Source organism: Bombina bombina, chromosome 4 (assembly GCF_027579735.1).
Source record: "Bombina bombina isolate aBomBom1 chromosome 4, aBomBom1.pri, whole genome shotgun sequence".
NCBI classification, from domain to species: Eukaryota; Metazoa; Chordata; class Amphibia; order Anura; family Bombinatoridae; genus Bombina; species Bombina bombina.
This window is the reverse complement of record NC_069502.1, coordinates 58118751-58190839: the sequence shown is the minus strand read 5'-3', so window position 1 is coordinate 58190839 and position 72089 is coordinate 58118751. Positions and strand designations below refer to the sequence as shown.

Below are 72089 nucleotides of genomic sequence, written 5' to 3'. Positions count from 1 at the left end.
CCTACGTTATCCTTATGTACCCCTAATCTGCTGCCCCTAACACCGCCGACCCCTATATTATATATATTAACCCCTAATCTGCCCCCCTCAACGTCGCCGACACCTGCCTACACTTATTAACCCCTAATCTGCCGAGCGGACCGCACCGCTACTATAATAAAGTTATTAACCCCTAATCCGCCTCACTAACCCTATCATAAATAGTATTAACCCCTAATCTGCCCTCCCTAACATCGCCGACACCTAACTTCAATTATTAACCCCTAATCTGACGACCGGAGCTCACCGCTATTCTAATAAATGGATTAACCCCTAAAGCTAAGTCTAACACTAACACTAACACCCCCCTAACTTAAATATAATTTACATCTAACGAAATTAATTAACTCTTATTAAATACATTATTCCTATTTAAAGCTAAATACTTACCTGTAAAATAAATCCTAATATAGCTACAATATAAATTATAATTACATTGTAGCTATTTTAGGATTAATATTTATTTTACAGGTAACTTTGTAATTATTTTAACCAGGTACAATAGCTATTAAATAGTTAAGAACTATTTAATAGTTACCTAGTTAAAATAATAACAAAATTACCTGTAAAATAAGTCCTAACCTAAGTTATAATTAAACCTAACACTACCCTATCAATAAATTAATTAAATAAAATACCTACAATTACCTACAATAAAACCTAACACTACACTATCAATAAATAAATTAAATACAATAGCTACAAATAACTACAATTACATAAACTAACTAAAGTACAAAAAATAAAAAAGAACTAAGTTACAAAAAATAAAAAAATATTTACAAACATAAGAAAAATATTACAACAATTTTAAACTAATTACACCTACTCTAAGCCCCCTAATAAAATAACAAACACCCCCAAAATAAAAAAATGCCCTACCCTATTCTAAATTAATAGAGTTAAAAGCTCTTTTACCTTACCAGCCCTGAACAGGGCCCTTTGCGGGGCATGCCCCAATAAAATCAGCTCTTTTGCCTGTAAAAAAAAACATACAATACCCCCCCCCCAACATTACAACCCACCACCCACATACCCCTAATCTAACCCAAACCCCCCTTAAATAAACCTAACACTAGCCCCTGAAGATCTTCCTACCTTGTCTTCACCTCACCAGGTATCACCGATCCGTCCTGGCATCCGGTGCTGAAGAGGTCCAGAAGAGGCTCCAAAGTCTTCCTCCTATCCGGCAAGAAGAGGACATCCGGACCGGCAAACATCTTCTTCCAAGCGGCATCTTCAATCTTCTTCCATCCGGTGCGGAGCGGGTCCATCTTGAAGCAGCCGACGCGGATCCATCCTCTTCTTCCGGTGTCTCCCGACGAATGACGGTTCCTTTAAGGGACGTCATCCAAGATGGCGTCCCTCGAATTCCGATTGGCTGATAGGATTCTATCAGCCAATCGGAATTAAGGTAGGAATATTCTGATTGGCTGATGGAATCAGCCAATCAGAATCAAGTTCAATCCGATTGGCCGATCCAATCAGCCAATCAGATTGAGCTCGCATTCTATTGGCTGATCGGAACAGCCAATAGAATGCGAGCTCAATCTGATTGGCTGATTGGATCAGCCAATCTGATTGAACTTGATTCTGATTGGCTGATCCCATCAGCCAATCAGAATATTCCTACCTTAATTCCGATTGGCTGATAGAATCCTATCAGCCAATCGGAATTCGAGGGACGCCATCTTGGATGACGTCCCTTAAAGGAACCGTCATTCGTCGGGAGACACCGGAAGAAGAGGATGGATCCGCGTCGGCTGCTTCAAGATGGACCCGCTCCGCACCGGATGGAAGAAGATTGAAGATGCCGCTTGGAAGAAGATGTTTGCCGGTCCGGATGTCCTCTTCTTGCCGGATAGGAGGAAGACTTTGGAGCCTCTTCTGGACCTCTTCAGCACCGGATGCCAGGACGGATCGGTGAACCTGGATGGTGAAGACAAGGTAGGAAGATCTTCAGGGGCTAGTGTTAGGTTTATTTAAGGGGGGTTTGGGTTAGATTAGGGGTATGTGGGTGGTGGGTTGTAATGTTGGGGGGGGGGTATTGTATGTTTTTTTTTACAGGCAAAAGAGCTGATTTTATTGGGGCATGCCCCGCAAAGGGCCCTGTTCAGGGCTGGTAAGGTAAAAGAGCTTTTAACTCTATTAATTTAGAATAGGGTAGGGCATTTTTTTATTTTGGGGGTGTTTGTTATTTTATTAGGGGGCTTAGAGTAGGTGTAATTAGTTTAAAATTGTTGTAATATTTTTCTTATGTTTGTAAATATTTTTTTATTTTTTGTAACTTCGTTCTTTTTTATTTTTTGTACTTTAGTTAGTTTATGTAATTGTAGTTATTTGTAGCTATTGTATTTAATTTATTTATTGATAGTGTAGTGTTAGGTTTTATTGTAGGTAATTGTAGGTATTTTATTTAATTAATTTATTGATAGGGTAGTGTTAGGTTTAATTATAACTTAGGTTAGGATTTATTTTACAGGTAATTTTGTTATTATTTTAACTAGGTAACTATTAAATAGTTCTTAACTATTTAATAGCTATTGTACCTGGTTAAAATAATTACAAAGTTACCTGTAAAATAAATATTAATCCTAAAATAGCTACAATGTAATTATAATTTATATTGTAGCTATATTAGGATTTATTTTACAGGTAAGTATTTAGCTTTAAATAGGAATAATGTATTTAATAAGAGTTAATTAATTTCGTTAGATTTAAATTATATTTAACTTAGGGGGGTGTTAGTGTTAGGGTTAGACTTAGCTTTAGGGGTTAATCCATTTATTAGAATAGCGGTGAGCTCCGGTCGTCAGATTAGGGGTTAATAATTGAAGTTAGGTGTCGGCGATGTTAGGGAGGGCAGATTAGGGGTTAATACTATTTATGATAGGGTTAGTGAGGCGGATTAGGGGTTAATAACTTTATTATAGTAGCGGTGCGGTCCGCTCGGCAGATTAGGGGTTAATAAGTGTAGGCAGGTGTCGGCGACGTTGTGGGGGGCAGGTTAGGGGTTAATAAATATAATATAGGGGTCGGCGGTGTTATGGGCAGCAGATTAGGGGTACATAAGTATAACGTAGGTGGCGGTCGGCAGATTAGGGGTTAAAAAAATTGAATCGAGTTGCGGCGATGTGGGGGGACCTCAGTTTAGGGGTACATAGGTAGTTTATGGGTGTTAGTGTACTTTAGAGTACAGTAGTTAAGAGCTTTATGAACCGGCGTTAGCCCAGAAAGCTCTTAACTACTGCTTTTTTTCTGCGGCTGGAGTTTTGTCGTTAGAGCTCTAACGCTCACTTCAGAAACGACTCTAAATACCGGAGTTAGGAAGATCCCATTGAAAAGATAGGATACGCAAATGGCGTAGGGGGATCTGCGGTATGGAAAAGTTGCGGCTGAAAAGTGAGCGTTAGACCCTTACCTACACGACTCTAAATACCGGCGGTAGCCTAAAACCAGCGTTAGGAGCCTCTAACGCTGGTTTTCACGGCTACCGCCGAACTCTAAATCTAGGCCTAATATTTAACTTATGTTATTAATAAAATGGCTGCGGCCAATTTTTATACCAAAGTTGTGTGTAACTCTTATTTATAGCAAGTAAGTTATTTGATAAATGTTAGAAGGTTAGGCCGGGGATTGATGACTTTAAAGGTCAGGGAGCCCCTGGGAGTTCGAAGTAACGGGAAGGGGACTTGACCGTTGGAGGAATAGGCCTAGTGTGTGATTGGTTGGGAGCCTGTAATGGGGCGGGCTTAGCACGCGCTATTACGCTTTTAAGGAAAGAGCGGGAGAGTCTGTCATCAGATTAATAATCAAACTTCTGTGGAAAGTGCTCCCTCCCTCCCTCCCTCCCTGAATCTGTGGTGTCCCTTCCTTGTTTTGTGTTCGTCGCAGCAAGGCGGGGGTGCTAGTTCCCAGACAAATATGTTAAGCATTATGGCCAAGTGATTTGGAGGATTTTAAGTAGTTGCCTCTCCATGGGGTGAGCGGGCAACTGGTTTTATAGGGGCAAGGGGTTCCCTATTAAAGTGGAGGTGTGCTTGGACGGACTCAACGGGGATATAGTTGAGTCCAGTTTTTGAATAACGGCCATCTTGTTTTTGTGGGTTTGGGAACTAGCACCGCTGTGGGGAATTGACAGTATGTTTGATGTGAAATGTTATTTATGAACATCAGGTATGTTCTATTTAAATGTTTGGAAATGTTTTATTATCTAATATTTAACTTATGTTATTAATAAAATGGCTGCGGCCAATTTTTATACCAAAATTGTGTGTAACTCTTATTTATAGCAAGTAAGTTATTTGATAAATGTTAGAAGGTTAGGCCGGGGATTGACGACTTTAAAGGTCATGTGTTAAATAATAGCAGTCAGTTTCCTTCACACGTGTGCGTTTCTGTGCCTGCCTGCCAGGGCACAGTGTCACCCCAGTGCAACTCATATCTGGTGTAACAGTAGTGTAGATTTTAAAAAAAACAAGACTTTTTTGACTGTGTTAAATAATAGCAGTCAGTTTCCTTCACACGTGTGCGTTTCAGTGCCTGCCAGGGCACAGTGTCACCCCAGTGCAACTCATATCTTGTGTAACAGTAGTGTAGATTTAAAAAAACAACACTTTTTTGACTGTGTTAAATAATAGCAGTCAGTTTCCTTCACATGTGTGCGTTTCAGTGCCTGCCAGGGCACAGTGTCACACCAGTGCAACTCATATCTGGTGTAACAGTAGTGTACATTTTAAAAAAAAAAAATACAATTTTGACTGTAATAGATTGAATAGAAGTTAGTTGTCTGCAAGCGTGTGTGTCAGGCCTACAGCGTCTACTCTGCTAACTTCTGCCAGTGCACAGTGCCACTCATATCTGTTGTCACAGTAGCTTGCACGCATAGTACCACTAATCGAAAAAAAAATGACAGGCAGAGGCAGGCCACCCTGCAGGGGCCGTCGTGTTCGTGGTGCTGTGATTCCCTTTGGCCCTAGAATAATGCCCAGTGTTCAGAGGCCACGTACCCCGAACTCGAACATTTCTGAGGACATAGTTGACTGGCTAACACAGGACACCCAATCTTCTACAGCTTCCGCTCGGAACCTTGACGCACCATCCTCCTCCAGCTTAGCTTCGGGCACCTCTCAAGTTACCACTCGCCCGCCTGCCGCCACCACCAACACTAGCACCACAGCTGCTTCACTTGATCTGTCAGAGGAGTTATTTACACATCAGTTGGAAGAAATGAGTGATAGTGATGCGCAACCATTATTGCCAGAGGATGTAGATAACAGGGATATGTCTCAGTCAGGCAGCATTACACACATGAACGTAACAGGGATTAAACTGATAAGAATAGAACTACGTAACACACCACTCCTATCTGGTGGCACATTAGATTGCACGCGCAGTGCCCCAAATTTGAAGTAGGAGGACCGACCAAGCATCTTTTTCCATCTCCCGGTTCCTAAAATCGATGCCATATACACGTCCCATGATAGGGGACGTAACAGGGATTAAACTGATAAGAATAGAACTACTTAACACACCACCCCTATCTGGTGGCACATTAGATTGCATGCGCAGTGCCCCAAATTTGAAGTAGGAGGACCGACCAAGCATCTTTTTCCATCTCCCGGTTCCTAAAATCGATGCCATATACACGTCCCCTGATAGGGGACGTAACAGGGATTAAACTGATAAGAATAGTACTACTTAACACACCACTCCTATCTGGTGGCACATTAGATTGCATGCGCAGTGCCCCAAATTTGAAGTAGGAGGACCGACCAAGAATCTTTTTCCATCTCCCGGTTCCTAAAATCGATGCCATATACACGTCCCCTGATAGGGGATGTAACAGGGATTCAACTGATAAGAATAGAACTACTTAACACACCACTCCTATCTGGTGGCACATTAGATTGCACGCGCAGTGCCCCAAATTTGAAGTAGGAGGACCGACCAAGCATCTTTTTCCATCTCCCGGTTCCTAAAATCGATGCCATATACACGTCCCCTGATAGGGGATGTAACAGGGATTAAACTGATAGGAATAGTACTACTTAACACACCTTATAATAACGCAGAGAGAGGCAATGCAGAGAGAGGAGTCTGAAGAAGAGGAGTCAGAGGAGGAAGGTGGCTTTGAGGAGGTGGAAGACCAAACACAGCAGGCGTCCCAGGGGGCTTGTTGTCACCTTTCGGGGACCCTTGGTGTTGTACGTGGCTGGGTGGAGGAAGAGACCTTCAATGACATCAGTGAGGACAAGGAATGGGACATGGCTAGCTTGGTATCCAACCTTGTGCAAATGGGGAGTTTGCGGTTGTGCAAATGGACTGTTTGCGGTTGTTTGCAGTGCGTTAAAGGGACAGTCTAGGCCAAAATAAACTTTCGTGATTCAGATAGAGCATGTAATTTTAAACAATTTTCCAATTTACTTTTATCACCAATTTTGCTTTGTTCTCTTGGTATTCTTATTTGAAAGCTTAACCTAGGAGGTTCATATTCTAATTTCTTAGACCTTGAAGCCCACCTCTTTCAGATTGCATTTTAACAGTTTTTCACCACTAGAGGGTGTTAGTTCACGTATTTCATATAGATAACACTCTGCTCGTGCACAAGAAGTTATCTGGGAGCAGGCACTGATTGGCTAGACTGCAAGTCTGTCAAAAGAACTGAAAAAAGGGGCAGTTTGCAGAGGCTTAGATACAAGATAATCACAGAGGTTAAAAGTATATTATTATAAATGTGTTAGTTATGCAAAACTGGGAAATGGGTAATAAAGGGATTATCTATCTTTTAAAACAATAAAAATTCTGGTGTAGACTGTCCCTTTAAACGGGGAGCTTGGTCTGTCACTGTGAAGCGGGCATAACCCTTACACTACCTGATCGATACAACATCATACCTGATGTTTTAAAGCACGTTATTCCAGATAATTTAGGAATGTTAGGTGATTTATGCCCTTTATGGCTTAAAAACAGACTCTGCATCAACTATGTAATTTTCCATGGGAGTTTTGCCATGGATCCCCCTCCGGCATGCCACAGTCCAGGTGTTAGTCCCCTTGAAACAACTTTTCCATCACTATTGTGGCCAGAAAGAGTCCCTGTGGGTTTTAAAGTTCACCTGCCTATTGAAGTCTATGGCGGTTCGCCCGGTTCGCCCGTTCACGAACAGTTGTGGAAGTTTGCGTTCACAGTTCGCGAACCCAAATTTTTATGTTTGCGACATCACTAATAACTACCCGCCCCCTTAAGGACAGAATTAGGGAGCATCTCACATCCATAGAAGAAAGCACAACTAGAACCCCCGGTAGCTAAACACTTCCATACACACTCACAAAACACCAAAAATTTCTCATTTCAGGGAATTGAACACATAATTAAGGATCCTCAGGGAGGTGATAGATTGAAAACACTACTTAAAAGGGAAGTATATTGGATCTTCACATTAGTAACGAGAACACCACAAGGGATCAATAAGAGATATGACGTCAACTTATTTATAGAATGATCTCCCTCTTTCCTCTTTCTCTTTAATCATTCGAAAAATTCAAAAAATCAATTAAATAAAAAACATACTATATTATTCTACCCCAATAAGGGATTAAATATTTGGGCATATTGAAATAGAATCCTAAAAGTACATCTTAGGAGTCTCCTTGGTTCTTTATACATGTGGGTCTGTGAACGCATACAGATATTTGATAGAGTGCTTGCACAGACACACATGTATATATATTTATATAAAAGTTAGATCAACAGGACTATTCAGTTCTTTTTTGTTTCTTGCTTCTTTCAAATACATATGTTTGAACTTAGATAGATGAACTAATCTAGTATACCATGTAGAAATATGCAGGATATCTATATGAACATTCCCAATATGTTTTTAATCATAATCATCCTTTTAACTATAGCATTTAGTATATTATCTTTTATACTCTTATTTAACTATCTGTTAGACTGCTCATTGTCTTATACATTACAATCTAAAGTGTTTTGAACATCACAATTTAAAGTATTTATGCTCTTTTTCCTTTAGTCCTTGTTCTAATTTTGTCTCTGAAACTCAAGTCTGTTGTTGGAAAAAAGTTATCATGTATATATATTTTTTGTTCTTTTGTATTATTCTGAATTGGATAACATGTTCACATGAATGACCATTTTAATATGAATTGTCAAATCAATTAGTATCCAATTACAATGTAAAATAAAATATCATCTCTGTAGTGTATGTTGTAGTGCCAAGGGTTAATGTTCACTTGAACACTTCCCTTCAATTTGGACCAATGAGATTAAATCAATTTACCTTTTCACCATATTTAATCTCACCTGTGGCACTCCAACAACTATCTCTGAAGAAGCGCATGAGAGCATGCGCGAAACATATCTGCTATATGAAGCTGCTGTATTTATCTACTACCTGCTGAATTAAAAAACACTACTGACATTGGCTACTACACCGGAATCCCTGTCTTTTTCTTCATTAGCAATATTTTAGCCTTAATTGCAAGCATATCCATATAATCATTTAAATCACCCGCAATCTTATACCTATTTTTAAAGTGGTCTACAACGTCTATTTAAAGGAGATCACCCTTAGTGAGGGTTAATTTCAGGGAATATATTTCAACACTGAGTACAGATACATTTGATTCACTTCTAATAAAAGACATTATTATTTTGACTTAGTATTTGGTTAAATTTAAAATGCTAATACAATTTTGACCAAGAAAAAAAAAAAAATATATATTTTAAAATATTAATATTAATTTTAAAATATTAAAAAAAAAAAATTAATAAAAAAAAATTTCCTTTCTTTTTTAATAATCGCTATTTACTACAAATATATTATATCAATGTGATAAAGATAATAATCTCAGCAGTGCCTCCAGATAATATGTCAGTATATACCAGGGTTATAATTCAATTTATTTGTTATTTATTCTTTAAAACAACCTCCAATTAAAATGTATATACGAAACAATTGAAATTAATATTTATTCCTAAATTCTTGAAATTAGTTAAATTTATAAACACATTGAAATATATTAAGTAGAGACCAGAATAGATTATGAATCAATTATGAACACTTATTCCGTTATAATATTCTATACAACAGATCATAAAAAAAATATACCTTTAAAATTAACTTTAATCATAATGAATCACATTAAAATACCACAATAAAATACGTATGGGCCGTTAGTGTTTAGTTAAACAGTATAACAAAATACTTTAACATCCAATTGATATGCCAATTTATCTGAGCTGAAATAACCTCTTATTTAGCCGCCATAAAATAAGATTTAAAATATATCACAGTAGCTACAAATAACTTAATACACCAGAGAATTTTAACTGCAATAATAAGCCTGACTTAAAGATATAAAATACAAAAAAAAATTATCTAGCAAACAAGATCTAGCACTGAATATGACTGGTTCTAATTTACACAGGACTATGGATATAACTTAAAATACAAAGTGCCCTCTTTAATCACCAGCATTAATTAAACTATAGCTATAGAATTCCTTTGATTAAAATATAAAAGTATGAAATAACCTTTTATACATTACCAGATAAAATTGAAGTTCACCTCATAAATTAGGAGAGGTATTTTGCAATATGGATGAAAAAAGTAGCCCAATTTTGCTTATAGTAACTATGTCCCAAAAAGGCAGCAAAGTTATCAGTCAAATTTTTAGCAAGCAAAAGACCCCTTCTATCCCTTTGCATGAGGCTATATAAACGTGATACACCCCACCCCTTTTTATTCTAATCATTGGTGAATGTTTGGATAGGCACCATGGAGCTTGTCTGATAGGCCCTTAACGGAGCTTGTCCCTGATTTGCTCTGGGAATATAAACATCTTATAGGCTATTTGATATAATAATTCCCTTTGGTTGTAATTCTTGCAAAAACCACTAGAATGCAGCAGACAACCAGAAATGCAGTCTCATCATCAACATTGCCAACAGTAAATATAGCTTATTATATATCTTTAAATGTATATTTAATACACTCACTATTTTCTGATATTAATAAATTATCTGGTCAGCGCATAGGTCCCATCTAATATAATTTAGCATTTATTTATGGAGACTAAACATTAGCATATCTCTAGTAATATTTTAAAAAGCATTTAAAGTTGCATTTGATTATTATCCCATATTAATACAAATACAGCATATTTCACATTCAATACATCTCTTGATAGTGTTATTTTGAGTGTATAAAAAAAACAATTTATATATTATTTCTGGACAGTTTACTGTTTTCTCCTTGGTCTGAAATGAAAGAAGCAATGTTGTTCATTTATGTCTCTCTGTTTTCTCCTGCTATTTTCCATTGAGACGTACGTCTGAGCTTCGTGTATTTGACTCAGCAGGTACCAATTTGTATCAAAGTGTGAATGGTCACTTCCCTCTATAAGACTGGTTCTTCTGTGCATACACCTAAGCCTCAAAGAGTTTTCCTATAGACAGTATGTCTGTATATCTCTACATGGGTTTCCTGTGATCTAAGTAATTCATTTCTTAGGCTAAATTAATTTAGAGATTTTAATCTGGAAAGGCTATACAACAATAATTCATTAGAAATTACCTCTCTTCTGAGAACTTGATAAACGCTCTTGAGATGTGACATTATCTCTTATAGTTTGGGACCAATGTTTGTTCTTTTAGAAGTCCTCTCTATTTCTTTTGTTCTATAAATCTGTTTTTAAGAACAAAAGGGAGGGGTTTATATCACCCATTCCACTGTCTGTTCACAATGCAGCTAAATCAATTTATAGTAGATATTAGCTAAATGAGATATTACATTATGTGATATCCAATGCCACTCAGCCATACCCCGACATAAGTGAGTGCTGGACTTTCTCTGTGTGTTGTAATAATGTTTTTGCAATTTTTCCTATGGGCCTTGCACCCAGGCCTGTCTGGGGTTAACTGCCTGTTACTCTGGAGACAGCACAGCTTCCTATGAGTGCCAGTGAGCACCCAGGGCTGAGCATGTTGCAGGGTCATGGGATGTGTACCTGGTCCGGTCTGAGAGTGCAGTTCCCCTCCGTGTTTTGTATATGTCTAGGGTGATTACATAAGCCTGTGCACCCTTTACTTGTTCCCGGTTTGTTAGATTGAGAGCTTGGATTGTGTGGCTGTTTTAGTAACCCAGGTTTTGGAAGGGACCTTGATGAGGTACCTGGGCTTGTCCCATTTGGCCAGATACGGTAACTAACCCTTCCATTTTTGCATTTTATCTTAGATGAGTGCTTGTAAGTGAGTGCTGGACTTCCTCTGTGTGTTGTATTAATGTTTTTTGTAATTTTCCCTATGGACCTTGCAACCAGGCCTGTCTGGGGTGAACTGCCTGTGACTCTGGAGACAGCACAGCTTCCTGTGAGTGCTAGTGAGTACCCAGGGCTGAGCAAGTTGCAGGGTCATGGGATGTGTACCCATTCCAGTCTGAGAGTGCAGTCCCCTTCCGTGTTTTGTATATATCTAGGTTGATTACATAAGCCTGTGCACCCTTCATTTGTTCTCAATTTGTTAGATTGAGAACAGAAACTGAGAAGCACAGAGCTTGATGCTGGTAAACAATTGGATTTAATGGAAAAACATTCCAAGAAATTACAAACAGTCAGTGATTCGGAGGGTTAAAACAGGTGATAAAAGTGAACAGAGGCTAGCAAATACTATGGCTGACGCGTTTCAGCATTAGCCTTACTCATAGCCACGCTAAAAAGCTATCTTACTGCTTACATTAAAAACTATAGTCTCCACCATGATTGCTCACCTGGTGTTCACACCCAGTGAAACATGTGACCAATCCGGTTTACATACAAGCAACACATCCCCTCTAGAAACGAGATCATAGTCAAGCCCTGCTAAATGGTACTTTTAGGTCACGTCGGTCAAAATATCGCACAAATGGGTGTAATTATTTATTTTATTTTTTTTTTAATTATTTTTTTTATTGAGGTTTTCACAACATATACAAAGTGAGAAGACTTTAAAATTCTAAGAGCATATTGCTTTTAGTACATGAGAAAAGACTATAGCTCTATGAAATATAAATTAGCAGCAATAACATATCACATTGGTGAACAAACAAAAGAGATACAGAGTCCTGATCAGAGAAATTACAAAATCAACTGAAGGATGTGCTGTGTGGGTACATTTTTGCAATAAAGATACAAGGAAGAGTATTCTTGAGGAATGTTAAGTCTACCAGAGAGAGACCTCTTTTTATACAGTATAAAATGGGTAATGATAACTACTGCTCAAATGTGTTAATAGCTAAACGAAAGATAATTCTTATAGAAATAGAGGATAACTCAAATGGGCACTGTAAAGCTAAATGACAGGTATCCAATTCCATAAAGGTTATTGAGTCTAAGTATGGGGAGCATAGTTTTTGAGTAATGAGTAAGATAAGGGAGTGCAGTGGACTGAAGTCGCTTAAAAGGGGGGGTGGGGGGAGTGTTTTAGAAGTACTTAATATAGCTTAAAATCGAATATTGATGGAGGAGGTAGATAAATGTTAGTTGAGAATATAAATCACCTGAAAGAGAGAGAAGAATACAGGGGAGTATAGGAGGTAGTGAAATTATGATTTGTGAAGGGAAGTGATTACAGGTGTATTTTCAGCCACACAAAAGCCATGCAAATGAGAATCCCTAGAGGGGCAGACTGGGATATAAATGAGTCTAGGTAGAATATGTATAATATCGAAAGGGAGACTTTGAAGTTGGCAGGTATAAGATAGGTTGCTGTTACAGTGGGCTGTGAAATATAGTGTGGCATAAGGGTTTATCAGTAAATCACCCATGCTACCTAGATGCATTTTCATTAGTTATAGAATACTATAAGACATATAATTGGGAGTGAGTAAGTCTCAGGATATAGTGGAGTTAATACAGCTAATGAGCTTGTGACATTATTAAACACATAAAAACCACATAAGATATATCAAAAAAGTTCTTACTAATAATCATCTGCATTTCAGGTCTAGTGGTAGCTTTAACTACAGATGGGTCATGGAAAGGAACATATAAACCATATTTACGTATTTACGTAGGGCATATTAGGAGGGGCTTAGCTAGGGCTGAGGGGAGAAATAGTAAAATAAAAAAAATAAAATAAAAACAATATATATATATATACCCTACTAAAGCAGCGAGCGACACGCATGCTAAACACAGGTAACAGCTAAGGACTCCTGGTCTATATGAGAGCTTCTATGAAGGCAGTCTAGATTATAAATACCTGCTGAGTGTATTTTGTAGATCTACTACAGGTAACTAGGCATCTGTTAGTACCAGGGACAATATTACTCTATCTGAGCACCTTAATATTGTCAAGGGGCATGGTAAGCATAGGAAGACAATAAGTAGCTCTGCGCATGTGAAATTTCGCTATAGCGATGTGTGCGCTGTATTTTCCTTTATGCTTTAAATAAATTAGGCTAACCTATAAGTTAAGCTGCTATTGTAAAGATACATTGCAAAAACAGGGCATAAGATCAGTGCTGAAACCAGAAACTTAAGTACAACCCATGAGACAATCAGATGTACTACATACCCCCCAAAGTCTTTAAACACTAATAAACCTTAACATGCAAATTGCCTAAACAAGAAAAAATTAGAACAAAATAACAAGCCTATACTTCAACATGTCACTCTGCATAGAATGGAGGAAGTTCGCTGGGTCGTGTAGGAAACCTCTCTAACCCACTCCTAACCTATAGACAGTCTGCATGCCACTATCTGGATCCAAGGTGTCGTATGAGACAAGGACAAAGTTTTGAGGCCGTAACATAGATAAACCATTCAGTTCAGAGGAATACGACATTTTCATTACCCAGTCTCCGCTCTCCACAGTACTCGCAAGCCTAAAGACAGCAGGCACCATGACTCATCTGTGGGAGTCGGCCGCACCTCCCCAGGCCGAGTCAATGGGTAAGAGGGCAAGATGTAGCGAGTCACTTAAGCGTGGGTTGAAAGGCATTGGGTAAAGTGGGTGCTGTTGGTTACCGGGGGAGAGTTGCTTCTCCTGAACTTCAATATCTATCTGACTCCTTACCGGTGTGCTGTCTGCATCTGGTGATCAGTGCAGAGCCAAACTGCAGGGCCGTAATCAGCGCCGTCAAAAGCTTTAGCTTTATCGTGCTCCTCTGTCGCAAACATAGTGAGCTGTTGTATAGGAGGTGCCATCTCTTCCGGCTCTGTAATACTAGCTTCTGAGCTTGTAAGATGGCTGTTTCTGGCTCGCGGGGACATGTTGTTAATGATGCCTGTAAGGCTGAAAAACCTCCGTGTAGCTTTGTACTCCAATTCTTTCAGCAAAATAAGTATGGTCGAATGCGACTCCTCCATCATGTGTAATTATAAAAGTAGCTTGACCCAGCTAGCTGGAAATAACACCGGGGGGGGGGGGGTGATAGTAGAGTGACTTAGGCCTAAAAGTTGGGCCAGATCGGATCGGGTCTTGTGGCAATAGGTATCTGAACATAATAATATCAGTCGACTCCTTATCTTCTCCCCAATTAATATTTGAGGTTGGTTTGCAGACTGGGCTATTCATTTAGGTATAATCCATAGATTGCTGCAATTAGCAACGGAGCTCCTGAGTTTAGCATCCGATCATGGCCGTGACTTGGACACGCCCCCAAATGGGTGTAATTATTAATGTATTGTTATTGTAAATCCTCATTAACGACTGAAGATTACTACAGTACCCTGATATGGACAAGTGATTATGGGAATTCCCGTGCCTAATAATAGCTACTTCATTAATGCTGTGACCGTAATAAATTTTATAGATCAACCAGAGGCAAAGCAAGTGTGCTTAATGCACAAAGGGGATCTATGACTGAGAGAAATATATAAATGCAAATGCTGATAAATATGTACACTGAGCAAAATTCTGATACATACACCCACTGAAAAAAAAATGTGGCCAGTACGGTTCACGTACAAACAACACACCCTCTCTAGATACAAGATCAACGTCAAGCCCTTCTAAATGGTACTTTTAAGTCTTATCGCTCACAGTATCGCACAAATGGGATGTAAATATTAATATACATTCTCAAAAGCAACTGGAGATTACTACGGTACTATAATACAGACATGTAGTTACGGAAATTCTCATGCCTAATGATACCTACATCACTACAACTTTACAGATCAACCAGTGATAAAGCAAGTGTGTTTAATGCACAAAGGGAAATGTATGATTAGAGGGATCTATGACTAAGAGGAATACATAAGTGCAAATGTTGTTAAATGTGTACATGAGCATACTCCTGATAGAAACACTGTGAATAGGTCTCCAGTGCGGACATGATCATTGGAAAAGGACCGCAGGTATACAACCTAGATGCCTAATTCTAAGGGAAGATAAAGAGATAAATAAATAAATAAATAAATAAATAAATAAATAAATACTCTCTCTATGGCCCAAATGATAATGTACAAGGCTACAATACCCATCAGTACAGGGAGGGGACCATGCCATCCTCACCAAAAGTTAATTAGATCAAATTCAGAGTTGAGGCCTTCTGGAGTCCTTGTTCTTAACTTAAAGATCCAGAAGGCCTCCCTCTCCCCTAGTTTACATGTCCTGTCTCCTAGGCCCTTTTTAAAAGGCACCATGTCAATGATCATCCAAGTGAAAAACCTTAGGTTCTTTTGGTGGACACCAGAAAAATGCTTAATCAAAGGAGTGGACAAAGTGCCTGTTTTAATGTCAGACAAATGCTCCTTAATACGAGTTCTGGCCTCCCTCGTCGTGAAACCTACATACTGGAGGGAGCATTCTTTGCTGGTAGTCACATAAATTATACAAGTTTGCCTACAATTGAGGCAGAACTTAATCCTGAAACTCTCACCTATTTCAGACAAGCTAAAGGAGTCACCTGTGCTCATTCTTTCACATGCTATACAAGTGTGATGATGGCATCTAAATGTGCCAACACACCTAAGCCAAGAGGAGTCACTTGGGACCTCAGATTTAATCCTGGTGGGTGCTACGATATTCCCTATAGTCCTGTTCTTTTTGTGGGCAAACCTTACTCCTTGGTCAACCATGTTGACCAGGTCATCATCTGCCACCAGGAGTTTAAAATCTTTGCCCAAAATTTGACAGATTTCACTATATTGTCTGAAATATTCAGTGATGAATGTAACTTTCCTATTGGTATCTTGAGTAACATCCAAATTCCTCTGAGCCTTCCTGTTATTGCTCATTAGATTACTTCTGGGAATCCTCTCAACCATTTTCCTAGCCCTACTGACAGTCAGGGAACTGTAGCCTCTTGCTTGAAGTCTTACTGCCAGCTCATCCCCCTGTTTCTTATACACTGAAGAATCAGTGCAGTTTCTCTTCAAGCGGCCCTTAGCTACACCTCCAAATACCCTTCGGGGATGGCAGCTAGAGGCATGAAGGAGCATGTTTCCTGCAATAATTTTTCGATATACCTACCTCCCGATCTCTTGACCAGATATCCCTTCAAGAGTAATATCCAGAAAGTTGACACGTGTGGTCTGGATCTCAGAGGTAAAACCAATACCCACAGTGTTGTCATCAAGGTTTTCAATAAACTGAGTCAATTGTATGTTTGATCCACCCCAGATAAACAGGAGATTGTCTATGAAGTGCCCATACCAAACTATTTCTTGTCTGTGGTGATTTCCCTCCCCAAAGACGTGGGACAGTTCCCACCAACCCATAAAATGGTAGCATAGGATGGGGCAAATTTTGCCCCCATCGCTGTCCCACGTCTCTGGAGAAAGAAACTCCCCCCAAATTCAAAATAATTGTGGGTTAGAAGTAATCTGGTAACTTTCACTACATAGTCTACAAACTCAGGATCTCCACCATAATATTTATCCATGAAGAAGCGTATAGCCTCATTTGTGACTTTAAACAAAGAGTTCTGGAGGAGATCGCGGTGAAGAAGATAACAGAAGTTCAAAAAGAACTAAATCTGCAAAGCAAGGAGGCTAATTTTGTGAAGTTTGATAACACCTTACAACAAATAATAGCAGAGGCAAAAGTACTTCTCCTCGAAGCGAAGCACAACAAATACTTGAGGGACCAGCAAGATTACAACCTTAATAGAGTTTATGTATGGAATAAGAAAGATCAATCCCTATTAAGGAAAGAACAGAATTAGAGAGTGTTCTTCCCTGGTCAATAGCGAGGTACGAATCGACATAGACGCAACCATGGAAGGAGGGTGAACTGTTATGAAAGTGAGGGAGAGTCCTGGGATGAAGGCTCAGCCTCAGGAGGGGAAATGAACCAATGAACAGGTGGTGAAACCAAAGGCTATGCCTCCAATCCTAAAAGCATCAACTCCTCAAGTCCACCAGCAGTCACATTACAGGGAAGAGACGACCCCTGAACCGGGGAACTCAAAGGATATAGGAGGACAGGAACAAGCGCATCTAGAGCAGGGTTTTTCCATCCCCCAAAAAACACCAGAAGAGGGGGAGGAGAAAATCAAAACCAGGACCCCACCTACCAGTACAAGGGGCAGAGAAGATACCCACAGAGGAGGGGAAGAAGAAGGGGGAATTACAGATATGGAATGTAATGAACTTATCCCAATACACCCCAGACATCCACTAGAAGTTTTGAGCCTAGGGTTGACCTTTGTACCTACGGCGGATTTTAACTTGTTTGGAACTTTATTGGAAATGAATAAACTCAACAGAGATTTGACATTGAGAACATTTTTCAATACTCACTCTAAGAGGGGGGTAAATGAGAGTCACAATACCACTCAAGTAACCAAACTATTGGGGATGACAGGGCCATTGAGGGACAGTTCCCTCAAAGAAATTTGTGACATTGGAGTTTTGGAGTCTCTAGAAGGGGGTGGAGGAATAGAGTTACACAGAAGTGTCAGGACCCCTGTTCTTAGGGATAAGTCCTCCTTTCACCCCATACAGAGTAGGGGGACCACCTTCAAGAAATTTCAAAAAAGGGTAGAGGAAGATCTCACGTGCCTCTATTATAAACCTGTTAGAGGCAGAAATAACAATATCACAAACCAATAGAAAAAAAGTGCTCAGTAAGCTAAGTAAAAACACTGGTATTTTATTAGGGCCACAGATAAGGGTGGAGCTATAGTCCTCATGGATAGGAGTAATTTTATTGCAGAGGCTGAAAGACAGCTATGCAATCCAGAGGACTATACTGCCCTATCTGGGGACCCAACATGAGCATACCAACACCAATTGGCCTCCCTTGTAGATGATGGGATGGAATTTGGCTATATTGACCCAGATACCAGAAATTATCTATTGGTATCCAATCCAACCATTGCTACCTTCAGCCACCTACCTAAGGTTCATAAATCGGTGGAAAATGTACAAAGGAGACCCATAGTAAGTGGTATTGGCTCCCTACTGGAACATTTGTCTGAATGGTTGGACAACATCCTACAGCGTATGGTGAGCACCTTGTGGAGCCACTTAGCGGATACCAAGCATGTGATAAATCTCTTGAGTAACATTACATGGAAATCTAATTATAAGTGGCTGACTGTGGATGTCAAATCACTTTACACATCCATACCACACACAAAGGGCCTGGAGGCTATACGCTTCTTCATGGATAAATATTATGGTGGAGATCCTGAGTTTGTAGACTATGTAGTGGAAGTCACCAGATTCCTCTTAACCAACAATTATTTCGAATTTGGGGGGAGTTTCTTTCTCCAGAGACGTGGGACAGCGATGGGGGCAAAATTGTCCCATCCTATGCCAACCTGTTGTATGGGTTGGTGGGAACTGTCCCACGTCTTTGGGGAGGGAAACCCCCACAGAAAAGAAATAGTTTGGTATAGGCGCTTCATAGACGATCTCCTGTTTATCTGGGGTGGATAAGACATACAATTGACTCAGTTTATTGAAAACCTTGATGACAACACTGTGGATATTGGTTTTACCTCTGAGATCCAGACCACATGGGTCAACTTTCTGGATATTGCTCTTGAAGGGATATCCGGTCAAGAGAACAGGACGGAGGTATATTGAAAACCAATTGCAGGAAACACGCTCCTTCATGCCTCTAGCTGCCATCCCCGAAGGGTATTCGGAGGTGTAGCTAAGGGCCAATTCATCCGCTTGAAGAGAAACTGCACTGATTCTTCAGTGTATGAGAAACAGGCGGATGAGCTGGCAGTAAGTCTTCAAGCAAGAGGCTACAGTTCCCTGACTATCAGTAGGGCTAGGAAAATGGTTGAGAGGATTCCCAGAAGTAATCTACTGAGCAATAACAGGAATGCTCAGAGGAATTTAGATGTTACTCATGATACCAATAGGTAAGTTACATTCATCACTGAATATTCCAGACAATATAGGGAAATCTGTCAAATTGTGGGCAAAGATTTTAAACTCCTGTTGGCAGATGATGACTGGGTCAACGTGGTTCACCAAGGAGGACTATAGGGAATATCGTAGCACCCACCAGGATTAAATCTGAGGTCCCAAGTGACTAATCTTGGCTTAGGTGTGTTGGCACATTTAGATGCCATCATCACACTTGTATAGCATGTGAAAGAATGAGCACAGGTGACTCCTTTAGCTCGTCTGTAACAGGTGAGAGTTTCAGGATTAAGTTCTGTCTCAATTGTAGGCAAACTTGTATAATTTATGTGATTACCTGCAAAGAATGCTCCCTCCAGTATGTAGGGCTCAAGACGAGGGAGGCCAGAACTTATATTAAGGAGCATTTGTCTGACATTAGAGCAGGCACTTTGTCCACTCCTTTGATTAAGCATTTTTCTGGTGTCCACCAAAAGAACCTAAGGTTTTTCACTTGGACGATCATTGACAAGGTGCCTTTTAAAAAGGGCCTAGGAGACAGGACATGTAAACTAGGGGAAAGGGATGCCTTCTGGATCTTTAAGTTGAGAACAAGGACTCCAGAAGGCCTCAACTCTGAATTTGATCTAATTAACTTTTGGTGAGGATAGCATGGTCCCCTCCCTGTACTGATGGGTATTGTAGCCTTGTACATTATCACTTGGGCCATAGAGAGAGTATTTATTTATTTTTCTATTTATCTTCCCTTAGAATTAGGCATCTAGGTTGTATACCTCCAGTCCGTTTCCAATGATCATGTCTGCACAGGAGACCTATTCACAGTGTATCTATCAGGAGTATGCTCATGTACACATTTAACAACATTTGCACTTATGTATTCCTCTTAGTCATAGATCCCTCTAATCATACATTTCCCTTTGTGCATTAAACACACTTGCTTTATCACTGGTTGATCTGTAAAGTTCTAGTGACGTAGGTATCATTAGGAATGAGAATTCCCGTAACTACATGTCTGTATTATGGTACCGTAGTAATCTCCAATTGCTTTTGAGGATTTATATTATTTAATATATTTACATCCCATTTGTTCGATACTGTGAGTGACAAGATTTAAAAGTACCATTTAGAAGGGCTTGACATTGATCTTGTATCTAGAGAGGGTGTGTTGTTTGTACGTTAACCGGATTGGTCACATTTTTTTAGTGGGTGTATGTATCAGAATTGTGCTCAGTGTACATATTTATCAGCATTTGCATTTATATATTTCTCTCAGTCATAGATCCCTCTAACTATACGTTCCCCTTTGTGCATTAAGCACACTTGCTTTGCCTCTGGTTGATCTATAAAAGTCGCTACGGTCACAGCATTAATGAAGTAGCTATCATTAGGCACAGGAATTCCTATAATCACTTGTCCATATCAGGGTACTGTAGTAATCTTCAATCGTTAATGAAGATTTACAATAACAATACATTAATAATTACACCAATTTCTGCGATATTGTGACTGACGTGACCTAAAAGTACCATTTAGCAGGGCTAAGTTCCTATTCTATAACGTTGTGAGGGGAGGGAGGAATTCCCCCAACGCTGTTTACAGGTGCTTCACTATCAGGGGGGAGCAAAGGTTAAAAACCTGATAAGTGGTTTGAGCAATACTATTTGACATAACAACCAACAACGTTGCTATTATCTATTCACCCTGATATAATTGACACCACATAACTGTTTCCTCCATCTATTGTTTGTTGGATTGAGAGCTTGCATTGTGTGGCTGTTTTAGGGACCCAGGTTTTGAAAGGGACCTTGAAGAGGTACCTGGGCTTGTCCCATTTGGCCAGATGCGGTAACTAACCTTTTCATATTTGCTTTTAATCTTAGCTGAGTGTTTGTAAGTGAATGCTGCACTTCCTCTGTGTGTTACCTCACCGCACGTCACTGCTATCCGTGGTTTAGATAACTCTGAGCTAGAAAATTTATTAAAAATGTAATGTAATTTAAGAATCTATTTAAAACCTTCACCTACTCCAACACATCCATAATTAGGATACAAACTTTCTCTGTGAATACAATCACAAAAAACAAAGGCGCCTCCTAGTGTGATACTGTGAATATGAATGGAGAGATTAATATAAGCTGAATGGATACTCACAAGTGGAGCAGCACCAAAATGTGCTAAGTCAAGCGTAAGTCCACTTGTGAGTATCCATTCAGCTTATATTCATCTCTCCATTCATATCCACAGTATTACACTAGGAGGTACCTTTGTTTTTTGTGATTGTATTCACAGAGAAAGTTTGTATCCTGATCGTTTTATTTGGCAAAGGGCTGACTCCTGAATCAAGGTGTGATCCATACAGAAAGAGCTGTACCTGTCTAAAACAGCAAGAATATTTACATCAAGAGGATTTAAACACCTTTGGACCCTATTAAGGACTGGTACCTATATTGTATAGAGACATTATCCTGTGTTTTTTATCGTCTGGTCCTCTGAGGTGCTATAGCTCTATATTATGTGTGTTCTTTTTTTGTATGTACTAGACATTGCACCTTTTTGGGTATTTTAATCTAGAACCCTTTATATTATTGTAGTAGTCATCTGTATTGCACCCCCTAGAGCTGACACTTGTGTTCAGCTAGAGTTGTATATACATCCATAATTACTTCACTATCTCTTCAGTCACATCTTCTCCCACAAGCATAAATGCCACTACACCCTTGACCACTTTTAGATTTTCTGATGTGTTTCCACATGCTGTCACTCTACCAATCTCATATACTGTAAACATATAGGACATTCATGTGTTACAGTGGTTTAGAGAAATGGTGCATCTGTAGGCTCAATAAAGTTCATGTCAGTGTTTTATATGTAGCAGATAAACAAAATGGTGAGATATGTTAACTAAAGAGAAATGGCTGCATTGATGGACATTGGTGATGGTGTATTGAAAATGGTTGCAGAACAAAACTTTACAATTTATACTCATATTGTTTTTGAATGTTCTTTGTAATTTCTTCTTAACATTGCTTCCTTGTTTTCTTAATTGTAATTCAAATATTTCAACTTTTAAAAGTTTGCATACCATATATTGCAGATTATATCAGCAAACATCTTTCTCAGTTCCGAGCAATGGAGATAAGATTAAGATGATAAATTACGTCATGGACATTGCCCATTTTCTTTAAAATCCAGGAGTATTTATTTCACAGATAATTTTCATTAGGAGACCAGTTGAGATTCAACAAACAAACAATATTCTAGACTTCTGAGAAGGTAAGTTATAGTGTAAATCTATTGACTTTCAATTTTAAAAATATTATTTTTAAAAAATATATAAATAGTTGAAATTATTTTCTTCTTCACTCTTTAACAAGAGTTATTTATCTCAATATAGATATATAGATATAGAGATAAATTAATATATATTTATCTTATTATTACTATCTACCATCTATCTATCTTATTACTATCTATCATTATCTAATTATTATCTATATCTATCTATCTTATTACTATCTATCTATCATATATTTATCTACCTTATTACTATCTTTCTTATTATTAGCTATCATCATCATCTATCTACCTTAGTATTACTATCTATCTAGCAATCTATCTTATTACTATCTACCTTATTACTATCTTTCTTATTATTATCTATCATAATCATCATCTATCTATCTATCTATCTATCTTAATTTTACTATCTATTTATCTATCTATCTATCTATCTATCTATCTATCTATCTATCTAACATATATCATATTACTATGTATCTATCTAACATCTATCTGTCTATCTATCTAACATCTATCTATCTATCTATCTATCTATCTATCTATCTATCTATCTATCTATCTGTCTGTCTAGATATCTATCTATTTATCTTAGCATAACTATCTATTTCTCTTAATCTCTATCTTTCTCTTTTTCTCTCTCTTTCTCTCTCTCTCTGTCTATCTCTCTTTATCTCTTTTTCTCTCTCTCTCTATCTCTTTTTCTCTCTCTCTCTATCTCTTTTTCTCTCTCTCTCTATCTCTCTCTCTCTCTCTCTATATATATATATATATATATATATATATATATATATATATATATCTTTCTCTCTCTTTCTCTCTCTTTCTCTCAGGACTGGTGTAAGAGTTATTGTGAGTAAGTTCAGCACTCAACATTTGTGAAGGAATAGTATAAAGTGGAGAGGTAGTAATATGGGGCATAAAAAAGGGTAGATACCTGATGCTCTGTAACTGGTGCAGAATAGCTGATTTTAGGCTAGATTACAAGTGGAGTGGTATTTACCGCTTCCGCTAGAGCATTAATTGTAAACTTTTAACGTGTGTCGAGTTGCGCTGGTATTATGAGTTGAAAGTAAAACGTTTTTGCTCTTGTGATAACCCGACATGCACAAGCAGGTTACTTCTAGTGCATTTAGACTGTTGCCAAGAATATAACCTATTTCCCAATAGAAGTCAATGGAGAAAAAAAAGTGGGGGAAAAAACCTGACTCGCGTGCTAACCCAAACTCATATTTTCTCATATGCGCTAACCCGACATGAAAATATGAATATTTCACATTCAAGCAGCGTATGTTCTATTTATTCTTAAATACATATTTTATATATATATATATATATATATATTAGGGTTGTCACCTCAGCCATCTTTTCCTGGACACTTATGAGTTACACATGCTGCAGGGTGTGCAGGGAGGAACATGTATTGTGTTTCTAGACAGCACTATTCATATTCCTCCCTGCACACCCTGCAGCATGTGTAACTTATAAGTGTTCTGTATTTTAAGGGACGGGTGGCAACCCTAATATATATATATATATATATATATATATATATATAGAACAGAAAACAGCACTCTCTGTACTTAAATAACAATTAATTTAATCGGTAACATTTCGGGGAATGCTGCCCTTCATCAGGGTCTGATGAAGGGGAGCATTCCCCGAAACGTTACCGATTAAATTAATTGTTATTTAAGTCCAGAGAGTGTTGTTTTCTGTTCTCTATACTCTAACCTACTCTAGCACCCTGGCCCTTGGAGAACTGTTTGTGAGAGTGCACCTGCCTCAGTCTGTATATATATATATATATATATATATATATATACTGTATATATATATATATATGATGGTAGTTTGGTACAATATATATTTATATCTATATATATATACATGATTATATATAGGTATAGATATATACATATATATATATATATATATCCTATAATATAAAAGGCCAAGTGTGTTTGTCCGAAGCTGTCATGTGCAGTAGAGACAGCACAGGACAAACACACCTGGCCTTACCTGACATGCTGTTTGCGGTGGTGGGGCAAAAGTGGGCGTGGCCAGATGGGAGCATGGGCATGGCCGAGCGGGAGCGTGGGCATGGACGGGCATGGTCGGGGGCGCGGTCGGCGCGTGAGAGAGGGGAGAGAAATAGAAAGAGAGGGGGAGAGACAAAAAGATAGGAAAGAGCTAAAGAGGGGGGAACAGCAGAAGAGAGGGGGGAGAGAGAGCAAAATAGAGGGTAAATAGCAAAAAAGAGGGAAAAGAGAGGGGAGAGAGAGAGAGCAAAAGAGAGGGGGGAGAGAGCAACAGAAAGGGGGAGAGAGAGCAAAAGAAGAGAGGGGGAGAGAGAGCAAAAGAGAAGGGGGAGAGAGAGCAATAGAGAGGGGAAGAGAGGGAGCAAAAGAGAGGGATGGAGAGAGAGCAAAAGAGAGGAGAAAGAGCAAAAGAGAGGGGGGAGAGAGAGCAAACGAGAGGGGAAAGAGCAAAATAGAGGGAAGAGAGAGAAAAGAGAGGGGGAGAGAGAGCAATAGAGAGAGGGAGAGAGAAAAAGAGAGGGGGAGAGAGAGCAAGAGAGAGGGGGGGAGAGAGAGAGAGCAAACGAGAGGTGGAGCGAGAGAGAGCGTAAAAGAGGGGGGGAGAGAGAGCACAAAAGAGTGGGTGAGAGAGAGCGCAAAAGAGAGGGGGAGAGAGCGCAAAAGAGAGAGGGGGAGAGAGAGAGAGCGCAAAAGAGAGGGGGAAAGTGAGCATGCAAAAGAGGGGGGAGAGAAAGAGCGCAAAAGAGAGAGAGAGAACGCAAAAGAGAGGGGGGAGAGAGAGCATAAAAGAGAGGGGTAAGAGAGAGCGCAAAAGAGAGGGGAGAGAGAGAAAAAGAGAGGGGGGAGAGAAAGCAAAAGAGAGGGACAGAGAGGGAGCAAAAGAGGGGGGGAGAGAGAGCAAAAGAGAGGTGGAGCGAGAGAGAGTGCAAAAGAGAGGGGGAGAGAGCACTAAAGAGAGGGGGAGAGAGCACAAAAGAGAGGGGGAGAGAGAGCAAAAGAGAGGGGGGAAGAGAGAGCAAAAGAGAGGTGGAGCGAGAGAGAGCACAAAAGAGAGGGGGAGAGAGCACAGAAGAGAGGGGGAGAGAGAGAGAGCAAGGGGTTGGACCACTGTACTGCAAGAAATGGCCCGTGTAAACGGGCTTTAGGACTAGTGTATATATATATATATATATATATATATATATTTAGGAATATCTATTTTAAAAAAAAACATAGAACATATTCTGCTAATATATTTGCAGAATATTGTAATGTGAAATAGTTACAGTAAATATACTGTATAACACTTTATTAATTATAATATTGCATAAATATGTTTTATCTACTTAATGGCAAATGGCTCCAATGCACTAATATACTGTATGTATGTGTATATATATATATATATACACACACATATACGCCAGTGTATGTGTAAATATGTATTTATGTGTTTATTTGTGTATATGTCTGTAAATACATATACACATATAAATACATATGTACACATACACATATATAGACATATATAGACATATATATATATATATATATATATATATATATATATATATATATATATATATATATATATATATATATATATATATATATATATTAGGGTTGCACCGATACTAGTATCGGTATCTGGCCGATACCAAGTATTTGCAGGAGTACTTGTACTCGTTCAAAATCACCGATACTTAAACCAATACCTCCAATTCCTACCCATATGCCATATTGTGGCGTTTTTCAAACTGCATGTTCCCATTTAATTTTAAGCTGGAGTGGAGACTTAAGTAAAAATTGTTCACTTCTTTTCTGCCAATACAAATTGCTGTTATTTGTATTATTGTATGTCAGAGCAGTGCTCCAAATGCAGCTACTTTACAGCTGGAAGCCTGCCTGGGAGAGATCACTGTACCTCATTTAGACAAACCCCTGAATTACTGGGGAGTTAATAAACTGAGATTTAATGGCCCAAAAATATCTTTCTACCTCATGCAGTAGTGTGAAAAGTGAAAGACTGTTCAGCTTAGCGTCAAACTTCCTTACTGATAGCAGAAACAGACTTATAGCTGAACATGCAGAGATGCTTCTGTTCCTTAATAAGAACTTGCCACTAACTTTTGAAAAATTATTCTAATTGCTAGATTGCCTGTTATACTGCTAGTTCTCATCTTGCACAATTATGCTCAAAACATACTGTACTCTGAGGAACATCCTTAGCCAGGGCTGGACTGGGAATAAAAAGCAGCCTTGGAAAAATATGAAGACCAGTCCAATTTTCTGTTGAGTCAGTAGAATGCATATGCCCCATTTTTATCAAAGGGGATTACTGGGATACTCCTTCCCAATATTATTTTCAGAATTAAATTATGTGACTTTGTATTAAGTACAAATGTCAGATTGATTAGTTATATAGGCACCGTACAACCCAATTGCATCCAGTAATCACCCCTTTAAATTGTAGCTTTCCAGCTGCTGCAGCTGTTATTTATTGTTGTTATTATTAATATATGTTATTGTAATATTTTTATTTATAAACATTTTCTTTGAACTTTGTGACAAGTACATAAAACTGTTTTATTATTTCAAAATGTCTTTAGAGATACAGTTCATAATTATAAAGAAGCGATCTTAAATCAGCCTGTATTGTGCTTGGTAAACTGTCATGACATAAAAAAAAGTATCTGTAATTGGTATCGGTGAGTATTTGAAAAAAGTATCGGTAATTGGTATCGGTGAGTATTTGAAAAAAGTATCGGTAATTGGTATCGGTGAGTATTTGAAAAAAGTAACGGTACTTGTACTCTGTCTTAAAAAATGGTATTGGTGCAACCCTAATATATATATATCCAACTTTAAAGATGTATATGTATCTATGTTAAAGTCCTTTGCCTGCCTATTTCTTCTAATACCTAAGATCTCATATCTTTGAGCCCTTATAACTTTAGTGTGCAATATTTTTTTTTTATATTTTTTAGTGTTAATATGAGTAAGTTTACTTTGTAGTGTATTTTTATGTGTTTTTTGTTTTGTTTTATTAACAGACAAATTATTAAAAGTAGGACAGAGATTAGTTGGTGGACAGATGTTTTTAAAGGGACACTGAACCCAAATTTTTTCTTTCGGGATTCAGATAGAGCTTTGCAATTTTAAGCAACTTTCTAATTTACTCCTCCTATTATCAATTTTTCTTCGTGCTCTTGCTTAACAGACAGACTATTAAAAGTAGGACAGAGATTAGTTGGTGGAGAGATGTTTTTAAGATGGTGTTAGTCTATTGATTTTACGGCTCTGTGGAATATGGAGGGAAGTATAAGTGATAGAAGACTAGTGTTTGTAGTGATGCGACATTTAAGAGGGCTGCGGCTTAAAAGAGGACATGGAGAGTTATTAAAGTGTGAAATAGAACTTCAGTAGCAAAATATCATATCAATCAAGAGTCCATTTTGGTAAATGGGAGTGTCTCTCCATTGTAATAAGGTGTAGGAAGATGAAAGCTGGAGAAATACGAGTTATTTAAAGGTTTAGCAGGTAGAGAATGTAATGCCAGAACCACTTCCTTTTCTTCTACCAGATATAGGAGTGTGTGGCTGAATTGAAGGTCCCAAGTGATGCAGCAAAAGTAGGGGAGAGAGCCAGGAGATACAAGTGTGCATAAATCTGGGCCTATTGCAGACAGAATAATTACACAGTAAAACAGGTGCTTTCGCTCAAGAGAAAAGCAATTTATTTTCCATGTTCTTATGTTTAATGGTTAATAATTTATACATAGACGCAAGAGTGTGGGAATCTATAATATTTGCATTTATCTGTAAATACCTATAACAGTTTTATTTCAGTGCCAATAAAATTTCTTTTTTTTTGTTTACATAAAATATTTGCACAGACAGCCTCTAGGTACTTAAAAAAAAATAATGTCTTTTCATTCCCAGATTTCTGTCCAAGAATGCTGACTCTTCTGATTCTCGCCCTATTGGGGACTTTTTCCTCTGATGCTGCTGACATTAACCTAGGTATGTATGGGACCCTGTATCTAATTAGAGATATCAAATCACTTTGCATATTTCCTTTTTAATCTCTTCTTTCCTTTTATTTTCTTTCCCTCCTTCCGCACTTCTTGTATCAATTAAAATTCTTCCTTGAAAACACCTTCCTCTGTTTTTTTGTGTGTAATTATTGTATGACATTTAACAAGAATTAAATAACTGTGGGAAATAAATGGTGTATAAAGTAATTTGTTGTTAGTAAAAAGTTGCACAGATGTAACAGATTTCTAATTGTTATATATTGAGTCTATTAATATAAAATGATATAAATATTAACATGTAACAGTCATTTAGCTGTATGAACATTTCCCTAGTGTTTTTATTTTTCTATCATGTTAAGCTGTACTAGTGCCCAAGGTTACCCTTAGCATTTGCAGGGCACTGGGCAAGACAAACTATTATTACCCTATCCCCTTTTGGTCAACAGTGTGTCCTATATAAAAAATAACACTATATATTACAGCTCCTGATACCATAAACTCTTCTTCATAAACTAAATACAAGATGTACATTGCATCTTCTCAAACCCTCATTCCTGATGAGTACAGGGCTCCCCAAAGTATAGGGCCCGGGGAGAAGGTACCCCTCTTGCCCTGCCAAAAGGGAAGGCCTGCTAATGCCCCACAAATGGTGTAAATATGGAAAAATGTCTCCTGATTCATTTCCCTATATCACATCATAAAGTTATAGTTATATTAATAGCTGGTGTGGTTATAGACCAGAAAACTTTAGTGTTAATTCCAATCTTGAGTTAATGATAGTAATGGAGTTTATGGGGCTGATTTATCAATGTCTGGAAAGCGCTGAATGCCGAAAACATACGCTGTCGGCATTTAACATTGCACTAGCAGTTCTGGTGAACTGCTTGCGCAATGCTGCCCACTGCAGATTTGCTAGCAGGGGGTGTCAACCAACCAGATCGTACTCGATCGTGCGGATTGATGTCCGCAGCCTCAGAGGAGGAGTCTGAGTTAAGGAGCAGCAGTCTTAAGACCGCTGCTTCTTAACTCCTGTTGCTGGTGAGCCTAAAGGTTATCGCGGAAACAGGGGTATTTGGCCCTATTCGGGCCATGATAAATCGGCCCCTATGTGTTTATTTTGCAATTGGATAGAGTGGTGTTTTTGATAAGTAAGAAGCCTTCTGAGTGCATTTGTATATGGGCATGTTGGATATACTGCTTTAATAAGGTTGAAAGCATTTAGTAGTTAGGTTAGGGTTAAGTGGTTACTTGGAAGTTTTGTGGATCATAGGATCCTCTGTTACTTAACCCCTCAATGACTAAGGACGTGCCAGGCACGTCCTACAAAAACCGTTCGTTAACGTTACCTGGCACATTCTCAGGGGTTTCAGGGAGGTTGGGGGCTAAGGGGGAATCCTACACTGCAGAATATATATTAAAAAAGCCTTTTATTTTAGTACTGGCAGACATTCTGCCAGTACTTAAGATGTGGGTGACAATTGAGGGGTGGTGAAGGGAAGAGAGCTGTTTGAGATGGGTCAGTGAGGGATCAGGGGGTGGGATGTGTAAGGTGGGAGACTGATCTCTACACTAAAGCTAAAATTAACCCTACAAGCTACCTAATTAACCCCTTCACTGCTGCACATAATACAAGTGTGGTGCACAGCGGCCTTTTAATTACCAAAAAGCAATGCCAAAGCCATATATGTTTGCTATTTCTGAACAAAGGGGATCCCAGAGAAGTATTTACAACTATTTGTGCCATAATTGCACAAGCTGTTTGTAAATAATTTCAGTGAGAAACCTAACGTTTGTGAAAAAGTTAACAATTTTTTTAATTTGATCGCATTTGGTGGTAAAATAGTGGCATGCAATATACCAAAATGGTCCTACATCAATACTTTGGGTTGTCTACTAAAATAATTATACGCATGTGAAGGGTTATTCAGGGATTCCTGACAGATATCAGTGTTACAATGTAACTATCGCTAATTTTATACTTATTGCCCTATAACTTGCAAAAAACGCATTTTGAAACTATTTAGCCTTGCTGTCTTTTGGTGGTTGTAGTTGTATAATAGAATTTGGGGGTAAAAGTAAGAAAAAGTGTGTTTTTTCAATTTTTTCATCATATTTTATATATTTTTTTAAAGTAAATGATATGATGAAAATAATGGTATTAGAAAGTCCATTTAATGGCGAGTAAATATAATATAATATGTGTGGGTACAGTAAATGAGTAAGAGGAAAATTACAGCTAAACACAAACACTGCAAATATGTAAAAACAACCTTGGTCCTTAACGGCAAGAACATTGAAAAATTGTCTGGTCACTAAGAGGTTAAAAAACACCACCTAGTGGGAACCAATTGTATTTACTGGCATACACTATCACCAAAAATTAGGATTTAGCAATATAGCTGCAAGAATGTAGTGAGGGACAGAAAGCCATTTTGTGGCTCCGCCCTCTGGATACCACTTATATATTTTACTTTTCCTAAAGCATATATAAGTAACATATTTAAAGGGATAGTAATCACTTTCATTTTACATATATATGTATCTCTCTCTCTCTCTTGTAAGTATTTTTAAACAAACCTTTGGATTTGGCTTTAGCCCACTTTTCCTAGTGTACCTTCAGCTTACCGCAAGAGTGAAAGCCAGAAAAGGCATTTGCGCCCCATAGAAGTCTATGGGGAAAGGGAGTTTGAGTGGCTGGGCTATCCAAACTCCAGTTTTTAGTGCTTATGAGGCTTTTACTAGAGCGCAAACTTTGTACTTTGAACTTGTAATACAAGCTCAAGAATAAGAACTCTATTGATTTAATGTGGGCGGTGTTAGCACTCACTAGCACTAATAACTTTGCACCCCACTTTTATCCCGACCGCAATACATTTTATAAGTTTAGTATTGAGGTGTCACCTTGGTTCCATAATGGCAGAACCCATTATTAGAGTGAGGAACAGAAATGTATTTAGTGTTTGGTGTCCCTTTTAATGTAAATACAAAAAAAAATATTTACTTTGTTTAAAATGGTTATTTTATATGTCAAGGTATTTGACTAAATGTAACTTCTTGATATATATATATATATATATTACATATCACCTTTGAATGGTTCTATTTATTAATTTGCTATTTCCTTTTGTTTCATAGAAAAAGGAGATCTTAGCATGGTATGGAATGATACGGGATGCGAAAGTAAGTGTCTTGCTACAATGTATCAGTGACATAAAGAAAAGTATTCTGTACAGCAAAGCGGTAATGTCAGTTACCCTCTGAATAGATTTTTCATTCATTAGAAATTTGCTCTGCATTAATGTATTTGTTTAGGGATAGATAAAAGAGACATGAACGCCAACAATTTTCTTTCATTATTCAGACAGAGTGTATTATTTAGAACGTACAATTTAGAGCGTACAATTTAGAACGTACAATTTAGACAGTACAGTTTAGAGCGTACAATTTAGAACGTACAATTTAGAGAGAGCAATTTAGAGTGTACAATTTAGAGAGTACAGTTTAGAGCGTACAATTTAGAGAGAGCAATTTAGAGAGACCAATTTAGAGTGTACAATTTAGAGCATACAATTTAGAGTGTACAAATTAGAGAGAGCAATTTAGAGAGAGCAATTTAGAGTGTACAATTTAGAGCATACAATTTAGAGCGTACAATTTAGAGAGTACAATTTAGAGAGTACAATTTAGAGAGAGCAATTTAGAGTGTACAATTTAGAGTGTACAATTTAGAGCATACAATTTAAAATTTCCAATTTGCTTATGTTATCAAATGTGCTTTATTCACTTGGTATCAATGCAGCAAAGCAATACCTGGAGCTAACTGAGCACATTGGACAAATCAATGACGACAGGCATATAAATGCAGCCACCAATCAGCAAGCACTACCCAGGGTGCTGAACCAAGAATAGGCTGGCTACTATGCTTACATCCCTGCTTTTTTAAACAAAGATAACAAGAGAACAAAGAGAATTTGATAATAGGAGTAATTAGATAGTTGCTTAAAATGTCATGCTCTATCTGAATCATGAAATTTTTTTTAGCTTCAGTATCCCTTTAATAGCACATCACTTGAGACTACATTAAAATAAAAACAACATTTTAAGCAAAGACATTTACCAAGGGCATTATTTCTTTGTCTGTCCCATACTTATTATGTGAAACACAAACTTAATAGCATGTGGTAATGTCTTAATTAGATTAATGGCTTATTCCTATCTGCCCCCTGGATCTAACATGTCTGTTAAAGGCACACACACATCAAAATTAAACTTTCATGATTAAGATACAGCATGTGATTCTAAACAACTTTTCAATTTACTTCCATTAACAACATGTGCACAGTCTTTTTATTTTTACACTTTTTGAGTCACCAGCTCCTACTGAGCATGTGCAAGACTTCACAGTATATACGTATATGCATTTCTAATTGGCTGATGGCTGTCACATGATACAGGAGGAGTGGAAATACATATAACTTTATCATTTGTCAGAAACAAAATCTACTACTCATTTGAAGTTCAGACTAAGGGGCCGATTTATTAACTGTCGGACAGATGTGATCCGATGTGAACAGCTTGTGCAATGGCGCCCCCTGCAGATTTGCGGCCATTCGGTCGCTAGCAGGGGGTAATACAAGAAAAAGTAATACAAGAAAAAAAAAGAACAAATATTAAGTAATTTATACCCCCACTTATAGTGCCTATGTAAATGTAAAATTATTACTATATTCCCAGAAAACATCTAAGGAAAATAAAAATAAATAATAAACAAAATATTTGTTATGAAATAATAAAAGGCTATGGGGTAGATGTATACGCTGTTGGTATTTAACATTGCACAAGCATTTCTTGTGAAATACTTGTGCCATGCCGCCCCCCGCACATTCGCGGCAAAATGGCCACTAGCAGGGGGTGTCAATCATCCCAAACTAAAAAGGTGGCTGCCAAGTTATGGAGCAGCGGCCTTATAACCGCTGCGTCTTAACTTAAAGGGCCATGATACCCAACATTTTAAACACATGAAAGTGATGCAGCATAGCTGTAAAAAGCTGACTAAAAAATATCACCTGAACATCTCTATGTAAAAAAGAAAGATATTTTACCTCAAATGTCCTAAGTATTCACACCCGACTGTAAAGGACTTTAACCTTTTAATGACCACAGCACTTTTCCATTTTCTGTCCGTTTGGGACCAGGGCTATTTTTACATTTTTTGCGGTGTCAATCAACCCAAGATCGGGCAGATTGATGTCCGCCGTCTCAGAGGAGGCATACGAGTTAAGGAGCAGCAGTCTTAAAACCGCTGCTTCTTAACTTCTGTTTCCTGCAAGCCTGAAGGCTCACTCGGAAACAGGGGTATACAGCCCCAAGTGCTATGGCATTGTTTTTTTATTACGTATTTGTTGATTATGCAAATCTACTGTATTTACTGTTCCTTTAAACCCCTAACCAAATGCTACCACCCACCCACCAAGAGTGCACATCCTCAGAATCTCTAGACTAGAAAATATCACCTGAACATCTCTATGTTAAAAAGAAAGATATTTTTCCTCAAATGAGCTAAGTATTCAGACCCCACTGTAAAGGACTTTAACCCCTTAATGACCATAGCACTTTTCCATTTTCTGTCCGTTTGGGACCAGGGCTATTTTTACATTTCTGTGGTGTTTGTGTTTAGCTGCAATTGTCCTCTTACTCATTTACTGTACCCACACATATTATTTACAGTTTTTCTTGCCATTAAATGGACTTTCGACAGATACCATTATTTTCATTATATCTTATAATTTACTATAAAAAAATCATAAAATACCCAATGTTAACATGTTCTTTGCTTTTTTTGCAAGTTATAGGGCAATAAGTACAAGTACCACTTTGCTATTCCCAAACAACTTTTTTTCAAAATTAGCGATAGTTACATTGGAACACTGATATCTGTCAGGAATCCCTGAATATCCCTTGACATATCCCTTGACATATCCCTTGACGTATATATTTTTTTTTAGTAGACAACCCAAAGTATTGATCTAGGCCCAATTTAGTATATTTCATGCCACCATTTCACCGCCACATGTGATCAAATAAAAAAATTGTTTACCTTTCAACAATTTTTTTCACAAATTTAAGGTTTATCACTGAAATTATTTTATAAACAGTTTGCGCAATTATGGCACACATGGTTGTAAGTGTTTCTCTGGAATCCCCTTTGTCCAGAAATAGCAGACATATATGACTTTGGCGTTGCTTTTTGGTAATTAGAATGCCGCTAAATGCCACTGCACACCACACGTGTATTATGCCCAGCAGTGAAGGGGTTAATTAGGGAGCATGTAGGGAGCTTTTTGGGGTAATTTTAGCTTTAGTGTAGTGAAGTAGACAACCCAAAGTATTGATCTAGGCCCATTTTGGTATATTTCATGCCACCATTTCACTGCCAAATGTGATCAAATAAAAAAAAAACGTTCACTTTTTCACAAACTTTAGGTTTGTTTAGGTTTCTCACTGAAATTATTTACAAACAGCTTGTGCAATTATGGCACACATGGTTGTAAATGCTTCTCTGGGATGCCCTTTGTTCAGAAATAGCAGACATGTATGGCTTTAGCGTTGCTTTTTGGTAATTAGAAGGCTGCTAAAAGCCGCTTCACATCACACATGTATTATGTCTAGCAGTGAAGGGGCTAATTAGGTAGCTTGTAGGGAGCTTGCAGGGTTAATTGTAGCTTTAGTGTAGAGATCAGCCTCCCACCTGACACATCACACCCCCTGATCCCTCCCAAACATTTTTTATTTTTTATTTATTTTTTTAAGCATATTTACACATGCTGCTATGTAGAATCCCCCCTTAGCCCCCAACCTCCCTGATCCCCCGCCAAACAGCTCTCTAACACTCCCCCTCTAACTTATTGGGAGCCATCTTGGGTACTCACAGCTGTCTGCCAGTATTCAGTTTACAAACAAAAATGTTTTTTTTTTTTTTGTTTTTTTTTCTGTAGTGTAGCTTCCCCCCCAAAGACCAACCCCCCACCCCCTCTAAGAACCCTTAGATCTATTTTTTGCCAATTCCCACCCTCTTTCTCCCACTTTGTAGCATTCAAATTTTCCATAGTGTAGCAGTTCCCACCCGCTCCTGCCCCGTGCACGTGCCTGCATGCTGCCCCCGTGCATGCGCGGGCATCCGTGCACACTCCCGGCAATCACGCCCATGATCCCGCCCCCTCTTCTTACCAGAAGCCATCAATGGCCACCCACCCACCTCCCACGTCAGCTCCCACCCACCAACAATTGCGGCCATCGATGTCCAATGCAGAGAGAGCCACAGAGTGTCTGTCCAAGGGATTGAGCTTTGTGCGCACTCATGTTATTTCCCTATTCAGTTTAAGGAAGTTTACTATGAAATCTCATGAGAGTTAAGTGAAATCTCATGAGATCACAGTAAAAGAGTTCATGACCTCAGCACTGTTGATGCTGATTGGATGCTGTTAATTTCTTTATTATTATTATTATTTTATTTTTTACCTGCAGCTGGGCAGCAGCTGAACTATAACTTTTTATACAGCGCTTACTCTGGTGAGCAGAGGAAATTTTGAGGTAAAATATCTTCCTTTTTTACATAGAGATGCTCAGGTGATATTTTCCTGTCAGCTTTTTACAGTTATACTGCATCACTTTCAAGTGATTTAGCATATGAGTATTATGTCCTTTTAAGTTTCCATCGAGCCGGAAACTTCTGGGGAAGAAAGAAGCATCCGCTGCTTAGTAAATCTACCCCTATGATTACATCTACTGCTGAAATGCGTAAGCCGGCCAGCGTGTGACAAACCCACATTCTGTTTGTGAACGTTTATGGGCTGATTGTGAAATTTAAACTATTTAAGCTTATGGAGGATACATTTTTGATTTGTAAGAAATAATGTATATCATAAAAAATATAATTAATCCACCTAAAGTAAATTGACCATATAAAAAAAATCAATCTAATTCTCACAATACTATTTTCCACAAGCAAAGTTTTCACTAAAAACTAAAATAAACAAATAAAATAAAAACTAACAAGCAAGAGACGTAAAGGAACATGCTATCTAAATGCTGAGTTACCTGAAACACTTGTAAAAAGCTGACTAGAAAATATCACATTAACATCTCTATGTAAAACAAAAAGAAGATATTTTACCTCAAAATTTCCTCAGTAGCCACATCCCATTGTAGGGGGCTTTAAGCAGCCAATCAGGTGCTTGTCCTGGAACTTGCAAGGGAACTTGCATCAGGCATGTATAGACACAGACAGCCATGTTTCCCCCTCTTAATTATAACCATAAACTAATGAGAACACAGTAAAGCAAAGTGTGAACTCATAATTTCCCTTTTTACTATCATCTACAGGGTGAATAAAAATACCACAAATCACCATTATCAATGCTAACTGCTCAAATACCTTTCGTACTCTGTTGAGCTGTAACATTAAAAAATATCTTCCTTTTTACATAGAGATGTCAATGTGATATTTTCTATTCAGTGTTTTTTACAGGTATGGTGCATCACTAGTGATTAAGGATAAGGGTAAGATATATTTTGCTGAAGGTAAATTATATAAGTATTTAAAAACACAAAATATAAATGTATGGTGGTGCACAATTTGCTCAAAATTCCATTGCTTTTAAACTGTGCTAGCTGTCCCAATTAATATGAAATACAACTAAAAAAGGAAGGATTGAACATATATCTAAGTCAATCAAAGCGGGACACAGGCTGCACAAAGTTAATCAAAAGCTTTTATTACCATAAGGCTCTAACAGTTTAAACAGGCCGTCTACCCTCCACCCTATTCCTAAAAATGTGCAACTAAAACCTAGTTGATTACATAAATGTTAGAACAAGCCGGCCGGCTAGCAAGTCAAATTGCAACAATTACAATATGTATCAGCTATGATGTTTGAGACCGTAAAAATATGAACATTTTCTCATATCAAAACGTCCATATAGTCCATATTATTTTTCACAAGGCCCCAAAATTGCAGTTGTACTTATTGTTAAGGAAAGTTCAGAAGTCCAGGCACATTAGTGTCAAAAACACACTCTGGTCTGTATGGTTCCTTCAGATATCTGTACAATGTAGCAACATCAATACTGCTGTATTACATCATTCCGTGCATATGACTGGCTCCGTAAACAACTCAAATCTCTTAGATAGACAACGCACAATGTACCATGGCAGGACAGACCAGGCTGTCAAACGCAAGACTTTCAAGCCTTATAAAGAAATAATTTCAGCTGTACCTGCTTCCCAGTCGGATCAATCTGAAAAGTTCTTTGTTTGTTTCTGGCCTCTTCGCTTGCTTACCGCCATGTACGCTTCAGCGTTGCTATTCGGATTCAAATTTCGCTGGCTGGTTCTCAGCTGTTCACCTCCTGTGCATGCTCAATCATGACGCGTTTCTCCCCTCCCACATAGGGCTGAGTGTCGGGGCCTCATCAGATGTATTGGTTGAGGGGTGTGTATCAGACTTTATACTACCATTGGTTCAAAAGTCCACCCCTTGAACAGCATTCGTTTGCATAACAGCTGATTTTTAAACAAATGTTTTTCAACACGGCATCAAGTTGCACAATATAGGAACTGATCATTACTATATTCACTATTTACAACTACCACATCATGGCTTTTGTATGTACCGAATTATCTTGCAGCTTCATATTAGAAAATCGGATTTGTCAACACTCCATGTTGTTCAAACATAACCCATCTGTGACCACAATCATGCACAATGGGCTATAAACTGCTAAAACAGCATTCTCTCTGCAAATCAGAACACAATTTATTTCGAACTTCTCTAAGAAACAAACATCTTTGCACCTATAACAATAACAATAGTTGGCGTATAGCACGTCTTGTATCAGCATGAATGTTAACGTATCTTATCCTTGTGTCAATATGACTATTTACATATCTTATCGATATACAGTTAAGGGGGTTTAGAGCAACAAGAGACATTTTACTCTACAGGAAACATGCATACTCTATTTTTTCATTTAAGCCTATTGGGCTTAATGTATTTAACCTAAAGATCTAAGAAGAACAGGCGAGGGGGTCATCTCGATAGAATAATTTTGCAGCATGAATCAAGGTGGATCTTTAGGTTAAATACATTAAGCCCAATAGGCTTAAATGAAAAAATAGAATATGCATGTTTCCTGTAGAGTAAAATGTCTATTGTTGCACTAAACCCCCTTAACTGTATATCGATAAGATATGTAAATAGTCATATTGACACAAGGATAAGATACGTTAACATTCATGCTGATACAAGACGTGCTATACGCCAACTATTGATATTGTTATAGGTGCAAAGATGTTTATTTCTTAGAGAAGTTTGAAATAAATTGTGTTCTGATTTGCAGAGAGAATGCTGTTTTAGTAGTTTATAGCCCATTGTGCATGATTGTGGTCACAGATGGGTTATGTTTGAACAACATGGAGTGTTGACAAATTCGATTTTCTAATATGAAGCTGCAAGATAATTCGGTACATACAAAAGCCATGATGTGGTAGTTGTAAATAGTGAATATAGTAATGATCAGTTCCTATATTGTGCAACTTGATGCCGTGTTGAAAAATATTTGTTTAAAAATCAGCTGTTATGCAAACGAATGCTGTTCAAGGGGTGGACTTTTGAACCAATGGTAGTATAAAGTCTGATACACACCCCTCAACCAATACATCTGATGAGGCCCCGACACTCAGCCCTATGTGGGAGGGGAGAAACGCGTCATGATTGAGCATGCACAGGAGGTGAACAGCTGAGAACCAGCCAGCGAAATTTGAATCCGAATAGCAACGCTGAAGCGTACATGGCGGTAAGCAAGCGAAGAGGCCAGAAACAAACAAAGAACTTTTCAGATTGATCCGACTGGGAAGCAGGTACAGCTGAAATTATTTCTTTATAAGGCTTGAAAGTCTTGCGTTTGACAGTCTGGTCTGTCCTGCCATGGTACATTGTGCGTTGTCTATCTAAGAGATTTGAGTTGTTTATGGAGCCAGTCATATGCACAGAATGATATAATACAGCAGTATTGATGTTGCTACATTGTACAGATATCTGAAGGAACCATACAGACCAGAGCGTGTTTTTGACACTAATGTGCCTGGACTTCTGAACGTTCCTTAACAATAAGTACAACTGCAATTTTGGGGCCTTGTGAAAAATAATATGGACTATATGGAAGTTTTGATATGAGAAAATGTTCATATTTTTACGGTCTCAAACATCATAGCTGATACATATTGTAATTGTTGCAATTTGACTTGCTAGCCGGCCGGCTTGTTCTAACATTTATGTAATCAACTAGGTTTTAGTTGCACATTTTTAGGAATAGGGTGGAGGGTAGACGGCCTGTTTAAACTGTTAGAGCCTTATGGTAATAAAAGCTTTTGATTAACTTTGTGTAGCCTGTGTCCCGCTTTGATTGACTTAGATATATGTTCAATCCTTCCTTTTTTAGTTGTATTTCATATTTAAGAACACAAATACAGCCAAAAAGTTAAATTATCAATGGACTCTTGTCATGGAGTGATAAATGTGTTTTTATTAGGGCAGTTATTCACAAGAACGAAAAAAAATCTCTAAATTTCTCAACACTATCAAAAAACTGTTCTCTTTGATTCCTTGATTAAATGTTTCTCCTTTAAAGGTAACTGACGTAAACTTTTTTGTTGTCTTTATATTTTATGAAAACAGACACAAATATTGCACTTCAAGGTCGTGCGACACAGTCATCTGTTTATACAGATAAGCATGATGGTAGCTATGCACTAGCTATGAATGCAATCGATGGAAACACAGATACAGACCTTTTTCATGGGTCATGTATGCACACCAACTGTGAAAATGATCCATGGTGGAGAGTAGATTTGCTACGTGGTTACAAAATATCAAAGGTGGTGATCACAAACAGAGGGGCTCATGGGTCAAGACTGAACGGATCAGAAATTCGCATTGGAAATTCCTTGGGAAATAATGGGAACAACAATCCGAGGTAAAAAACACAGATGTATAAGATTCTTAATCTATAGTTAAGAGAAAATGTATTCTGAATGCGTAAAAAGTAACTAGTTGTCTATTAATGAACATCTGCATATCTGACATATAGAGGTAGATTTATCATGGTGCAGACAGACATGATCCGCTATAGCGAATTATGTCCACCGCACATCAATAAATGCAGACAGCATACCCTGTCTGCATTTATTATTGCACCAGCAGTTCTTGTGAACTGCTGGTGCAATACCGCCCCCTGCAGATTCAAGGCCAATCGGCCGCTAGCAGGGGGTGTCAATCAACCCAATCGTATTCGATCGGGTTGATTTCTGTCTGCCGCCTCAAAACAGGCGGACAGGTTATGGAGCAGCGGTCTTTAGACTGCTGCTTCATAACTTCTTCGTACCGAGCTTGATAAATTGACCCCATAGATCCAACCCATTTGTTTAGTGCTTTTAATAATTTATAAATAAAAAGTTTAGATTCTGTTTAACACTTAAACGATTATTACAAATGTACCCACTAAAAATCTCCATTGCAGTTTATGGTATTTAAAGCTAAGGCTGAGCCCTCTCTCCCAGCCTAACTGGGATCCTTTAATGTCTCTTGTAATATTTCTGTAGCTGTTACTGCACTACTAAAATTTCAGTACAAGGTGGGGGTTAAATGCAAACTCAGCTATTTCAAATGGCAAAATGAAGGTAAAGGACATATTTGTAAACAAATGAACACACTCCAGTAGTTTAAATGGATCATTGGGAACACATACATTTTAAAGGGTGAGAATTAATAGCACTCTATCCCTTTAATTTTTTCGTTAGCATAAATTAATGAAGATCCCTACCATTTTCTTTTAATTAATTTGTCCCTTGAACCTCTACTGAAAATAGCTATCCATGCATTTACTACAGAATGTGGGGGTGCTTCACAAATAGACACTAATAATATATTTTATGTGAGGGTTTAAAAAACAATACTCTTGAACCTGACAACCTCCAGCTTCAAATCAGGACTCTCAACACTGATAGCAATTCAGAGATCTCCTTGTCAGCTTAATGATTAATTTAAGCTTCACTTCTGTTTTCTTTTTTTGTTAAATGTGTTATAGGACCATGCTTGTTAGTTTTATTTTCTTTCATGCTCAGTCCGCTTGCTGCCTGTATTTCCTTTCCAGGGGCTTTATACAAACACACATGGACAAAGAATTACACGGAGAGTGCTGCCATAAAGATATCCGCCAAATTTGGTGGTTTGACCTGAGACCAGCATAGACACACAAGCCGACATTAAATTGTTGCTGATAATTGGCTCTCAAAGATTGTGTTATCTACCATTTTACACCCATTTTGCAAACTTTTTCATCTATTAAACCTCTTTTAATGTGAGAGCGCCCTACAAATTAGGAAGACATAAAATCATAATCTATCCCCATTAAGTGGCTACAGCCTTATTTTGGACCACCCAAAAAAATTATTGTAAAATAAAAGTTTTTTTTATTTTAGGGGGGCAAAGGCTTCAAGGGCCACTGACATAGATTAACTAAAATATTCACTGTATAATTGTGGAAGGATTACGACGTAAGCAATCTACTTGCACTGTATTATATTAAAGAACTTTCCCCTCCATTCAAGGCAAACAGAATATACAAATTTGGGAAGAATTGAGTGAACTAGTTATGACATAATAGTAGTTGTACCTCTGGGAGATGTAATACAAAGTATAAAGTAAAAGTGTTGCTCTACCATATTAGAAAATATGCTCAATATGGGCTAGATTACAAGTGGAGCGCTAATTTATCGCTCGCCCGTTTAAGGGCTCAAAATAAATAATCAGCTATTACAAGTGGCTGGTTATTGCTAATGCAAGCTTGCTGGTTATTTTTTTATAAATGTTCCCCAATAGACCCCAAATTTACATATAGGGGCATATTTATCAAGCTCCGTATTGATGCCCCTTGTTTCTGGCGAGCCTGAACCATAACTTGTCCGCCTGCTCTGAGGCCGCGGACAGAAATTAAATGGTTATATAGGTATAAGGAGAGAGTTAACAATGTAATGTCAATTAAATCCCCAATTAAATTTGTACCATATCTTGCAGGGAAGAAGAGTGTATCAACCCTGTGTAGAGAGAATCAATCTCTTATATATTATAAAGGCAGGGGGGTGCTCAATATCCTGATATAAATGTAGAAAAAATGGAGAGAAAAATGGATATATCAGAGCACACAATGTAGCCACAAATTAAAGTACTGTGTGGTGTATAAGTGAGCTGGCTGGGAGCGAGCCAGGTATAATAAAATATAACTTTTAATAATATGTGTTAAAATAAGGATGGTGGAAAGTTCCACATGTAAAGTGCAGGGTTAAAAACAATTAAAATGAAGGTTGAATGCTGAAATGCCCAGGTAACCACCTATAATGTGAGTTAAATGATAGAGTCTGGCAAGGAGGCACTACAAAATGCTCGCGGATTGCACAAAAGCTAAGCTATAAAGAGGATTGACCTCACACAACAATATATATCTATCTAGTGCAATACTGGAGCAGTGTCTAAGCTTGCCAGAGTCCCAATCTATAGTATGTCAAGTAGTATGGAGATTAGAAAAACAATCAGTGTTACGATACTGAACTAATAGTGGATGTAGCCCATATCACATACCGGACACGTATAAACCAAATAAATGGTAACTATGTATAAAACTCCTATTAGATACTGATACACTAATTAACCCACAAAGGCAAATAGTTGAGCATTCATAGAGAGCGCCTGATGCGCATTTCGCCACGCTAGTGGCTTTATCAAAGGCTAACCAGACTCGCGCCGAACTCACTGTTAAAATAGTGCCGTTAGCCAATCAGGAGTGAGTAATCGTACACACCCCTGTAGTGATAGCCAATCGTTTATGACACATTTGATTCGGTAGTCATTTGTCACATGACTTCTTAGATAGTGACGTATATTTGAAGGCGTGTATTGTTAACGCCTATGTGAACATTTGTTTCTTAGATAAGACTTATACATAAGTAAGTTGCTCGCATTTGTTTCTGGTTAAATATGTCAGTTTGCAGTTCAGCTGCTCAACATTGTGCAAAACCTGATCAGATAAACACATTATCCAAGTCTGTTGCGTACGGCACTATGTTAAAATAGCTGACATATAAGGCAATCCAGAAATTTGGTGAGTCACTTTTGAGACTAATAATTTGGTACAGTTGATCACAATGATTCATTGTAGTTGTGTATCAATTGTAGTGAAAGATATTAGTATCACATACGGGGAAGAAAATGAAGAAGGAGTACAGGGTTGTCAATTGACCCATATGCTCCATATTAGGTGTATGTGTTAGTACAATATCGGATCAATATGCAAGAGTTAGCATGTTATATAGGTAGTCTTAGTCTTAAACGACATATTGGTATGTCGATGATCTCTATCAAGTTCTCATAGACCATTGCACTAATATTAGCACCCATTAATTCAATATATTATTACACTCAATAATAAAGATGCATATTCAAATTCAATTATATATATAACCACCCGGGATTCCTAAAGTGGCTATAGATAATTTGTTATACTCATAACGTATGAGTGGTCTTACTGGTATTAAGTATTGGGTCCACAACAAATGAGTCCCATACGTTTAGGTCAGAGAGATATTGAAGTATGCTTTATTAATTGCCTTCTATGGTGGATGTTATATACATATATTATATATTATTATGTGTCCATTTCATGTCTATACAGCTGTGATGCCATGTCTGCTTATTACAAGTTAGACATAAATCAGAAAATTTCTATGTGTAAGATATTCATTCAATTAATACTCGGACAAAAAATAATAACGTACACTTAAGAAGAAGGTTTATGTGTATTACGTATCACCCCAGTAGCTAAACATTATGCTAAGAATCACGGTACAAAACCAGATTTAAAAGTGTCTGTACTTCAGGTAATCAAACCTGGAATTAGAGCAGGGAATGTTGAAAGCATGCTCCTCCAGGCAGAATGCCGTTGGATCTTTTGGTTGAACACGCTAGCACCAGTAGGTCTAAACGAACAGGATGGCTATAATTCGTTTTTATAAGACCAACATATCGATGAGCAATTATTATAGATAGCCGGTAGTATTTTAGAACTGGTATTTCCTAAAAGCAAACCAATATCCAATCGGTAGACCGATACATAATAAATGCATATATGAATGCCCTTTCATAACATCTAATTGAAAATTCTGATATTAGAGTTATCATCGTAATACACATAAACCTTCTTCTTAAGTGTATGTTATTATTTTTTGTCCGAGTATTAATTGAATGAATATCTTACACATAGAAATTTTCTGATTTATGTCTAACTTGTAATAAGCAGACATGGCATCACAGCTGTATAGACATGAAATGGACACATAATAATATATAATATATGTATATAACATCCACCATAGAAGGCAATTAATAAAGCATACTTCAATATCTCTCTGACCTAAACGTATGGGACTCATTTGTTGTGGACCCAATACTTAATACCAGTAAGACCACTCATACGTTATGAGTATAACAAATTATCTTTAGCCACTTTAGGAATCCCGGGTGGTTATATATATAATTGAATTTGAATATGCATCTTTATTATTGAGTGTAATAATATATTGAATTAATGGGTGCTAATATTAGTGCAATGGTCTATGAGAACTTGATAGAGATCATCGACATACCAATATGTCGTTTAAGACTAAGACTACCTATATAACATGCTAACTCTTGCATATTGATCCGATATTGTACTAACACATACACCTAATATGGAGCATATGGGTCAATTGACAACCCTGTACTCCTTCTTCATTTTCTTCCCCGTATGTGATACTAATATCTTTCACTACAATTGATACACAACTACAATGAATCATTGTGATCAACTGTACCAAATTATTAGTCTCAAAAGTGACTAGCCAAATTTCTGGATTGCCTTATATGTCAGCTATTTTAACATAGTGCCGTACGCAACAGACTTGGATAATGTGTTTATCTGATCAGGTTTTGCACAATGTTGAGCAGCTGAACTGCAAACTGACATATTTAACCAGAAACAAATGCGAGCAACTTACTTATGTATAAGTCTTATCTAAGAAACAAATGTTCACATAGGCGTTAACAATACACGCCTTCAAATATACGTCACTATCTAAGAAGTCATGTGACAAATGACTACCGAATCAAATGTGTCATAAACGATTGGCTATCACTACAGGGGTGTGTACGATTACTCACTCCTGATTGGCTAACGGCACTATTTTAACAGTGAGTTCGGCGCGAGTCTGGTTAGCCTTTGATAAAGCCACTAGCGTGGCGAAATGCGCATCAGGCGCTCTCTATGAATGCTCAACTATTTGCCTTTGTGGGTTAATTAGTGTATCAGTATCTAATAGGAGTTTTATACATAGTTACCATTTATTTGATTTATACGTGTCCGGTATGTGATATGGGCTACATCCACTATTAGTTCAGTATCGTAACACTGATTGTTTTTCTAATCTCCATACTACTTGACATACTATAGATTGGGACTCTGGCAAGCTTAGACACTGCTCCAGTATTGCACTAGATAGATATATATTGTTGTGTGAGGTCAATCCTCTTTATAGCTTAGCTTTTGTGCAATCCGCGAGCATTTTGTAGTGCCTCCTTGCCAGACTCTATCATTTAACTCACATTATAGGTGGTTACCTGGGCATTTCAGGATTCAACCTTCATTTTAATTGTTTTTAACCCTGCACTTTACATGTGGAACTTTCCACCATCCTTATTTTAACACATATTATTAAAAGTTATATTTTATTATACCTGGCTCGCTCCCAGCCAGCTCACTTATACACCACACAGTACTTTAATTTGTGGCTACATTGTGTGCTCTGATATATCCATTTTTCTCTCCATTTTTTCTACGCGGACAGAAATTAACCCGATCGAATACGATCAGGTTGATTGACCCCCCCTGCTAGCGGCCGATTGTCAGAAAAATAAACGGCACTAAGAAGTGCCTTTACATTGCGGTCTATGGGGGACTGCATTTCTCTGTAAAAATATATGTATATGCTTATATACAGGGGTGGAAAACTATCCCTTTGGTATACTAGTCAGGGGTTAAAAGCTACTAGCCCAGGGGGGAAAAGTTAGTAGTCCACTCAATGTTAAAGACAGGAAAAAGTAAAATTTTTAAGTCGTCTGTTGCAATTTCTAAATCGACCGCTGCAATTTCTAAGTCATCCATGACCACTGGAAATTTCAAGCCCAGCATATATATTTACAGTATGTGTTAATATATGTATTAACACATAAACATATAAACACATAAATATGTAGGTATATATTCATATACATATATATATTTAAATCTGCTGCCCATCGCTGTGCAACATACCCCTTTGGTGCGCTAGATTTTCTTGCTGTGTCTAACGGCATGAGAACGAGGCTCGCCAGAAACAGACGTTATGAAGCAGCGGTCTAAAGGCCGCTGCTTCATAACCAGTCCGCCTGCTTTGAGGCGGCAGTCAGAAATCAACCCTGCTGGTGCAATGATAAGTGCAGAGAGCGTATGCTGTCGGCATTTATCGATGTGTGGCGGACATGGTTCGCTAAAGCGGTTCATGTCCGTCTGCACAATGATAAATGGACCCCATAGATTAAATATGGGAGCTTGGGAGCTTTTCTAGTTCTGAGCAGAACAAAGCCATTGAGCCAGTCATTAGTGACAGTCGCACATGTCTGACAATCACCAAAGGCTCCTGAGCAAGCCTTTACATAATGTGAGTAACCTTGCAGGCGTGAATAATTGCTTACTGATTAACTTGCTGACCTCAACCCCGAACTAATTTATTTTTGTTTGTTTTTCATCCTGTTTTTTTTTTCTCTTATACAGATGTGCAGTAATATCTTCTCTTCCGGATGGTTTTACGCAATCATATATGTGCCGTAACATGGTCGGGCGTTACGTGAATATTCACATACCTGGAAGAAAAGAATGTCTCCATGTCTGCGAGGTCCAGGTCTTTGGAGTTCCTGCTTAAAACCAACTTATCTGCAACAAAATACATTGAATTAAAATATGTAACTTTATATGCAAAATTATAAGCGATCAGGAGAGACACTTGATTTAAATATCAAATTGTAATGATAGTGAGCGTGAATCAACTTAATTGGAAATAAAATAAACTATTGGCAACAAATTAATTGCATTTTTTTTTAAATATTTTTTGGGGAAAAGGAAAACAATTGTCGCCATATTTATATTATTACATATAAACAGAACTCACATTTTCCTAAGACAGGGCCTGCTTAAAATGACATAATGCCCAAAAGTTAAAGCACTTGAAAGTGATGCAGCATATCTGTAAAAGCTGACAAGAAAATATCACATGAACATCTATATGTAAAAAAGAAAGATATTTTACCTCAAAATGTGTTCTTTAACCAATGCCACATTCCATTGTAAAGGGACTTTATGCAGCCAATCATGATGCTAGTCCCAGGACTTGCAAATGAGTGTGCATCTGGCAGGTGCAGCACAGTCATGTTATTTCCCTCCTCAGTTTAACGTCGTATACTATGAAATCTCACAAGACTTCAGTGAAAGCGCATGAGATTACATATATTTTTTTCCAATATGCAGCTAACAGCAGCTGAAAAATAACTGTTAACGGAGCACTTACTACTGTGAGCTGAACAAAATTTTAGGTAAAATATTTTCCCTTTTTACATAGAGGCCAATTTAACAAATGTCTGTCGGAACTGATCCGACAGTACGGATCAGGTCCGACAGACATCGCTGAATGCGGAGAGCAATACGCTCTCTGTATTCAGCATTGCACCAGCAGCTCACAAGAGCTGCTGGTGCAACGCCACCCCCTGCAGACTTGCGGCCAATCGGCCACCAGCAGGGAGGTGTCAATCAACCCGATCGTACTCGATCGGGTGGAATTGTGGCGATTCCTGTCCGCCTCATCAGAGCAGGCAGACAGGGTTATGGAGCAGCGGTCTTTAGACCGCTGCTCCATAACGTGTGTTTCTGGGGAGTCTGAAGACTCGCCAGAAACACGGGCCTTCAAGCTCCGTTCAGAGCTTGATAGTTAGGCCCCATAGAGATGCTCAGGTGATATTTACTTGTCAGCTTTTTACAGTTATGCAGCATCACTTTCAAGTGATTTATTATATGAGTATTATGCCCCTTTAAACTCAGTATATAAATTAGGTAAGTGGTCTTGGAAAGGGTTATGAGAAATACTTATTATTATTATTTAACAGTGGTCTAATACTCAGCAGGGATGTAAGACAAATATGCAGGGCCGGTGCTAGGATTTTTGCCCACACAGGCGAGGATACATTTTGCCGCCCCCCCCCCCCGAATTACATACCATCCCATTGCTAGTTAAAGGGATATGAAACCCAAAATTTTCTATCATGATTCAGATAGACTATGATATTTTAAGCAACTTTCTAATGAACTCCTATTATCAATTTTCTTTGTTCTCTTGGTATCTGTTTTTGAAAAACGGAATGTAATCTTAGGAGCCAGCCCAATTTAGGTTCAGCACCTGGGTAGAGCTTGCTGATTGGTGGCTAAATTCAAATCAAACAGTGGTAGTGCTGCATAGCAAATCACACAGTGGTACTACATCTATATCTACACATCTATAATATAAACACTGAAATGATATTAACAGTGGCACACTGACCTCTTCTTCAACCCTGGTCTAAATGAAATCACAATAAGTGCTTGATATGGTAAAATTAAATAATACAGGAATTCTAATCTGCCATCTACACACACACACACACACACATATATATATATAAAAGGGTATTTATATATATATATACTATATTTATATATATATATATATATATATATATATACTGTATATATATATATATATATATATATATATATATATATATATATATATATATGTATAATATATATATATATATATATATATATATATATATATATAAATATATATATGTGTATGTGCAAAGATATGTACAAATTCTAGCATTAATAAAATAAAAAGAGATAAAAGCATATCATGACTTACAAATACACATTAATTTATGTGAAAGTATCATATAACAAATAAATATAAAAATTACTTTCTATGAGATATTGTTTGTTGAGGTATAAATGTAGCTATCTCTTGGACCTTAACAGATGAAAAATAAAAGATTAACTTTAGAGAAATGTGCTTGTTCATGGACAGTAATGAAATGGTAGAAATAAAGAAGGGAAAACCCCGAATAATAGCAACATTGATGACTGTTAGTTAACAACAGTCCGATGCTCATCGCACCGTACTTGATGCGCATGTTTTTGAAGGTTATTTTGATAAATAAGGGGATTGTATGTGGATCCTCTGCAGCGATGTCTGGCGAGCATATTGACGCCGGCGAATGCACTGACATTGACGCTTTGATAAATATGCCCTACACTCTCTTGCAGAATCAGCTTTATTTAGTAGTTTTTTTTAAATTACAAAACAGCCCGTGCTAACAACACTTTTTGCCTGTCTCAGTTTAACATTTATGTGACTTGATTAGGTCATTAGTGTTTGACTAGTACTTTAGAGGGTAAAAAATGTAAAATGACTCTTCACATCTATTTAACATAAACCTTTAAATTCTTATCTTCCACTTGATTAAATTAGTATATTAATATTCTATTACATTTATTTTCAGTGCAACTGCTGCATTCAATAAAAAAACAAAAAACAAGAGAATTAAAATAATTTTAAACTATAAACACCGGGGAGTGCCTCCCTTGCCCTTATCTCCCACAAAAAGAGAGAAACTACTGCATCAGAAGTATGCAGTTTGTTATGCCTAAAAAAATAAAAATGTTTCAGATTGTGCTGGGTGTGTATTAAATTAAATCACTATAACAATCAATCCTTCAATGGCAGACAATAAATGATAAAATATGATATTTTATTGAGGAAGTGTGGAGCCACATCCAAACACCACACCCCAAACCATGCCCATTTAAAAAGTGTCCATGAATGGACTGGGTAAAAGGTGGCAAGCCTAACATACATACATTATACATACACTACACTTTCAAGGTTCCATTATTCAACTGAACAGTCCAGTATTTTAATAGGCTGTCCAGAAAAAAATATGCAGACATACTGGATACTTAAATGTCCATTTTTTATATTTGTTAAAGTTCCATGAGTGGCAGATAAAAAATCAAAAGTGAGTCCTAAGCTAGGGCTTTGGCTTGGGACAGTGTTGTCACTTACTGGTTGTCTGGTATTTTTGTGGACGACAGCAGGCAAATATGCATGTGAATATTAAATATCAATATATCTATAGAAATATTTATGTATATTATATTATAGAAAAAAAGCATAATATATGCTGCAAAATGTGTTTTTATTTGGAGGGTTGAAAGTTTAAAAAAATGCAAAGAACAAAAACAATAATATTGGCCAACATTCATAAAATCTTGTTGCAACATTCTTTTTCTACAAGATATTAGTTTCAAGAACATTTCCACTTGAAAATAGTGAGTTGCAAAAATGATTTGTACCTGACCCTCATCAGAACAGGGAATGGAGAGAACTCGCATTTGTTAACTTCCCAAAACAACAAAAAACACTTCCACTGTCAAGGAAACCGCATCACAAAACATTAACAAACAAATTAATTAAAACAAATAAAAATGGCATCCTATATAAATCTATCCCGCTATAACATTTGTCTTTTTGTGTTCCCCTTGTAATCTAGGCCTATATGTTTAAGCTCTGCAACAGGGAAAACACATAGGTAAAATATTGTTCAGATATTGCAAGCTTTGCAGTCTCTCAAGCAAAAAAGAAAGTAAATGGTGACTATGGGCCTGATCATCTAATGCTCTCCACTCAGGTGAGATGATCTAAAATGAACCTTCAGCACTTCAAGATCCCTTATTAAATTCTTAAAAGGCTGATGATGCTATACTTCTCCAAGGGGCGTCCCTGCATTTCTGTGAAGGAGAGACAAGCCCAGTGCAATATAGCACTACATGACGTGACAGTTCTGCTACATTTACACTTTGTATTTCATATTACTTTACAAACCAGATTAAGTTTTATTACATTTAAACTTTCTATTGTGTTTTTTTCAAATTTGTATAACGCAGTGTATTTAGCATTGCAAATTATATTATACTTTGAAAGTTTATGTGTAACATTAACAAATTAGGCTTATATTTTGTGTTTATGTGTATCTTTAACAAATTGACAGCTAGATTACAAGTTTGTCGGTAAAAACTTGCGGTGCTAACGCTCCTTTTTTTTCCAGCGCTCACTTTAAACAACGCTGGTATTACAAGTTTTCTGAATGGCTGCGTTAGCCTCAGAAAAGTGAGCGTTGAGCAAATTTAGTGCCACTTCTACCTGTAATACCAGTGTTGCTTACGGTAGCGGTAAGCTGGCAAAACGTGCTCGTGCACGATTTCCCCATAGGAAACAATGGGGCTGAGACGGCTGAAAAAAAACCTGCAAAAAAGCAGCGTTCAGCTCTTAACGCAGCCCCATTGTTTCCTATGGGAAAATACTTTTAATGTCTACACCTAACACCCTAACATGAACCCCGAGTCTAAACACCCCTAATCTTACACTTATTAACCTCTAATCTGCCGCCCCCAATATCGTCGCCACCTGCATTATACTATTAACCCCTAATCTGCCGCTCCGGACATCGCCGCCACCTACATGGTCCCTATGAACCCCTAATCTGCTGCCCCTAACATCGCCGACACCTATATTATATTTATTAACCCCTAATCTGCCGCCCCCAACGTCGCCGCCACCTACCTACAATTATTAACCCCTAATCTGCCGCCCCCCAACGTCGCCGCTACTATATTAAATGTATTAACCCCTAAACCTAAGTCTAACCCTAACACCCCCTAACTTAAATCTATTTTTAATAAATCTAAATAAAATTTCTATAATTAAATAAATTATTCCTATTTAAAACTAAATACTTACATATAAAATAAACCCTAATATAGCTACAATATAACTAATAGTTACATTGTAGCTATTTTAGGATTTATATTTATTTTACAGGCAACTTTGTACTTATTTTAACTAGGTACAATAGCTATTAAATAGTTAATAACTATTTAATAGCTACCTAGTTAAAATAATTATAAAATTACCTGTAAAATAAATCCTAACCTAAGTTACAAATACACCTAACACTACACTATCAATAAATTAATTAAATAAATTAACTACAATTATCTAAAATAAAATTCAATTAAATAAACTAAACTATATTACAAAAAAAAAACTAAATTACAAAAAAAAAAAATATTACAAGAAGTTTAATCTAATTACACCTAATTTAATCCCCCTAATAAAATAAAAAAGCCCCCCAAAATAATAAAATTCCCTATCCTAAACTTAATTACAAAGTAATCAGCTCTTTTACCAGCCCTTAAAAGGGCTTTTTGTGGGGCATTGCCCCAAAGTAATCAGCTCTTTTACCTGTAAAAAAAAGAAATACAATACCCCCCCAACATTACAACCCACCACCCACACACCCCTACACTAAAACCCACCCGATCCCCCCTTAAAAAAACCTAACACTACCCCATTGAAGATCACCCTACCTTGAGCCGTGTTCACCCAGCCGGGCACCGATGGGGCAGAAGAGGACATCCGGACCGGCAGACATCTTCATCCAGACGGCATCTTCTATCTTCATCCTTCCGGAGCGGAGCCATCTTCTATCCAGCCGACGCGGAGCCATCCTCTTCAATCGAAGTCCTAACGAAGAAAGAAGGTTCCTTTAAATGACGTCATCCAAGATGGCGTCCCTCGAATTCCGATTGGCTGATAGGATTCTATCAGCCAATCGGAATTAAGGTAGGAAAAATCCGATTGGTTGATTTACTCAGCCAATCGGATTGAACTTCAATCCAATTGGCTGATTGGATCCGCCAATAGAATGCAAGGTGACATCATTTAAAGGAACCTTCATTCTTCATTAGGACTTCGATTGAAGACTTCATTAGGACTTCGATAGAAGATGGCTCCGCTCCGCTCCGGAAGGATGAAGATAGAAGATGCCGCCTGGATGAAGATGTCTGCCGGTTCGGATGTCCTCTTCTGCTCCATCGGTGCCCGGCTGGGTGAACACGGCTCAAGGTAGGGTGATCTTCAATGGGGTAGTGTTAGTTTTTTTTAAGGGGGGATCGGGTGGGTTTTAGAGTAGGGGTGTGTGGGTGGAGGGTTGTAATGTTGGGGGGGATTGTATTTCTATTTTTTACAGGTAAAAGAGCCGATTACTTTGGGGCAATGCCCCGCAAAAAGAGCTGATTACTTTGTAATTTAGCTTAGGATAGGGAATATTATTATTTTGGGTTTTTTTTTTATTTTATTAGGGGAATTAGATTAGGTGTAATTAGTTTAAATAAATTGTAATTAGTTTTTTATTTTCTGTAATTTAGTGTTTGTTTTTTTCGCAATTTAGTTTATTTAATTTAATTGTAATTAGTTTAATTTAATTTAGGTAATTAATTTATTTATAGAGTAGTGTTAGGTGTAATTGTAACTTAGGTTAGGGTTTATTTTACAGGTATATTTGTATTAATTTTAGCTAGGTAGTTATTAAATAGTTAATAACTATTTAATAACTATTGTACCTAGTTAAAATAAATACAAAGTTGTACAATAAAAATAAATCCTAAAATAGCTACAATGTAATAGGGTTTATTTTATAGGTAAGTATTTAGTTTTAAATAGGATTAATTTATTTAATTAATTTATTTAATTATAGTAATTTTATTTAGATGTTTTTAAATTATATTTAATTTAGGGGGGTGTTAGGGTTAGGGTTAGACTTAGGTTTAGGGGTTAATAACTTTATTATAGTAGCGGCGACGTTGGGGGCGGCAGATTAGGGGTTAATAATTGTAGGTAGGTGGCGGCAATGTTAGGGACGGCAGATTAGGGGTTAATAAAATTTATTATAGTGTTTGCGAGGTGGGAGTGCGGCGGTTTAGAGGTTAATACATTTATTATATTGGTGGCGATGTCCGGTCGGAAGATTAGGGGTTAATAGGTAGTTTATGGGTGTTAGTGTACTTTGTAGCACTTTATGGGCTAATGCCGGAACATAAAACTCTTAACTACTGACTTTTATATGCGGTAGGAGTCTTGGAGGTAGAGGCTGTACCGCTCACTTCTTCCAAGACTTGTAATACCGGCGTTAGGAAAATCCCATTAAAAAGATAGGATACACAATTGACGTAAGGGGATTTGCGGTATGGAAAAGTTGCGGAAAAAAAGTGAGCAGTACACCTGTACCTGCCAGACTTGTAATACCAGCGGGCGTTAAAAAGCAGCGTTAGGATCCCTTAACGCTGCTTTTTAAAGCTAACGCCGAACTTGTAATCTAGCCGTAAAATGACTTTGTATTCCTTCTATTTAAAATTAACTGAAAAGCAGACAGCTTCAGTTTCCCAGATAGCTTCATTATTTTCTATTGGCCTGCAACACAGATTTTCTAGTTTGGAGATAAATTATAGTGCAGACTTCACAGGGGCTAAACTCACTGAATTTGTTTAAAAAATCTCATCTCAATCTCAAATAATTTGCATGATTCCTCTCCATGACAACAAGCTTTTGAATATCAGGCCCACAGAAATGAGAGAGATCTCGCAGTGCTGGAGAGTTCCGTTCTCTTTCTTTTAGCATCCACTGAGTTCAGCTCCTTTGAAGTCTGCACTACAAGCTGGCACATCTTCTCTTCAAGCTAACACATCTTTGACCATCAGGTACTTTGTGAGACTGCTGGTCCAGATTAACTAATTCATTCTGACTGGCTCAGGAGTTAGGGTAACTATAAATAGTAAGTGTGATTTTACGTCTCTTCTGAACCCATTTGTAGGAAAATAAACACTATCTACGTTGGGGTTCGTGACGTAAAATGAAGTGTCCTAATGAATTAGAGCACAATATTTTTGCAGTCCGGTTACACATCAAGAGAATCATAAAATATTGGATTTTATAAAGAGCAGTGTCATGGTAACTTGAATCTCTTCATAAAGGTTTTGAAATAAAATTACTGTTTGTGATTGTGAATGCAACTTTATATATTTTAGACTGTATGTGTTGATTTAAACTGATATACCAACATTTCTAAAAAAAAAAACCACAGGGCTAGGTCATAAGTAATGCTCTAATGTTAGCACGGGAAACAATAAGCAATATCGTGACCACTCCAACTAACAAGAATATTACAAGTTAAAAGTAAAGTAAACTGCGCTTCAAAAGTTAGCGCAACTGAAGACCTAGCAAAAACTGTTAAAATAAAATTAAAAATACACATCAAAACATAATAAAATAAACTATTACACTCAAATATACACTTTCTGATAAAAAAAATAAAAATAAATATTCATAAAAAAAATGAAGGATAAAAATGAATATGGTATATAACAATGTACTTGACTGGAAATGTGTGTGATATATATATATATATATATATATATATATTTATATATATATATATATATATATATATATATATATATATATACAAATTCAAAAAAAGGTGCACTCCATTAACCCCAGTCCAATTGCCGTGGTGCTGCATAAACAATACATATCCTTTCCAGCTCTCCTTGTTAATAGAAGAAATGCTGCACTCACCGGTCTTGTTGTAGAAAGTTTCTTTTATTGCAAACAAATGACAATTTACATCACACAAATACCCCAGACGTTTCGGTGCACCTCTGGCACCTTTCTCAATGGGCTTGCTTTCCAATCCTCTGACAAAACAATCTAACTACCCGCCACCCTTATCCCTCTATTTAAACCCCCTATAAGTGCTCTATACTTCCGGTATCGCCAGACCGGAGCAAATGCATGACGTCACTACCGCCGACGAAGCAGTGCTGGAGGGCAGCCGCATGGCTAATTAGCATATCCCCTCCTCCTGTGATAGACAGGCGCATCATCCAAACAGCGTACAGCAGTGATACCATAGCATTGCATCAGGCCGGTGAACGTAATAAAAACAGTGTCACCCCATAAAGTGAGACAAAATTTAAATTTAAAAACGGCTAGACCAGCACTAACTTAACTATGCTACTGGGGACTATATGCACAAATTATAAGCAGTAGAATTATTCTAATATATTCTTTGTTTATAGTAGAAAAGAACATCAAATAAATATGATCCCCAAAACAATTTTTAGTAGCTTAAAATGAATAATGAAAGGTCTAAATTTACAGAAAATAAGCTTGTTATAGACAGATCCCTTATCAAAATTAGCCATCATTAAGGATCAGAAAAACCACAGCTCCCTCTTCAAGTCTCTCAGACTATGGTGAAACTTCTTTTAATTTGATAACACACTCACATAGAGACCACGGTTCCCAGGGGACTACTGCCCCTACTATGGGGAAAACATGTGTGCCCCTAAGACAAAAATAATGTCAATATGGTTATAAATGATAGTAGTGATGGTAAACGTCCAGACACAGACCTAGACTGATGAATCATAGCCCAGTCCGGTATCCAAGCGGCACACCAAGTTATTACAGGTTGAGGCCTCCTGGATATATCGCTTGGATACCGTCACCCCGAGAGGACTTAATGCCCAATTGGATTATAATGTGTTTATTTAACTGGACTGGGCTATGATTCATCAGTCTAGGTCTGTGTCTGGACGTTTACCATCACTACTATCATTTATAACCATATTGACATTATTTTTGTCTTAGGGGCACACATGTTTTCCCCATAGTAGGGGCAGTAGTCCCCTGGGAACCGTGGTCTCTATGTGAGTGTGTTATCAAATTAAAAGAAGTTTCACCATAGTCTGAGAGACTTGAAGAGGGAGCTGTGGTTTTTCTGATCCTTAATGATGGCTAATTTTGATAAGGGATCTGTCTATAACAAGCTTATTTTCTGTAAATTTAGACCTTTCATTATTCATTTTAAGCTGCTAAAAATTGTTTTGGGGATCATATTTATTTGATGTTCTTTTCTACTATAAACAAAGAATATATTAGAATAATTCTACTGCTTATAATTTGTGCATATAGTCCCCAGTAGCATAGTTAAGTTAGTGCTGGTCTAGCCGTTTTTAAATTTAAATTTTGTCTCACTTTATGGGGTGACACTGTTTTTATTACGTTCACCGGCCTGATGCAATGCTATGGTATCACTGCTGTACGCTGTTTGGATGATGCGCCTGTCTATCACAGGAGGAGGGGATATGCTAATTAGCCATGCGGCTGCCCTCCAGCACTGCTTCGTCGGCGGTAGTGACGTCATGCATTTGCTCCGGTCTGGCGATACCGGAAGTATAGAGCACTTATAGGGGGTTTAAATAGAGGGATAAGGGTGGCGGGTAGTTAGATTGTTTTGTCAGAGGATTGGAAAGCAAGCCCATTGAGAAAGGTGCCAGAGGTGCACCGAAACGTCTGGGGTATTTGTGTGATGTAAATTGTCATTTGTTTGCAATAAAAGAAACTTTCTACAACAAGACCGGTGAGTGCAGCATTTCTTCTATTAACAAGGAGAGCTGGAAAGGATATATATATATATATATATATATATATTATATATGTATATATAACTATGTATGTGTGTGTGTATATATATATATATATATATATATATATATACACACACAGGTCTCTATATTTATATTGATATGTATTTATGTGTTTATATGTGTACTCTCTACTTGTCTAATCTAATGTAGAACAAAAGTATGTATGGAATGCATGGGATAAGGGTCCACTCCATAGGAACCCAAGAAAAATATTTAAATAAATATAGTAATCCCTGCACTCAAAGTAGAAGAAAACATAATTTATGTAAGAACTTACCTGATACATTCATTTCTTTCATATTGGCATGAGTCCATGAGCTAGTGATGTATGGGATATACAATCCTATCAGGAGGGGCAAAGTTCCCCAAACCTCAAAATGCCTATAGACACACCCCTCACCAGACCCACAATTCAGTTTAATGAATAGCCAAGTAGTTGGGTGAAAAAATAAGGAGTAAAAAAGCATACAAAGAGAGGAACTGGAAATAAAATTGTGCTTTTTATACAAAAATCATAACCACCATAAAAGGGTGTGTCTCATGGACTCTTGCAAATATGAAATAAATGAATTTATCAGGTAAGTTATTACATAAAATATGTTTTCTTTCACGTAATTGGCAAGAGTCTAGCTACATATCGGATAGAAATACCCAAGATGTGGGAGACTACAAAAGAGTCACTAGAAAGGGAGGGATAAAATAAAAACAGCTATTTCCGCTGACAAAATTAAACCCACAAAAAAATAAATCTTTCTCATAAATTTCACATAAATTTCAAGAAAAAAACTTAAATCATAAGCAAAAGAATCAAACTAAGACACCTGCCTGAAGAACTTTTCTACCAAAGACTGCTTCAGAGGAAGCAAATGCATCAAAATGGTAAAGAAATGGTAAAGAAGACCAATTTGCTGCTTTGCAAATTTGATAAACCAAAGCTTCATTTATCTAGTAGAATGAGCTGTAATTCTCTGAGGCGGGGACTGTCCCGCCTCCAAAAAAGCCTTGTGAATCAAAAGCTTTAACCAAGATGCCAAAGAAATGGCAGAGGCTTTCTGACCTTTCCTAGGACCAGAAAAAACAACAAATAGACTAGAAGTCTTCGTGAAATCTTTAGTAGCTTCGACTAATATTTCAAAGCTCTTACAACATCCAAAGAATGTAAAGATCTTTCAAGAGTACTCTTAGGATTAGGACAGAAGGAAGGAGCAACAATTTCCCTACTAATGTTGTTAGAATTCATAACCTTAGGAAGAAATTTAAACAAAGTCAGCAAAACAGCCTTATCCTGATGGAAAATCAGAAAAGGAGACTCACAAGAGAGAGCAGACAATTCGGAAACTCTTCTATCTGAAGAGATATCCAAAAGAAACAACACTTTCCAAGAAAGTAGTTTAATATCCAAAGAATGCATAGGCTCAAAAGGAGGAGCCTGCAAAAGCCTTAAAAACCAAATTAAGACTCCAAGGAGGAAAGATTGATTTAACAACAGGCTTAGAACGAACCAAAGCCTGAACTAAACAGTGAATATCGGGAAGTTTAGCATTTTTTCTATGAAATAAAACACAAAGGGCAGAGATTTGTCCCTTCAAGGTACTTGCAGATACACCTTTATCCAAACCATCCTGTAGAAACTGTAAAATTCTAGGAATCCTAAAAGAATGCCAAGAGAATTTATGAGAAAAACACCATGAAATATAGGTTTTCCAAACCCGATAATAAATCTTTCTTGAAACAAACTTACGAGCCTGTAGCACAATATTAATCACTGAGTCAGAGAAACCTCTATGACTAAGTACTAAGCGTTCAATTACCATACCTTCAAATTTAGCGATTTGAGATCCTGATGAAAAAATGGCCCTTGAGACAGAAGGTCTGGCCCTAAAGGAAGTGGCCATGGTTGGCAACTGGACATCTGGAGAAGATCTGCATACAAAAACCTGTGAGGCCATGCTGGTGCTATCAGAAGCACATGTGATTGTTCCAATATGATCTTGGAGATCACCCTTGGAAGAAGAACTAGAGGTGGAAAAATGTAAGCAGGTTGGTAAAACCAAGAAACTTCTAACGCATCCACCATCTCCTCCTGAGGATCCCTGGACCTGGAAAGGTACCTAGGAAGCTTCTTGTTTAGATGGGAAGTCATCAAATCTATTTCGGGGAGACCCCACATCTGTACAATCTGACAAAATACATCTGGATGGAGAGACCACTCCCCTGGATGTAAAGATTGACGACTGAGATAATCCGCTTCCCAATTGTCTACACCTGGGAAATTAGACAGGAGTTGGATTTCACCCAAGAAAGTATCCGAGATACTTCTTTCATTGCTGAAGGACTACAAGTGCCCCCCTTTATGATCGACATATGCCACAGTTGTGATATTGTCTGTCTGAAATTGAATGAATGATTCTCTCTTTCATAGATGCCAAGCCTGAGGAGCCCTGAAAATTGCATGGAATTCTAAAATATGGATTGGTAACCTCGCCTCTTGAGGATTCCAAACTCCTTGTGCTGTCAGGGACCCCCAGACAGCTCCCCAACCTGTGAGACTTGCATCTGTTGAAATCACAGTCCAGGTAGGACGAACAAAAGAGGCCCCTTGAAGAATCCGATGATGGTCCAACCACCAGGACATAGAGAGTTGAATGTTGGGATTTTAGTATATCAACTGTGATATCCGAGTATAATCCTTGCACCAATGATTCAGCATGCAAAGCTGCAGAGGTCTCATATGAAAACAAGCAAAAACTTCCATGCACATAGCCACTGAAGGGAATGATCGAGACTGAAGGTTTCGACAGGCAGAAACCAATTTCATTTGACTCTTGGTTGTTAAAGACAGAGTCATGGACACTGAATCTATCTGGAAACCTAAAAAGGTGACCCTTGTCTGAGGAATCAAGGAACTATTTAATAAATTGATCCTCCAACCATGTCTTTGAAGAAACAACACAAGTTGATTCATGTGAGATTCTGCTAAATGTAAAGACTGAGCTAGTACCAAGATATCATCCAAATAAGGAAACACCGCAATACCCTGCTCTCTGATTACAGATAGAAGGGCACCGAGAACCTTCGAAAAGATTCTTGGAGCTGTTGCTAGGCCAAATGGAAGAGCAACAAATTGGTAATGCTTGTCTAGAAACGAGAATCTCAGAAACCGATAGTGGTCTGGATGAATCGGAATGTGAAGATATGCATCCTGTAAGTCTATTGAGGACATGTAATGACCTTGCTGAACAAAAGGCAGAATAGTCTTTATAGTCACCATCTTGAAAATTGGGACCCTTACAAATTGATTCAAAAACTTCCAATCCAGAAATGGTCTGAAAGAATTTTTCTTCTCCGGGACAATGAATAGATTTGAATAAAAACCCAGACCCTGTTCCAGAATTGGAACTGGAACAATTACTCCTGAAAGCTCTAGATCTGAAACACACTTCAGAAAGGCCTGAGCTTTCACAGGATTTGTTGGGACCTGAGAGAGAAAAAATCTTTTCACAGGAGGTCTTATTCTGAAACCTTTTCGATACCCCTGAGAGACAATATTGTGAATCCAATGATTCTGAACGGAACCTGCCCAAACGTCTTGCAATCATTTCAATCTGGTCACCACCAGCAGGGAGGTGGGGGCTGCACGCTCATGCAGTCTTAGGGGCTGGCTTTGGTTTCTTATAAGGCTTGGATTTATTCCAACTCGAGGATGGCTTCCAATTGGAGCCAGAGTCCTTAGGGGAAGGAGTGGTTTCCTCTTCTCTATTCTGACGAAAGGAACGAAACCGATTAGAAGCTTTAGATTTGCCCTTAGACTTTTTATCTTGAGGCAAACAAAACTCCCCCCAGTAATAGTGGAAATAGTAGAATCCAACTGGGAACAAAACAAATTATTACCCTGGAATGATAGAGATAATAACCTAGATTTAGATACAATGTCAGCATCCCATGATTTGAGCCATAAAGCTCTTCTAGCTAAAATAGCCTAAGACATAGATTTAACATTAATCTTGATGATATCAAAAATAGCATCACAGATAAAATGATTAGCATGTTGAAGCAGATGAAGAATGCTATGCAAATCAGTCTTTTTCCCGTTGTGCTAAGCTATCCAACCAAAAAGTTGATGCAGCCGCAACATCAGCCATAGAAATGGCAGGCCTGAGAATATAGCCAGAATACAGATAAGCTTTCCTTAGATAAGATTCAATTTTCCTATCTAAAGGATCCTTAAAAGAAGATCTACCTTCCATAGGAATAGTAGAACGTTTTGCAAGAGTAGAAATAGCGCCATCAACCTTAGGGACTTTTCCCAAAACTCTAATTTAGCCACTGGCAAAGGATACAATCTTTGAAACCTCGAAGAATGAACAAAAGAAGTACCAGGCTTAGACCATTCCTTAGCAATCACATCAGAAATAGCATCAGGAACAGGAAAAACCTCAGGAGTAGTCAAAGGAGGTTTATAGACAGAATTTGAACGTTTACTGGATTTTATTATCAAGAGGACCAGACTCCTCAATATCCAGTTATCAACACTTCTTTTAATAAAGAACGAATATACTCAATCTTAAAAAGATAAGATAATTTATCAGTGTCAATGTCTGAAGTAGGATCTTCTGAGTCAGAGAGATCCTCATCAGTGGAGGATATATCAGTATGTTGCCGGTCATTACAAAATTCATCAGTATTATGAGAAGTTTTAAAAGACCTTTTATGTTTATTTGAAGGCGGTATAGCAGCTATGGCCTTCTGTATCGCATCAGCAATATAATTTTTCATATCAACAGGGATATCATGTACTTTAGATGTTGAAGGAACAACAGATACTGTACTAGCACTAATAGAAACCTTTTCTGCATGCAAAAGCTTATCATGACAACTGTGACACACTACAGCTGGAGATATAGGCCTCAGGTTATCAAGCCATCAACCTCAAATACGCTGGAATTCCACAGCGTATTTGTGGCGAGGATGATTCGCCATAGTTATCAAGCCCTACTGCCCGGCAAAAGTAGAATATAGTGACGTAACCTACGATCCGCCGGACTCAGAACGATGGTTACATCACTACAGATGTTCCGAACGCAAGTTCGGCACAATCTGACTACTTTTGGTAGTTATCAAACTACTAGCAGGTACGCTCGCCACTATTCCGGGCCAGCGTACTTGGATTTCAATCCGCCGACCTGAAGGCGGCGGATCCCATAGGAATCAATGGGAGTCTGACCATAGCGAAAGCTTATGTTCGCTGCTGCCCGATATCCCATTGATTCCTATGGGAGATGTCTGCACCTAACACCCTAACATGTACCCCGAGTCTAAACACCCCTAATCTGCCCCCCCCTACACCGCCGCAACTAAATAAACTTATTAACCCCCAAACCGCCGCTCCCGGACCCCGCCACAACTATAATAAACATGTTAACCCCTAAACTGCAGCTCCCGGACCCCGCCCCCACCTACATTATACATATTAACCCCTAATCTGCCGCCCCCTATACCACCGCCACCTACATAAACTTATTAACCCCTATCCTGCAGATCCCGGAGCCCCCCGCAACTAAATACATTTTTTAACCCCTAAACCGCCACTCCCGGACCCCGCCGCCAAATATATTAAAGTTATTAACCCCTATCCTCCCCCCCCATCCTGCCCCCCCTATACCGCCGTCACCTATATTAAAATTATTAACCCCTAAACCTAAGTCTAACACTAACCCTAACCCCCCCTAACTTAAATATTATTTAAATAAATCTAAATAATATTACTCGTATTAACTAAATTAATCCTATTTAAAACTAAATACTTACCTGTAAAATAAACCCTAAGCTAGCTACAATATAACTAATAATTATACTGTAGCTATTTTAGGATTTATTTTTATTTTACAGGCAACTTTGTATTTATTTTAACAAGCTACAATAGTTATTAAAGAGTTATTAACTATTTAATAGCTACCTAGTTAAAATACTTACAAAATTACCTGTAAAATAAATCCTAACCTAAGTTACAATTAAACCTAACACTACACTATCATTAAATAAATTACCTACAATTACCTAAAATTTAATTAAATAAACTAAACTATAGTACAAAAAATCCCCACTAAATTACAGAAAATAAAAAAGAATTACAAGAAGTTTAAACTAATTACACCTAATCTAAGCCCCCTAATAAAATAATAAAGCCCCCCAAAATAAAAAAAAATGCCCTACCCTATTCTAAATTACAAAGTAACCAGCTCTTTTACCAGCCCTTAAAAGGGCTTTTTGCAGGGCATTGCCCCAAAGTAATCAGCTCTTTTACCTGTAAAAAAAAATAAAACCCCCCAACATTAAAACCCACCATCCACATACCCCTACTCTAACCCACCCAAACCCCCCTTAAAAAAACCTAACACTAACCCCCTGAAGATCACCCTACCTGGAGCCGTCTTCACCCAACCGGGCCGAAATCTTCATCCAAGGTGCGCAGAGGAGGTCCTCCATCCAGCAGAAGTCTACATCTAGGCGGCGTCTTCAATCTTCATCCATCCGGAGCGGAGCCATCTTCAAAGGAGCCGACACAGAGCCATCCTCTGAATGACGAATGAAGGTTCCTTTAAGGGACGTCATCCAAGATGGCGTCCCTCGAATTCCGATTGGCTGATTCTATCAGCCAATCAGAATTAAGGTAGAAAAAATCTGATTGTTCCGATCAGCCAATAGAATGCAAGCTCAATCCGATTGGCTGATTGGATCAGCCAATCGGATTGAACTTCAATCTGATTGGCTGATTCAATCAGCCAATCAGATTTTTCCTACCTTAATTCCGATTGGCTGATAGAATCCTATCAGCCAATCGGAATTCGAGGGATGCCATCTTGGATGACGCCCCTTAAAGGAACCTTCATTCGTCGTTCAGTCGTCGGTTGAAGAGGATGGCTCCATGTCGGCTCCTTTGAAGATGGCTCCGCTCCGGATGGATGAAGATTGAAGACGCCGCCTGGATGAAGACCTCCTCTGCGCACCTTGTATGAAGATTTCGGCCCGGTTGGGTGAAGACGGCTCCAGGTAGGATGATCTTCAGGGGGTTAGTGTTAGGTTTTTTTAAGGGGGGTTTGGGTGGGTAAGAGTAGGGGTATGTGGGTGGTGGGTTTTAATTTTGGGGGGGGTTGTTTTGTTTTTTTTACAGGTAAAAGAGCTGATTACTTTGGGGCAATACCCCACAAAAAGCTGGTAAAAGAGCTGGTTACTTTGTAATTTAGAATAGGGTAGGGCATTTTTTTATTTTGGGGGGCTTTATTATTTTATTAGGGGCTTAGATTAGGTGTAATTAGTTTAAATTTCTTGTAATTCTTTTTATTTTCTGTAATTTAGTGTTTGTTTTTTTGTACTATAGTTTAGTTTATTTAATTTAATTTAATTTTAGGTAATTGTAGGTAATTTATTTAATTAATTTAATGATAGTGTAGTGTTAGTTTTAATTGTAACTTAGGTTAGGATTTATTTTACAGGTAATTTTGTAAGTATTTTAACTAGGTAGCTATTAAATAGTTAATAACTATTTAATAACTATTGTACCTGGTTAAAATAAATACAAAGTTGCCTGTAAAATAAAAATAAATCCTAAAATAGCTACAATGTAATTATTAGTTATATTGTAGCTAGCTTAAGGTTTATTTTACAGGTAAGTATTTAGTTTTAAATAGGAATAATTTAGTTAATAATAGTAAGTTTTATTTAGATTTATTAAAATAATATTAAAGTTAGGGGGTGTTAGTGTTAGACTTAGGTTTAGGAGTTAATACGTTTAATATAGGTGGTGGCGGGGTCTGGGAGCGGCAGTTTAGGGGTTAAACATTTAATTTAGTTGCGGCGGGGTCCGGCAGCGGAAGTTTAGGGGTTAATGAGTTTAATGTAGGTTGCGGCGGTGTAGTGGGGGGCAGGATAGGGGTTAATATCTTTAATATAGGTGGCGGTGGGCTTCGGGTGCGGCGGTTTAGGGGTTAAACAATTTATTTAGTTGCGGCGGGGTCTGGGATCCGCAGGATAGGGGTTAATACATTGAATATAGGAGGCGGCGGTGTAGTGCGGGGCAGGATAGGGGTTAATAGGTATGATGTATGTGGCGGCGGGGTCCGGGAGCAGCGGTTTAGGGGTTAATTCATTTATTATAGTTGCGGCGGGGTCCAGGAGCGGCGGTTTAGGGGGTAATAACTTTATTTAGTTGTGGGGGGCTCCGGGAGCGGTGGTTTAGGGGGTAAAACAGTGTAGTTTAGTGTGGGTGCTTAGTGACAGGCTATCAAAAAAGCTGCGAAGAAGACGATGAGCAGCGAGATCGATGACTCATCGCTCCATACTTGGTGCGCGGCTTCTTGACAGATTTTTTAATAACTTTGGCGAACGTATTCAGGTCCGCTGTGGCGATGGTAGGCGAGATTAGGCGAGCGTATTGGGCCGGCGAATGCAGGTAAGTAGACGACTTCATAACTAGAGGCCATAATCTCCACTAGCTTACAACAGATACACTTAGCTTTGGTAGAACTGTGTTCATGCAGAATGGTTCCTACAGTAGCTTCTGAGACAGGATCAGATTGAGACATCTTATAAAATGTAGAAGAAAAAATAGCATTTAAACAGAAATATCTTATTTCCACATATAGTTTCAGGAATGGGAAAAATGCAAATGCTAAAATTGGCAAAAAAAAGCAAATAGCATAGCCCTCTGAGCATAAAGAAGGCAAGGAGCATATAGGAAGTGAGGTAAAATAAAACACATTTTTTGGCGCCAATTATGACGCACAACGCAAAAGGAAGTTGAGAATTTTTATGGTGCCAAAAAAACACAATTCCGCACCAAACAACCTAGAGTCAACTAAGATGCAGGAAATGATGAACCTGCGTCATTACAGATGCACATTCGCGCTAAAATAATTTTGCGCTCCAAGAATGACGCAATAAATAACAGCATTTTGCACCCTCGCAAGCCTAATTTTCCCGCAAATTTTTCAAACAAAAAAACAAGTCAAATTGAAAAAAAGACTATACCCCAGGTAAGACATTGTAAGGATTCCGCTTCATGTTTTACCTATGCCTTTCCCATTCACCTTATGTTTGGATTCCGCTCCATGTTTTACCTATGCCTTTCCCATTCACCTGACTTCAGCCTTACCTGTACTTAAGGCATCAGCTGACTGCAGACAGGTGCTTAATTATTAAGTTTCTAGACTAGCTCTGAAGTGTGTCTGTTTTCCAATTGCTGTGTGTTTTTTCTGAAAACAAACCAGTCTGCTTTTCTTCCAATTTCTGAACCAGCTACTACCTTGGGATTACTTATTTTTTACTGCCGGTTCATATGCTCATTTTGCCTACAGAAAGTTTTACAGAGGCGAGTTTTTCTTTTTAGCGTGCACGCTACAACAGAGACTTATTTCATACTGCAGTGTGTTTGCTGCCTTCTCCCTCTGAGTTGCTATCTCATTTGAGCCACTGAAGCATTTTTCACACACCGGACTTCAACCTCTCTTCCACTGCAACACAGTGCAACTCATCTACAAACAACCTCCCACGGACTAAGTACAAGGACATCTCAGAATTAATTCTGCTTCTATTAAACACCATCCGGTGACTGGGGGTAAGCACTGTAGTTACTTTAATCTGTGCTGTACAAATAAACCTTGAACTTTGCTTTTCCCTGTTGCTCTACTGACCGCAAGACTATCAGCACATGTGTATACCATTCTGTGACAAACTAACTAACAGTGCCTAAAACTGAGAGTTACACTTCACACTGAACTGTTATATCTTACTCCAGCACTAATAGCAACACTACCTGCTTTCTGGAACTCTGCTTTTCTTTATCAAGATTTATCATACTGGGAGCTAGCTGAACACTAAAGTTTGCTACTAAGAAATTGTTTTATTTTTTACATTTCTTCTGATCCAGCCTTTGTTTATGTTTATACTATTGCTGTGACGTTCAACAGCATATGTGATTTACATCATTCGTTGCCAGACAAGTTTCTGATCTGCAATTCAATTACTTGAGAATAACAACTTCACTGAAAGCAGCTTGGTCTATGCTGTTCAATAGTCCATTTGCCAAAAGTGATACAAATCATTTATTTTGCATACTCTGCAGTTGTGATCCATCCTCACTCTCTACTAAATCATTACAGAATAATTAAGCCCTAAAAAATATGGATCCAGCAGAATTGCCCCAATTCGTTTACAACCTGTCTAAAAGAGTAGATGAACTCAGTCAAGGCCTTAGAGATCTAAAGGTTGAAAATGAGACTTTAACTAAGGTTATAAGAGAGACAACTCCTCCCAAAGCAAAAGCTGCTGAATCTATTGTGGAACCACAGATTGCAGCACCTGCTTTGTTCAATGGTGATAGGAGTCTCTATCGCCAATATAGGAATGCCTGCCTCCTCACTTTCAACCTTAAGCCACTCACATATCCTAATGATAAGATTAAAGTGCTCACAATGATTACCTATCTACGGGGTGAACCCCGAATCTGGGCAGACACGCTCTTTGAAACCAACGATCCTATTCTATCATCCCTACAGTCTTTTCTAGCAGTCATGGATGAACTTTATTCAGACTCAAATTTACAATTGACTGCAGAAAGCAAGATGTGGAAACTAAAGCAAGGCAACCGTCCTGTTGAAGTTTATATAACGGAGTTTAAACAACATGCCATTGACTCCCAATGGAACGTGATTGCCTTAAGAAACCAATTTCGCCTAGGACTCTCGGAAGCAGTTAAAGATGAGCTAGCCCGAACTGATCTCCCTGACTCCTTAGACGGCCTCATGAAGCTCTCAATGCAAATAGATAGAAGGCTTCGCGAAAGGAAGTCAGAGCGTCAACTTGGGGATTCTTCTTACAAGAGATCATTCCATCCTCCTCCAACTGCTTCTTCATCAAATGTGCCTGAACCTATGGATATAGGCTTTATGAGGGGTCCATTGACCTCTGAAGAACGGTTTAGAAGAAAATCAAAAGGACTGTGTATGTATTCTGGAAGTCCAAACCATCCTATCCGCGAATGCCCCTCCCTACGTAAAAATAAAAATAGTAAGTCTCTCTTACATTTGACTTCAATGATTGAACATGATAAACCAATTCACTGTACTTTAACCCTCTCTTTACAGTGGGACAGCAATCGCATGACGAAAGAAGCTATAATTGACACAGGAGCCCAAGGGAATTACATAGATAAAGCTATTGTTGAAAAAAATAAAATACCTCTCATCACTAAATTGTCTCCTGTCTCTATACGGGTTGTAGATGGGTCTGAAATTTCTTCTGGTCCTATTACTCAGCATACAATTCCCATTTTGGTATCCACCCTAGGTTCACATCAGGAATACATCACCTTTGATGTTATTACCTCTCCTCTATTCCCCATTGTACTGGGGTTGCAATGGCTCCGTTTACACGAACCTGTGATCAATTGGAGTTCTTTGGAAGTAAAATTTGATTCACCATATTGCCAGCAAACCTGTCTAAATCATTTTGTTCTCTTCCATTTGACAGAAACTCCACACATACCTAAAGTATATGAGAAGTTTGCAGACGTATTCAGTAAGAAGGAAGCTGATACTCTACCTCCTCATCGGTCGTATGACTGTCCGATCGACCTCAAACCTGGTACCACTCCTCCCTACGGTCATCTCTACCCTCTTTGCCAACCCGAGCTTGATCATTTAAAGACGTATTTAGATGAAAACTTAAAAAAAGGTTTTATACGTCCTTCAGTTTCTCCAGCAGCAGCCGGGTTCTTCTTTGTAAGAAACAAAGATAACTCCCTTCGACCAATCATCGACTTCAGGGAACTCAATAAAATTACGATAAAAAACAGGTATCCCCTACCACTCATCCCCGAACTCATTGAACGCCTCCAACATGCCAAAATCTTCACCAAATTAGATCTAAGAGGGGCTTATAACCTTGTCCGCATAAGAGAAGGGGATGAGTGGTTGACCGCTTTTAGGACAAGATACGGCCTCTTTGAGTACCTGGTAATGCCGTTCGGGTTAACTAACGCCCCGGCCACATTCCAGTATTTTATTAACGATATATTTCACGATCTTCTTGATACTTGTGTGGTCGTATACCTGGACGACATTCTAGTGTACTCAAACACGCTTGAAGAACATGTTAAACATGTTAGTTGGATACTTTCCAGGCTCCAAGTTCATAGGCTATATGCAAAACTAGAAAAGTGTGTATTCCACACCAAGGAAATAGATTTTTTGGGGTACTCCATTGGCCCAAAAGGTATACAAATGCAGGCTAACAAAGTCGATTCAGTAAAAAACTGGCCACAACCAAAAAAATAGGAAGGAACTACAACGTTTCCTCGGGTTTAGCAACTATTATAGAAAGTTTATTAAAAATTTCTCTCAAATTGCTAAACCTCTCACTGTACTCACCAGTTCCAGTACACCTTTCACCTGGAACTCCAAAGCAACTGAAGCTTTCAACTCATTAAAAAACTCCTTCTGCTCAGCTCCAATACTTCAATTTCCTGACCCTTCTCTCCAATTCATTTTGGAGGTGGATTCCTCCGATTATGCCCTTGGAGCTGTCCTCTCGCAAAGACGCAGTATATCCCAACCACTACATCCAGTAGCTTTCTATTCCAAAATTATTTCTGCACCTGAGATAAACTATGCTGTTGGAGAAAAGGAACTCCTGGCAATAAAACGTGCCTTTGAACATTGGAGGCATCTCCTGGAGGGCACCGTCTTACCAATAATCATCTACACGGATCACCGTAATCTCGAGTTCCTACAGAGGAATAAAACTCTCTCTAGTCGACAGGTAAGATGGAGCCTATACTTCAGCAGGTTTAACTATCAAATCATCTACAGGCCCGGCTCTAAAAATGGAAAGGCGGACGCACTTTCTAGGAAAGACCCTAGACCTCCAAACACTCGGGAATCTACTTCTATCATTCCCCCAGATAGATTTTTGGGTCTACTGTCCACTTTCAAGACGCAACTTCAAACAGCTTTACGGTCAGATCCTCAGCTACCTCAACTCCGACTATCTTGTAGAAACAACCTCTACTATCATGGGACTCTCTTATATGTCCCCGAGATTCTTAGACCTGCTCTAATTAAACAACATCATGATCCACCTCTCCTTGGACATCCAGGTATTATGAAAACAAAGGAACTTCTCAGCAGATCCTACTGGTGGCCAAATTTGGAAACATCTGTGAAAAACTATATCTCAAACTGCTCCATCTGCATTACTTCTAAAAAGGAAAGGGCCAAGCCATATGGACATCTTCTTCCAATTCAAATACCTGATAGACCTTGGTTACATCTCGGCATGGACTTCATAGTTGAATTACCTGTGAGTTCAGGTTTCAACACCATTCTTGTTGTCACAGACATCCTGACCAAAATGGCTCATTTTATCCCTTTTAACAAACTTCCCACTTCCAGTGAGACAGCACAACTCTTCTTAAATTCGATTGTCAGATACCACGGAATTCCTTCCATCATAACAACTGATAGGGGTACTCAGTTTACCTCGAAGTTCTGGAAAAGTCTTTCTGCTCAACTGAAAATTGATCATCGCCTAAGTACTGCCTTCCATCCACAAACAAATGGCCAAACAGAGAAATTAAATCAATGGCTAGAGCAGTATCTACGCTGTTATTGCTCTTATCAGCAAAATGAATGGTCACAATACCTA

General features: G+C 38.1%; 1 protein-coding gene across 1 annotated transcript; it reads left to right on the top strand.

Moving 5' to 3' along the window:
- The first annotated feature begins 22589 nt into the window (after nucleotides 1–22589).
- Nucleotides 22590–47994, top strand: LOC128655896 (fucolectin-like). Its single transcript, XM_053709488.1, has 5 exons — nucleotides 22590–22649; nucleotides 28636–28716; nucleotides 31866–31910; nucleotides 40466–40763; nucleotides 47688–47994. Exons 2-5 carry the CDS (start codon nucleotides 28650–28652, stop codon nucleotides 47833–47835), a joined length of 558 nt encoding a protein of 185 aa, XP_053565463.1. The 5' UTR covers nucleotides 22590–22649; nucleotides 28636–28649; the 3' UTR covers nucleotides 47836–47994.
- The last annotated feature ends 24095 nt before the right edge of the window (nucleotides 47995–72089 follow it).

Bases quoted from the DNA above. Each gene is read 5' to 3' on its own strand.
- LOC128655896 (XM_053709488.1), top strand. From the start codon at position 28,650: ATGCTGACTCTTCTGATTCTCGCCCTATTGGGGACTTTTTCCTCTGAT. The intron at 31,911-40,465 runs GTAAGTGTCTTG...TTATGAAAACAG, and splicing joins GAATGATACGGGATGCGAAA to ACACAAATATTGCACTTCAA. The intron at 40,764-47,687 runs GTAAAAAACACA...TCTCTTATACAG, and splicing joins AATGGGAACAACAATCCGAG to ATGTGCAGTAATATCTTCTC.